Genomic DNA, 72089 nt, shown 5'->3' with positions numbered 1-72089 from the left:
TTTGAATACTTTGTTGGAAACCACCCAGAGTGGCTAGGGAAACCGAGCCAGATGGTCGGGGTATAAACAAAAAATTATTATTATTATTATTATTATTATTATTATTATTATTATTATTATTATTATTATTTAGCTGTGATCTAACAATTTTTGTTCATTTAGTCAGCTGCAACACTTGGAATTAGTGACATTGTGAAAGAAACTATATCCAGTAGCATTAGTTCCGGCGGATTGATTTATAAAGCAGGGATAGGAAACTTGCAGCTCTGCAGATGTTATTGGACCCTCATTCCTTTAATCCCCAGAAAGCGTGGTCAATGGTGAAGGATGATGGGAGTTGTAGTCCAGTAATATTGGGAGGGCCACAGGTTCCTCATTCCTGCCATTGAGGGAGTGGGTATGATTAGGGTAGATATCGCAATACAGGCCTAGGCTTGTTTACTGTGTTCTACACTGTGGTGCTTCTTATATAAATTTAGAAATTTCTTCTGGCAATGTGAATTACATTAGGGTTTTCATGATGACTTCATATTTCCAGCCTTATAATTTATGGTTTATATCATCATTCCCTATCAGGATGTGAGTACTCCTGTGAAGAGGCAGCATAGCTAAACTGCAACCACTCTCAGGTTTATTTGGTACTGCTGTCACAGTGAGTTTGTTACCATTATACGTGATTGTAGATAATCTCCCATCCAAGGCATTGTCAAGTTTGTAATTATGATGCTCATTCTCAGTAGTAACACAGTTTAAAAAGGAACTGTTGCACAATATAATGTCAAATGTGAAAAGAAAATGGAGGACACTCAGATGACCCAAGGAATGCATGATCAGTTATAACCTAAAACAGCTACACAAAAAAATGCCACCTCATTCTCAGTAGTACCCCATTGTCCTCAAGCGGAGATGACAGCAATTTTTATCTGTACAGGGCCTTGTAGTGTGGCTGTCTTTGACTCTCTGAGAGCTATAAGAGGTTTTTTTTTCAGCTCAGCACCTGTGTTTCTTTTTAAAAAAGAAATATCAGAAATTGAACATGATGATTTACATGTGTTCACAGATTGTTCTTTCATTGAGCTGCTTCCCTCTGTTCCTGTTACAACAGGACTTGCCTGCCCATAAGGCAAGGTGGGGTAGTGGCCTCAGGGTGGCATGCCACTTCACGCTTGCCATGCACTCCTCACCATCATGATTCCCTGGGTAAGTGGCAGGTAGCACATGGCAAGAGAGCAGCAGCAGTGCCATTCCTCCCAGATGGTGGGAAGGAGGGGAGATACGCTCCTTGGAAACTAGATCTGCCACCAATTTGTCTGCACCAGCACTATGGTAGCCAGCATGGTGCTTCACAAATGGCATGTGATGAGGAGGGTTCCTTCCATTCCTCTCTCCCTCTTGTAGTGGATGGAGTCCCTCAATAATCACCTCCTGAGAATCAGCTCTGAGATTCATACAAGACCAGGGGACCTGCTTATTAAGTCACTGATTCTGTGAGGCATTCTTCAGGCTCCATAGCTACTTTCAAGGGCACTCTGCAAAATGTTCAAAGCCCCAACACAACGGTGGTGGCTATGACAATATGCAGGAAAGCTCCTTTGCTGGCAGAAATAATTACCTGTCCTCTGCTACTGTGACTGTTGCCTCACTCTGCTTTAAAATGATGAAATCCCTTTCTTCTTCACTGTTGAACAGCGCATAAGGCTTGGTTTCCAGACCCTTAATCATCTTGCACCCTCCTCTGCACACATTCCAGCTTTTCAACGTCCTTCATAAATTGTGGCAGCCAGAACTGGACATAGCACTCCAGGTATGGTCTGACCAAGGCAGAATACAATTGTATTGTTTCTTCCCCTGATCAGGGCACCATACTTCTGTTAATGTAGTCCAGTATTGTGCATCTGATTGTTCCTTTCTAAATGCACTGATTTATATTGGCCCCTATTGAAATTCATTTTGTAAGTGATGGCCCAGTTTTCCTGTCTGTCAAGGTCATTTTGAATCCTGATTGTATCTTCTGAGGTATTTGCTATCCCTCCAAGTTTGGTGTAATCTGCAAATTTCATGAGCATCCCCTCAATTCCTTGTTCCATGCATTATTCAACTAGATTGAGTATCTATATATCTATTATAGGACATGACATATCAAAAGACCAGAAGAATCTTTATGTATGCAACCACAGCCGCTAGGATGCTTCATGCTCAGAGATGGAAGGAAGATACCATCCCAAACAAGTGGTTTGCAGAATTAATGGAGTACTCAGAAATGGCAAAACTTATGGGAAGAATAAGAAATCAAGAAGGAAAACTCTTGAGTAAAGAATGGGGAAGTTATGTAGATGATTTAAAGAAGTATTAAATACATTAGCAGGATTGGTATAAAACCAAGCAGTTAAAAAGGTGATTTGGGGGGAAAGTAGATAGAATGATTATAAAAAAGATGTTAAGCGGGAGGTGCAGTATAATTACCAGAGAAGGAGGGGAGAGTCAAAATGAGGGATAAAAATGTAAAGGAAGATTATTGTTGTTAAATTGAAACCTGAAAATAAAATTTATTTTAAAATGGTATTTATAAATCTAAGATACACTGGGGCATATAAAATAATCCAGCTGCATTATAAATACATTGTGGCCTGTCATCAATAAGACAGTTGAAATCCTATTTACCTTCTTTTCAGTTATTTATTTAAAAGTATATTATTTATTTGTAATTTACAAATAACCAATCACACATTTGACAATGGAAGATATAACCACACAACACCAACACCACAGTATGCAGACTAATGCAACAGCCTATACAAATGTATGCAGGATGACAAATATTTATGGGAAATAATTCCACTTATTTTGTTAACCCGTGTATGGTAGTGCCTAGAGTACTGCACTAGGACATGGGAGATCAGAGTTTCATTCCCCACTCAGCCATGAATCTTGTGCTACTCTCACTCTCTGCCAGAACTATCCCAAAGGGTAGTTGTGATAAGATGGAGAGGGGGGAGAAGTGTGTGAACTACCTTGAGCTCCTTGGATAACTATAATCAGAATATCTGAAGAATAAGAAATAAAACAATAAAATCCCACACTCTTTCACTCAATAAATTTTATGTTCTAACATATTGTTATCACATCTGACATCAGAGCAGCTGCATTCTGCCAACAGTGCTATACTTTGGGGTCATTATCTTCTTTTGTGGACACTGGGGGGGGAGTAATTTGCATAATAAAGAAGTAATTTTGTGCAAGAAGCCCACGTCGAACCACTTAGGTTTCCTGACAAATGAAGACAAGTGACTTAGGCTACCGTATGTCCACCAGGCACCTCATATTTCAAAGAAAGTACACTGGATTCTAACTCCTACTATTTTCTCCTTGTTAAGTGCTCCTTGCTGTTCAGCTCAGGCCTCAGTAAAATTATATAGCATTTAGGAGCAAAGATACAGCCCAACAATCCAGCACTAGAGGCTAAGATGGAGAAGATCTCCACAGCCACCATGTATTTTCCTTTTGCGCTCAGGTAAGTTGGCACAAAAGAGACCCACACACTGCAAAACACCAACATGCTGAAAGTGATGAACTTGGCTTCATTAAAAGTACTGGGCAATTCCCTAGCAAGAAAAGCCACAGCAAAGCTGACAAGAGCCAGAAATCCCAGGTATCCAAGCACAGAATAAAACATAGGGACAGACCCTTCATTACATTCAACCACAATTTCTTCGGCCAAAGAGTCCATGTCCAAATGTGGGAATGGAGGAGCAGTAAAGAGCCACACAGTACAAAGAGCTCCTTGAGTGAGGGAACAAGAGAAAACAATAGAAGATGCCAGTCTTTTCCCCACCCAGTTCCTCATCCTGGATCCTGGCCTTGTAGCCATGAATGCCAAAATCACAGTGATGGTTTTTGCCAACACACATGAAACAGCCACGGTGAAGATGATGCCAAAAGCTGTTTGCCTAAGGAAGCAGGTCACTGTCTGAGGTCTTCCAAAGAACAGCAAGGAGCAGAGGAAGCAAAGCAGAAGGGCGATGAGCAGAGTAAACGTGAGGCCACGATTGTTGGCTTTGACAACGGGAGTTTTCTGGTATTTAATGAATATTTTTAGCACCAAAGCTGTTGTCACAGAAAATGTAAATGCCATGAAAGCTAAAGTGATACTCAAATTTTCATCGTAAGACAGAAAGTGTAATATCTTGGGGAGACATCTATCTTGGTCTTCATTTGGATACTGATCTTCTGGACATTTCATACAATTGTCCATTTCTAGGAAGTAAAAGCCATGTTGACACCTCAGTCAAAGAATTTAGCACATAGGCAACAGACTGAACATAATCTTGGAAAACACATACTGGCCATAAGTTTATTTCATAGAGACTGTGAGAAAGACAACATGTGTGATGCTTCTTTTTGCATTCTGCAACCCTACATAAATAGGGGTTATGAAATAATCCAGTTAATTAGTTTTTTTTTATAATGTGTGGTGTTAGGCCTATAAAATCCCCATCTTTAAATAGGTGTTTTAACATTGTCAGCTTTGTCATTTAAATCAATGCAAAGCTAAATGAGCCATTCGAAGTCAGAGGAATATCATTTGACAATTTGGCAAATACTTGCCTTTTGGATTAGAAATCTTTCCTTCTGGACATGGTTCACAATCATAGCAGCAAAATGGCTCCCCCTCCTTCTTTTTTCTAACAGAACCTGGCTGGCACATGTTATTACACAGGGAAAAAGGCAGCACCTATTTATAAAAGAGAGGAAGTAAAAGACTAGTCATTGTAGGGGTTAGCAGCAGATTTGTACTACCTGAATTGCAAGGCAAAGAGGGTTATCTAGGGGAAAAGTACCTATGTATGGTTAAAGGTAAAGGTAAAGGGACCCCTGACAGTTACGTCCAGTCACAGATGACTCTGGGGTTGCGGCGCTCATCTCGCTTTACTGGCCAAGGGAACCGGCATTTGTCCGCAGATAGGTTCCGGGTCATGTGGCCAGCATGGCTAAACCATTTCTGGCACAACAAAACACCATGATGGAAACCAGAGCACATAGAAACACTGTTTACCTTCCTGCTACAGTGGTACCTATTTCTCTACTTGCACTGGCATGCTTTCAAACTACTAGGTTGAGAAGAGCTGGAAACGAGCAACGGAAGCTCACCCTGTTGCGGGGATTCAAACTACCAACATTCTGATTGGCAAGCCCAAGAGGCTCAGTAGTTTAGACCACAGCGCCACCCATTGAGAGGAAGTAAAAGGCTAGTACATATTAGGGGTTAGCAGCATATTGATACAGTGGTACCTCGGGTTACATACGCTTCAGGTTACATACGCTTCAGGTTACAGACTCCGCTAACCCAGAAATAGTGCTTCAGGTTAAGAACTTTGCTTCAGGATGAGAACAGAAATTATGCTCCGGCAGTGCGGCGGCAGCAGGAGGCCCCATTTGCTAAAGTGCTGCTTCAGGTTAAGAACAATTTCAAGTTAAGTACGGACCTCCGGAACGAATTAAGTACTTAACCCGAGTTACCACTGTACTGCGTGAATTGCAAGAAAAAGAGGGTCATTTGGATAAAGTTCTCACATGCCCAGATTGAATGTGTATGGAGTTGGATTATAACTCCAGATTTCCTGCGTCACTGTGAACTCGGGTGCTGAAAAAGTATGCCATTTTAAAAACAATGCCTTCACAAATGCTTGAATTGGGAAAGGGTGTTGAGTTGTGCGCCTCTGAAACAGATTGAGTTTCATCACTATGCTACAGATACAAGATAAATCTTGTAACTGATACACACCACTATTATATGCTGATCTCAATGAATCAATGACAAGGAAAATAATGGCATGAGAGAAAGCTGGGAAGCATATCTTGCATGCAAAATAAGATCATCCTTTCTGGGTCAAACAAAGTGGTTCTACAATGCTCATTGCACAAAATGCTAAAGACTAAATTTTAAGCTACGAATGGAAATCTTAAACTACATTTTAAAATTTTTATTTCAAGAGAAAATGTGCTTGAATATATACATCTAAATGTGTGCATGGAGCTTTATACTACGGCAGATTAATGTTTAAACCGGGCAGAATAAACAAACATTAGTGCTATGGCCTAGATATAGTTTCTCCCTCTGCACCCACCCCCGTGGGGATGTATAAATGTATAAATTAAGGATTGATTCTAGAAAATAAATCAGTGACGTTTCATACCCTTAAATCAAAAGTCAGGTCGCACCTGGTTAAACACGTTGTGCCATGTGATGATCTCCTCATTAACGGTGAACTCTCTGCTTGCCCATGGATCTATCCTCCCTACTTTCACCCTCAGGAAGGATCTATTTGGGAAAGTAAGCCAGTTCATAATATCAAATCCACTTTCTAATTCACCTTTCTCATCCAAAGACACCTGGTCCCCAGCACTGTTGTTAAAAGAGATTCTCCTCAAGAAAGGATGGAGCTGTAATCAAAGAGGTAAAGACAGGTTTTTAAAATTATAGAATGAGAAACAATATGATTTTTTGTGTTCTTCATCCAACTTTATTTATTATCCATCGAATATAAACTAAGAATGAATGAAACTAAAATTGAAGAGGTAAACCAGGTTACAAAACAATTAGGGCAGGGATAACAATACAACCATTTTTACTCCATCACTTCATTTGTTTTATTTATTACCATATTGGCCCGAATATAAGCCGCACCCGAATATAAGCCACACCTTTAAAATTTAAAGGGGGGAAAGAAAAAAAGACAATACCCAAATATAAGCCTCTCCCTTAAAGTTCCGCAGGCACTCACACCCATTCAATTTTATCCTATGTCTGCTTCAGCAGCGATATCGTAAAAGCCAATTTTTGTAAGGTCGCGAATTTAAGCCGCACTTTAACATTTTACTGTCAGAATTTGGAAAAAGAATTTGGAAAATGAAGTGAGGCTTATATTCAGGCCAATCCGGTATTTTGAGCATGATGAATACCCATATCCCACCTTTATATCTTTCAAGGAGCATAAGGCCTCTTAACCATATAAACACATTTATTGAAACTGATAGTACATTCCAATGTGAAGATTCGGTTCAGACCCTGACTCAGTGCTTTGCAATATAGCCTGATTCAGCTTGAACTGAAGGTTCCTGATTTGACTCAGGAGAGGAGAGATGTCAGCTTCATTTTCCTTTCTTCCATGGATCAAAGAAACAGTGAATCTCTTTGATAACTTCTATAACTTCTTTCTCCTCTACAAAAATAGATTTTCTTGGTAGGAAAGGTAGTCCTTCCAGAGTTGGCAGAGCCACTACAAGCAAATAAGACCTAGAGTTTTCATGCTAGACAACTCTAAAATGTTATTATTTGACCTAAAACTAACTGACTTGTATTTTGACATTATTTTAGTATGTAACTTTATTTTCTAATGAAAAAACCAACTGCTCATTTTATTTATATTTTGATTTTTAAAAGCCAACATTTTTAAACTTCTATTTTATATTTTATGCAAATAGTTTAGAGATTTTTTTGTAATCAAATTGTATTCATTAAAAAGAAAACCAGCTCCTGAGATGCAAATAATGGATTGCCAGCATCAAGCTTTATGTCTGCATCAGATCCAACTGGCAGCATCTATACAGAAGGAAATATTTAATTTTTTGTGAATAAAGAAGGTTCGCAGAGGCTTTGGAACTGGGAAACATTTCACTTCGTGCAGCATTCTTAACTGCTTGGGGTAAAGCAAAATGCATGGATTCACTAGAAAGATATACTGACAAAGAGAACTGAGAAGTAAAATCTGGATCTACAGAGTTGTGGTGTCACACAACGCTCAAACTTAATAATGATGCACATCTTCTTTTCTTTTCATGACTCTCAAGATGAGATGCTTTGGTTAATGAGTTATTACCTGCCACGGTTGTGGATTTGAAAGCAGTTCTGCTTCTCTGTGCTTCAGATTTAATGAGTACATTGCATGTAAAGCATGAGCTAAGACATAGACAGCATTGTATATACTGTAGCTTTGGGAAATCATGCTCATTTCAAAAACTGCTCCAGGAAGACTCTGCAGCTTTTCCTGGCCTGTGCAACCATCACTATTCTCCTCAGACACATGGGAATCTAAAAGTAAGCACACAAAAGCCTGCTGCCAGAAGTCCCTGATAAAACTGTCTCCATTTGGCGAATAAGGATTCAAAGACTGAAGGAATTTTGGAAATTTGTCTATTGGATTGCTGTGAACAGCAAAGGACAAGGCTCCTTGAAAGACTTCTATACTCCAGCTTCTGTGAAACTGTAGTGCTGGGAAGTCCCATCCAGCTGTCAAGATCCACACTCTTCCTAGAGTTGACCCTGGCATATTTACTGTTTGTATTTGATACAGCAAAGATATCATATGCAGTATAGGTGCAGTTGCTGCATATACAATAACTGCTTTTGCTCTGGGGTTGTTAACAAGGTGGGCCATATTCCCTGTATTTTGATCATCATCAAGCAATTTGGAAAAGTCTGTCTGGGATGGCATTGTTTCTGTGAAAGCCAAACAGATGCCATTCTGGGAAAGCTTTGGTACCAAGGTCTGCACAAAATTCTCTCCTTCATCATTGCCTGATGTGATAATCCCAACCCATGTCCACTGGAAATGCAGAAGTAATTGAACGGTTCCATGATACTGATTCCCTTCATTGGGGACCATGCGATAGATGATAGGGAACTGGGTTTTCATATTCTGAGGTCCAAATAAGTAGTAGGAGAGCTATAAAAAAGATGAAAAAGTATTGCTGAAACCAGATCAGAGGTTCAGAGAGGACATACTTGAGAAATATTTATTTTGTCCTCTGCATCCATTTCTCTTCTTGCTTCTAATTTCCATTTCCCACCTAGGTTTATTTAAACGTATCTTCAATTGAGGCCATTCTGAATCCTATACCATGGATCCTGGATTCATCTTACTCTAGTTCCCCCCTGAACTGCTTTGAGGTTTGCTTGCTTGCTTGCTTTTTATAATCAAATGGTGTATCAATTGTATGAAATAATAATAATAAAAAGCCATGCAGAAAAGAAAAAATTAAAAGTTATCAGGAAACCATACACTACCTTAAAATGCCTGATGGAATAAACAAAAGTATTTGTCATGGGCCTGAAATTCAGCAACCTATAATTGGTAGTTCTAATTCCCCTCCATTCAATCTTTACATTAAAAAGTTATATAGATGGGAACTTAATAAAGTAGCAAGTTTTAGAAGGATGCAACTCACATTTTGGTCATATTTATGGATTATTGGTAGAATTATTGTTCCATAAATTATTGTTATCTTCATAAATCTGCAGCTCTAGCTTATACTTAGGGGTGATATTCAACTACAGTTTACTTGGAGTAGACCCAATAAAATTAATTCTCCTAGCTTAGTCATGTTAGTTACTTTCAATGGAGCTTCTCTGAATGAAACTTAACTGAATGTAACCCTAAATTATTCTTATATTTAAGTTACTGCTAAGTTTGCATGTGTACATACTTATCTATCTGCTTTGCTTTAAATAAATCTTGCTAATTTATTTTATTTTTTGTTTAATTTCGGTCCCTTTCAGTTTACGAAAAGAGCACTGGAGAAAGTTCAAGGGAGCTAAATGTCAATAACTTATTTTCAGCTTGAGCTTTACAGTTAGCATCAGGCAGAATATGCCACAATAACTACACTACAAATTTTGTTTTGCAAAACCCTGCAAGCCTCACATACATACCTGAGGAATCTTGTAGGTGCTTAAGATGGTAGCCATGTAAAGTGAGGTTTCAGAGCCAAGACCCCCAATGACAGCTATTACATTATTTGGTGTATCACACCTGTAGTTGGGGACCGCCCTTTTCACTTTAAAGAGAAGGTTCAAGGTAGACTGATAAGTCATCTTTTCATTGAAGTAGCTGTCATAGATACGGAATCCCAATGTAACATTTGGTAAAATCCTGGGATTCTCATTAATCTCCTTCACTGCAAACACCAAGGCCAGGACATGCTGGTAGTATTTTGTCACTGCACTGTAATGAAAGCATAGGCCACAATCCCATTCGCATCAATATCCTAGAACTCATGAACTGCATTCCAAGCCCAAATTGCTCTCACACAAACTCCCACCCACCACAGAGTCATACATCTTGTTTTTTTTAAAAAAAAACTGGGCTAGCAACAGAAACAAAAACAACAGACAACAGACAATAAAACGCACAATAAAAATGAAAGGTTGAGGGTATTTTTAAACACAGAATAAAATAAAACACATTACTGCCATGGGTGGGATGACACTTAAAGAAGAAGAATATCATATATTATTGTCAAGTGCGTGGCCAATCCCACTCACCAAATTTCTTCCCAGGTAGGAAGTTTCTTGAATAAAAACACAACCAAGGAATATTCATAGCAAAGCATGCTAAAATAGGCAGACCAAAATGTGCAGCAAGACAGCACCTCGGGTGAAAACCCAAAAGTCCTGTCCTGAAAAAAGAAATTGTTAAGACTTTTATACATTTCTATAACTAGCAAATAATAAACCAAATTATGTCAAAGCCTGGCACATGCACACATTGCATTTGTTATATAACTGTTTAACCTTTGCTATATGTCTGCCTCAGCCAATTTTAACCATGCACATAGCACAAGGTTCATAGTTGTGTCAAGCAGACAGAACAAGTCAACAACCTTTGGTCAGTACAGTAAACAGAAGCTGGCCACCTTCAGTATATTAAACAAAAAAGTTATATTTTAAGTATCTAAATTAAACAGAACAACTTCCCATAACTTTCTCTCTGGTTTTTGCTGCTTTCTCTGTGACCATGTGTAAGCTATTTTCACTAGGCCTGGGGTCCCAAAGTTTTGGGGTGAAAAGGCATTTCCTTCACATTAATGAATCAACTAAATTCATTAATAAGCAGAGGGGGGGTGAGGAACAAGGTTCTTCCTTGTGGACATATTTAATAAAATCAAACCAAACATCTGCAATTCTGTCATTTTTACACTGTCCCCCTAGAAATGCGTAGTTGGTCAGCTGTTCTAATAAAGCAAGTTCCCAAACTTTGGAACAAGCATTTGATTTTGGGTATCATACCTAAAAAGTGCAACTTTAGAATCAATGTATACACAGCTTCAAAAATATGAAGAATTCAAACAAAAACAGGTGGATATATTAATTATTTTTTAGTATTGTCATGAATAGGTTCCCTAATGAAAGGAAGGATATTTTTTAACTGTGGAACAGGAAAAGACAGAGTTTGTCACCATTTATAAGTTTCATAACTTGTATTTCTGGAGTCCTATCCACAATAAATAGTGTAGAGTTATCATCCTTTTGTGAAGACAGAATTCATTTTAGCTCATATTTAATGCTGAGAATGTACATAAGATAGTGAAAGGAAACTTGAAAGCAAGACTTGTGGAAAATACCAGAAATTTCAAGAACTAGCAGCAATTTTGTATGGTTTCATAAATTCTTAAAATATACCAGGAACCAAAAACACAAAGCAGAAGAGTGTATATGACATGAGAAAGAGAATAACTGACCATAAGTTCAGACAGATATTGTGAAAGCTATAGAGAAATATGAATTTGCATGAAATTGGTAAATTGTAGATGTGGAAAAGAATTGCTTTTACTCAGAGTAGACCCACTGAAATTAACACACTGATATTTTTAAAATCCATTAATTTCAGTGGGTTTAATCTGAGTTTAACCAAATTTGGATATCCCTGAGTTCTTTTATTATTGACCTAAGGGGTTATTATAGCCTGCCCATAAACGTTTTTATGAGAAATAGGAAATTCCTTACAGGACATCTTCAATAAACCTTAAACTGGGGTGTTGCTTGAAGGATATAGTGTCAAAAAAGGAGAAGAATTGTGAAAATATACTGCCAATGATGAGGTCACCTTGCTGATAATACTCATGTGGGATCTGAAGGGGATCTCCCATGCTGCAAGTAAAGGGAAGAGCCTTGCAGTCAGTTAGGGGAAGAAACACCAACCACACAATCAGTAGACATAGCAACAAAATCAGCATTGCAATCAGTAAAGTGAATCCTTTCCTTCTCTTTCAAAACCTACTGCATCCTAATCCATTTGTATACAATGCCCCTCCCCCCCAATTTAGAGCAAGCAGTTATAGCATCCCTAGATTCTGCTGTTTACTGGTGATATTCTATGGCCTATAAAGCTCCCAACAGTACGACTTGTCCAGCCTGTCACCTTGCAGTGTAAAAAACTCAGGCATATTTTATACATTTTGTTCACCATGATTGCTTTTAATGAGAGTGGTCACTGAAAATACATGCCATTTTGGCAAGGGAGAGGATTGGCATAATTTTAGATAATTACAGGGTTCACAGTTGTCCCCAAGACATCCAGCTCATAGTGTTTGGAACAGCTTGAGAAATATTTATTAGCTGTAATTTCATGATTTATTTTGTTGAGTCAGGTTTGGCACTTGGATGCAGTGTGACATTGAGAAAGAAAATATATCCAGAAGCATTAAGTTTGGGGATGAACTCTTGTAACTTGAATCCATTTCTTCAAGTCCTGCTCTACAGAGCTGGAGAATACAAGTTTGCTCCATCTTCCATTTGACAGTCCTTAAGATATTTGAAGATGGATGTCATATCTTCTCTTGGTCTCCTCTTCACCAGGCTAAACATACCCAACTGTCAACTATTCCACATAAGACTTGGCATCCAAACCCCAAATTATATTGACCTCCTTTCTCTGCACATGTTTCAGCTTCTCAGTCTCTTATGAAATGGTGGTGTTCAGAACTGGACACACTACTCCATGTGAAGGTTGACCAATGCAGAATACAGTGGTGCTATTAATTACGTTGATCTGAACACTATTTTTCTGTTGATGCTGCCTAGAATTGGTTAGCTTTTTTGCAGCTGTTCTACACTGTTGATTCATGTTAGTTATTTATTTAAAAAATACATTTCAAACAAAAAAATAAAAACACACATATGACAATGAAAGTAACAACCACACAATGCGGACTTCATAGTATGAAGACTAATGCAACAGCCTACACAAATGCATGTAGGCTGCCAAATATTGATGGGAAATTATACAAATTAGTTTGTTAATTTCATGTGCCATAGTGCTTAGAGTGAGGCACTAGGACATGGGAGATCAGAGTTTCAGTCCCTACTCAGCGATGAAGCTTATGTGGTGACCTTGGCCTCCTCACACACAGTCAGTTTAAAATAACTCACCAGATTATTGTGCAGCTAAAATGGAGGCAGGGAGAAGTGTGTACATTGAACTCCTTGAAGAAATACAAAGAAATATAATAAGAAATATCTTATTTTTCGCTCTATAAGACGCACCAGACAATACGACACACCTAGTTTTTGGAGGAGGGAAACAAGAAAAAATAATATTCTGAATCTCAGAAGCCAGAACAGCAAGAGGGATCGTTGCGCAGTGATCCCTCTTGCTGTTCTGGCTTCTGGGAGAGCTGCGCAGCCTATATTCACTCCATAAGACGCACACACATTTCCCCTTACTTTTTGGGAGGGAAAAAGTGAGTCTTATAGAGCAAAAATTATGGTAAGTAAAAAACTAAGTAAAAAAATAAGTAAAAGAACTATTGCATATTGTTCTCACATCTGACATAGGAGCAAAACCATTTTTTCAGCAGTGCTATACTCTCTGCCTTTAGGACCAGTAACTTCCTTTCGGTAATATTGTAAAAACAGAAACAAAGAAGTGATCTTGTGCATGAAATCCATGTCCATCCAATTAGATGTCCTGACAAATGAAGATATGTAACTTGTTGTTGTTGTTGTTGTTGTTGTTTAGTCGTTTAGTCGTGTCCGACTCTTCGTGACCCCATGGACCAGAGCACGCCAGGCACCTCTGTCCTCCACTACCTCCCGCAGTTTAGTCAAACTCATGCTGGTAACCTCGAAAACACTATCCAACCATCTCATCCTCTGTCGCCCCCTTCTCCTTGTGCCCTCCATCTTTCCCAACATCAGGGTCTTTTCCAGAGAGTCTTCTCTTCTCATGAGGTGGCCAAAGTACTGGAGCCTCAGCTTCACGATCTGTCCTTCCAGTGAGCACTCAGGGCTGATTTCATTAAGAATGGATACATTTGATCTTCTTGCAGTCCATGGGACTCTCAAGAGTCTTCTCCAGCACCATAATTCAAAAGCATCAATTCTTCGGCGATCAGCCTTCTTTATGGTCCAGCTCTCACTTCCATACATCACTACTGGGAAAACCATGGCTTTAACTATACGGACCTTTGTTGGCAAGGTGACGTCTCTACTTCTCAAGATGCTGTCTAGGCCTGTCATTGCCCTTCTCCCAAGAAGCAGGCGTCTTTTAATTTCGTGGCTGCTGTCACCATCTGCAGTGATCATGGAGCCCAAGAAAGTAAAATCTCTCACTGCCTCCATTTCTTCCCCTTCTATTTGCCAGGAGGTGATGGGACCAGTGGCCATGATCTTCGTTTTTTTGATGTTGAGCTTCAGACCATATTTTGCACTCTCCTCTTTCACCCTCATTAAAAGGTTCTTTAATTCCTCCTCACTTTCTGCCATCAAGGTTGTGTCATCTGCATATCTGAGGTTGTTGATATTTCTTCCGGCAATCTTAATTCCAGCTTGGGATTCATCCAGCCCAGCCTTTCGCATGATGTATTCTGCGTATAAATTAAATAAGCAGGGAGACAAAATATGTAACTTAGGCTACCTTATTTCCATCAACGAGCTCATATTAAAAAGAAAAGTACACTAGACAACATTATCCAAGATTCTAACTCCTACTTATTTCTCCTTGTTAAGTGCTCCTTGCTGTTCAGCTCAGGCCTCAGTAAAATTATATAGCATTTAGGAGCAAAGATACAGCCCAACAATCCAGCACTAGAGGCTAAGATGGAGAAGATCTCCACAGCCACCATGTATTTTCCCTTTGTGCTCAGGTAAGTTGGCACAAAAGAGACCCACACACTGCAAAACACCAACATGCTGAAAGTGATGAACTTGGCTTCATTAAAAGTACTGGGCAATGCCCTAGCAAGAAAAGCTACCACAAAGCTGACAAGAGCCAGAAATCCAAGGTACCCAAGAACAGAATAAAACATAGGGACAAAGCCTTCATTACATTCAACCACAATTTCTTTAGCCAAAGTGTCCATGTCCAAACATGGGAACGGAGGAGCAGAAAGGAGCCACACAGTACAAAGAGCTCCTTGAGGGAGGGAACAAGAGAAAACAATAGAAGATGCCAGTCTTTTCCCCACCCAGTTCCTCATCCTGGATCCTGGTTGTGTGGCCATGAATGCCAAAATCACTGTAATGGTTTTTGCCAACACAGCAGAAACAGCCACGGTGAAGATGATGCCAAAAGCTGTTTGCCTTAGAAGGCAGGTCACTGACTGAGGCCTTCCAAAGAAAAGCAAGGAGGAGAGGAAGCAAAGCAAGAGGGCGATGAGAAGAGTAAACGTGAGGCCACGATTGTTGGCTTTGACAATGGGAGTTTTCTGGTATTTAATGAATATTTTTAGCACCAAAGATGTGATCACAGAAAATGTAAATGCCATGAAAGCTAAAGTGATACTCAAATTTTCACCGTAAGACAGAAAGTGTAATATCTTGGGGAGACATCCATCTTGGTCTTCATTTGGATACTGATCTTCTGGACAATTTATACAATTGTCCATTTCTAGGAAGGAAAAGTCATGTTGACACCTCAGACAATTAATTTAGCACAACAATCTGAACATAATCCTGGAAAAAACATGTCAGCCATGGCTTTATTTCCTAGAGACTGTGAGAAAGACAACATGTGTGATGCTTCTTTTTGAAAATCTGCACCCCTACATAAATAGGGGTTATGAAATAATTCAGTCAATTGGTTTTTTATATCATGTGTGGTGTTAGGCCTAGAATACTCTTCTATTAATAGTCCTGTGTAGTTGAGTTGCATGGAATCAATTCCAATCTGCTACTTCCGAGGATGTGGTCAGGTTGCTTGGAGGAATGAAACCGACCACCTGTCTCCTTTATCCTTGCCCATCCTGGCTAATAAAAGTGAGCTGGGAAGGGCTGGGCGATGGGCTCTGCAGGGTGGTGAATGCTTCTCTCTGTGAGGGAGCCTTCCCAGACCCGCTGAAAGAGGCAGTCATTAAACTGCTTTTTAAAAAAACATCTTTAGACCCGGCCAATATGGCCAACTATCGCCCAGTCTCAAATCTTCCATTCTTGGGCAAGGCGACTGAGCAGGTGGTTGTTGAACAACTCCAAGCATGCCTGGAGGATGCAGACCATTTGGATCCCTTCCAATCAGGATTCAGGCCTCATCATGGGACTGAAACTGCCTTGGTCACGCTATTCAATGATCTCCAGCGGGCTAGGGACAAAGGTGAAAGCTGTTTCCACTCCTTCCTCCTGGGTTGTGTCCAGAAAGTGGTTTTGGGGTGTTCAGACCCCTGGCCTCTCACTTGTGGGGTGCCTCAGGGTTCCATCCTCTCCCCCATGCTTTTTAACATCTACATGAAGCTGCTGAGAGAGATCATGAGGGGTTTTGGGCTGGGTGTTCATCCGTATGCGGATGATACCCAGCTCTACCTCTTTTTCAAATCAGAACCAATGAAAGTGGTGAAGCTCCCTATGTGAGCACCAGGAGGTGGTTGGAGGATGGATGGCGGCCCACAGATTGAGGTTGAATCCTGAAAAGACAGAAGAACTGTTTTTGGGGGACAGGGGTGTCAGGGAAGAGTTAGAGTTAGAAGTTTCCAGTTTCCCAGAGGTAGAAAGCTTTCCCCAAGGGGGGGGGGGAGCAATGAATCTAATAGAAGAGAGCAACAGGAACAACAGGGAGGGACAGGATGTTCCCAGGAAAGGCAAGGGTTAAGTTCTAGCTCAGATTCAGAGGAGGGGAGATACAAGCCAGCTCTAGCCAGGAGGTTAGAAAAAAGAGCGGGAAAGTGAAAGGAAGGGCGTGTTCAATATTTTGAGAGTGGCTGGTCACGGAGAAGCAGAGCTCAGAAGGTATCTGAAATAAGTGACTCTGAGGAATAATAGTTAAGAACCGTTTATAAGATTGTTTTGTTAATGCACAATAAAAAGTTATAAAAGAACAAGAAGCATTTGTGTGGTGATCTGAAGAGGACAACGACCAGTCCTGACAAGGGGGTGGGCAGGGGTGGGGGACTCCCTGGTCCTGAATTGGGGCACTGTACCCCGGAAGGAGCAGGTGCGCAGCCTGGGAGCCATTTTGGACTCACAGCTGTCCATGGAGGTACAGGTCAATTCTGTGTTCAGGGCAGCTGTCTACCAGCTCCATCTGGTACACAGGCTGAGGGGTGCATGCTCTAGTTTTCTCCCGCTTGGACTACTGCAATGCACTCTGGGTGTGGCTACCTTTGAAGGTGACCCGGAAACAACAATTAATCCAGAATGCGGCAGCTAGACTGGTGACTGGGAGTGGCCATCGAGACCATATAACACTGGTTCTGAAAGACATACATTGGCTCCCAATACGTTTCCAAGCAATATTCAAATGTTGGTACTGACCTTTAAAGCCCTAATCTCAGCCCAGTATAACTGAAGCAGTCTCTCCACCTCCGTTGTTCAGCCCGGACAGTGAGATCCAGCTCCAAGAGCCTTCTGGTGGTTCCCTCACTAGGTTACAGGGAACCAGGCAGAAGGCCATCTCAGTAGCCCACCCTGTGGAACGCCCTCCCATCAGATGTCAAAGAAATAAACAACTATCTGACATTTAGAAGACATCTGAAGGCAGACCTGTTTAAGGAAGTTTTTAATGACTGGTGTTTTAATGCATTTTTAATCTTTTGTTGGAAGCCGCCCAGAGTGGCTGGGGAAGCCCAGCCAGATGGGCAAAGTAGAAATATATTATTAGAATGTAACTAAGAACTTAGTTATGGGACGCGGGTGGTGCTGTGGGTAAAAGCCTCAGCGCCTAGGGCTTGCCGATCGAAAGGTCGGCGGTTCGAATCCCCGGGGCGGGGTGCGCTCCCGTTGCTTGGTCCCAGCGCCTGCCAACCTAGCAGTTCGAAAGCACCCCCGGGTGCAAGTAGATAAATAGGGACCGCTTACTGGCAGGAAGGTAAATGGTGTTTCTGTGTGCTGCGCTGGCTTGCCAGATGCAGCTTTGTCATGCTGGCCACGTGACCCGGAAGTGTCTCCGGACAGCGCTGGCCCCCGGCCTCTTAAGTGAGATGGGCGCACAACCCTAGAGTCTGTCAAGACTGGCCCATACGGGCAGGGGTACCTTTACCTTTTAAGAACTTAGAACTTAGAAGCTAACTAAGCCATTGGAAGTCAGAGGGATACAATTTGACAATTTGGCAGATACTTGCCTTTTGGATTCGAAGTCTTCCCTTCTGGACATGGTTCACAATCATAGCAACAAAATGGCTCCCCCTCCCTCTTTTTTCTAACAGATCCTGGCTGGCACATGTTATTGCACATGGAAAAAGGCAGCACCTATTTATAAATGAGAGGAAGTGAAAGGCTAGTACATTGTAGGGGTTAGCAGCAGATTTGTACTAGACTGAATTGCAGGGCAAAGAGGGTCATTTGGATAAAGTTCTCACATGCCCAAACTGAAGGTGCATGGAGTTGGATTATAACCTCCAATTTCCTGTGTCACTCAGGTGCTAAAAAAGTATGCCATTTTTAAAACAATGCCTTCACAAATGCTTGAATTGGGAAAGGGTGTTGAGTTGAGCATCTCTGAAACAGATACAGTAAGTTTCTTCACTAACCTACAGAGGCACGATAAATCTTGTAACTGGTACACACCCCTAGTATATGCTGATCTTGATTTATCAATCATAAGGAAAGGAATGACATGAGAGAAAGCGGGGAAGCATATTTTGCATGCAAAATAAGATCATCCTTTCTGCGTCAAGAGAAGTGGTCCTACAATGTTCATTACACAACCTGCTAAAGACTAAGTTTTGTGTTATGAATAGAAATCTTAAACTACATTTTCAAATTTTTATTTTAAGAGAAAATGTGCTTAACTATATACATCTAAATGTGTGCATGGAGCTTTATACTACTGTAGATTAATGTGTAAACCCGGCAGAATAAACAAACATTAGTGCTATGGCCTAGATATAGTCTCTCCCTCTGCACCCACCCCTGTGGGGATGCATAAATGTATAAATTAAGGATTGATTCTAGAAAATAAATCAGTGATGTTTCATAACCTTAAATCAAAAGTCAGGTCCCACCTGGTTAAACACGTTGTGCCATGTGATGATCTCCTCATTAACGGTGAACTCTCTGCTTGCCCATGGATCTATCCTCCCTACTTTCACCCTCAGGAAGGATCTATTTGGGAAAGTAAGCCAGTTCATAATATCAAATCCACTTTCTAATTCACCTTTCTCATCCAAAGACACCTGGTCCCCAGCACTGTTGTTAAAAGAGATTCTCCTCAAGAAAGGATGGAGCTGTAATCAAAGAGGTTAAAGCAGCTTTAAAAATGATAGAATGGGAAACAATATTTTTTGTGTGTGTTCTTCATCCTACTTTTTTATTCTTAACTGCTTGGGATAAAGCAGAATGCATGAATTCACTATAAAAATATACTGAGAAAGAGAACAGAGAAGTAAAATCTGGATCTACAAAGTTATGTTGTCGCACAATGCTCAAACATAATAGTGTTGCACATCTTCTTTTCTTTTCATGACTCTCGAGATGAGATGCTTTGGTTAATGCGTTATTACCTGCCACGGTTGTGGATTTGAAAGCATTTCCACTTCTCTGTGCTTCAGAGTCAACAAGTACATTGCATGTAAAGCATGAGCTAAGACATAGACAGCATTATATATACTGTAGCTTTGGGAAATCATGCTCATTTCAAAAACTGGTCCAGGAAGACTTTCCAGCTTTTCCCAGCCTGTGCAACCATCACCACTCTCTTCTGAAAGTAAGCACCCGAAAGCCTGCTGCCAGAAGTCTGTAATAAAACTGTCTCCATTTGGTGAATAAGGATTCAAAGACTGAAGGAATTTTGGAAATTTGTCTATTGGATTGCTGTGGACAGCAAAGGACAAGGCTCCCTGAAAGACTTCTATACTCCAGCTTCTGTGAAACTGTAGTGCTGGGAAGTCCCATCCAGCTGTCAAGATCCACACTCTTCCTAGAGTTGACCCTGGCATATTTACTGTTTGTATTTGATGCAGCAAATATATCATATGAAGTATAGATAAAGTTTCTGCAAATACCATAACTGCTTTTGCTTTGTGGTTGTTAACAAGGCGTGTCATACTCCACGTACTTTGGTAATCATCAAGTAATTTAGAAAAGTCTGTCAGGGCAAACATTGTTTCTGTGAAAGCCAGACAGATGTCATTCTTGGAAAGCTTTGGTACCAAGGTCTGCACAAAATTCTCTCCTTCATCATTGCCTGATGTGATAATCCCAACCCATGTCCACTGGAAATGCAAAAGTAATTGAACGGTTCCATGATACTGATTCTCCTCATTAGGGACCACACGATAGATGAAAGGGAACTGGGCTTTAGTATTCAGAGAAGGACCAAATAAGAAGTACGAGATCTTAAATAAAGATGAAAAAGTATTGCTGAAACCAGATCACAGGTTAACAGGTTAACAGATTAACAGGTTAACCAGATCACAGGTTAATATCAGAGAGGATATATTTGAGAAATATTTATTTTGTCCTCCCTCCACCCATCTATCGCATTGGTTCTCAGATCTGGAACTGGTTGGTCTACATTACTACATGGTATTCCAAAATACGATACCAATTAATAGCAGATTCTCCATTTTGCAATGTTGGAGATCTTGAAAATGTTTGCCCCAGAACTATGGAGAGGAATTAAAACAAACATCGGACGTGATTCTAAAGCTCACGTTTTAAGCAGCCCTCAATGTATTTCTCAAGGCAGAAATATCTCTGCCTGGAATGTGAAAACAGAAAAACAATGCACTAGAGTAAAAGATTTGTGCCTTCTTGTAATTAGCAGCACTGGGCAACCATTGATTGAATTACTGGCTTTCTTACCTCCCCTTCACTGTAAGATTCCAGAGCAGATTAAAATAATTTTAAAATACAGCATTAAAAGCAGTTAAAAACACTGAGTTTCCCTGTACCCAAACAGGTCTCAAGTCCTAATAATTCCTTCTGCATGCATGTGTTATTTCTCTGCCTATCATTCTCTGACTTCTTCAGTTTGAAGTCAGACTGGGGATGTCACCATAGACCATGGGTAGGCAAACTAAGGCCCGGGGGCCAGATCCAGCCCAATCACCTTCTAAATCCCGCCCACAGACAATCCAGGAATCAGCATGTTTTTACAAGAGTAGAATGTGTCCTTTTATTTAAAATGCATCTCTGGATTGTTTGTGGGGCATAGGAATTCATTGTTCTTCTTTTTTTCCAAAATATAGTACAGGCTCCCCACAAGGTCTGAGGGACAGTGGACCAGCCCCCTGCTGAAAAAGTTTGCCAACCCCTGCTATAGAGCCACAGCCAGTAAGTGCAAACAACAATTAGCTGGATTGACTAGGGGTACCAACTTGAATAAAATATTGTGGGAGCCCAAGTAAGCCCAGCCCTGCATAACCAATCACATGATGCAGTACACACACACCATTTGAATGGGAATGCCCACCAACTTTGTATGGGCCTGTTAGTTTTGTGAGGTAGATTGTCAAAAATCCCATACTCCGAACAGGTTGAATCCATCACACATGTTTTATTTTATTGCCCATTTTATGCAAAAATATATGATAAGTATTTGCTCCCCTTATTGAAGGAGGGGATTTACTGCACTGACTTTTATCTGCTGAACAATTGTAGTAATGACGTTGTAGAGAATGTGGCAAGATTTTTGAGTGACAGTATGAAATTACGTCACCATACATCCTTAGAACCATCTTCGTACCTCATGATGTCTAGACAGTTTTATCCTAAAGTATCTCCTACTAAGTTTTGTTAACTGTGTTATGTTCTGAATGTATACGATGTATAATATTCCCCTTCTTGCTGGAACAAAAAGTTTTTGTCACTGCCTTGAAATTCAGCATTTTATACTCATAGTTATACTTCCCCTCTCCTCAGTCATTGCATTGAATGGTGATAGAGCTGAGAATTTAGGAATAAACATGGTTGTCTTCATATTTCTACTAAACTGGCAAATAATTTAGGGGCAGAATTCAGCTAGGTTTTACTCAGAGTGGACCCACTGAAATTACTGCTCCCAGCTGAGTTAATTTCAGTGGAGCTACTCTGAGTCAAACTTAGTTAAATACCATCATTGATTTATATTATATTATATTATATTATATTATATTATATTATATTATATTATATTATATTATATTATTATATTATATTATATTATATTATTATTATCTGAAGAAGTGTGCATGCACACAAAAGCTCATACCAATAACAAACTTAGTTGGTTTCTAAGGTGCTACTGGAAGGAATTTTTTTATTTTGTTTTGACTACGGCAGACCAAGACGGCTACCTACCTGTATCTATTATATTTCAGTTATTGTTATGTTTGTATGTGTTCATATCTATCTGCTTTGCTTTATACAAATATTTTTATTTTATTTTATGTTTTGTTTAATCCTGGTTCAATATACTATAAAAACACTGCTAAATGAAAAAACCAATTTTCCGCTTGTGCTTCACAGTTATCATTAGGCAGAATATGCCACAATAAATACACTACTTTCATTTTTTTTTTTTTTTTTTTTTTTTTTTGCAAAACCCTGCATGCCTCACAAGGAATCTTGTAGATGCTTAAGATGCTGGCTATGTAAAGTGAAGTTTCAGAGCCAAGACCCCCAATGACAGCTATTACATTATTTGGTGTATCACACCTGTAGTTGGAGACCATCCTTTTCACTTTAAAGAGAAGGCTCAGGGTAGACTGATAAGTCATCTTTTCATTGAAGTAGCTGTCATAGATATGGAATCCCAATGTAACATTTGGTAAGATCCTGGGATTCTCATTAATCTCCTTCACTGCAAACACCAAGGCCAGGACATGCTGGTAGTATTTTGTCACTACACTGTAATGAAAGCATGGGTCACAATCCCATTCACATCAATATCCTAGAAGTCATGCATTGCTTTCCATGTCCACATTGGTCTTGCACAGCGATTTGATTTTTGGCATGTGCATCATCATAGCTACACAGTACAACATACACCTTTACAACATACACATCTTCAATGGAAAATGTAATAAAAATAGATGGGTTTTAAACTTATTTTTATAATATTGTTATTCATTGATTCACTAACTAAAGGTAGTGCATGTTTGAACTGTGGAACAAAAAGAGACAGAGTTTGCCACCATTTAGATATATTTATAAACTGTTCGTGTTTCTGGAGCTCTATTCACAATAAATATGATAGAGTTTGTCATATTTTGTAAAGGCAGAATTGTGTCAAAGGAACCATCACTTCTTCAGTTTGTTCATTTTTAATATTGGGAATGTACATAAGATAATGAAAGGAATCATGAAAGGAAGACTTGTGGAAAATAACAGTAGTAGTAAGAATTAACAATAATTTTGTATAGTTTCTATAAAAGTATTAAAATATATCTGGAGCAAACTAAAGAAAGGAGAAGAGTGTATGACATGAGACAGAGAGGTCAGGCAGACTTTGTGAAAGCCATAGAAAAATGTAGAGCAGCATAGAAACTTGTGGACTTTAGATGTGAAAAAGGATTGCTCATACTCAGAAATCACACACTTGAAGTCATTGGACATATGTTTTTTAAATCTATTTATTCCAATGGGTCTAACTGAGTATGACCCAATGTGGATATCCCCTGTCTTTCTATTATCTATGAGATTATTATAACTTGCCCATAATATTATTATTTTTATGGGAAACGGAAAATTCCTTACAGGACATCTTCAATAAACATTAAATTGGGGTGTTGCTTGAAGGATATGGTGTCAAAAAAGGAGAAGAACTGAGAAGAAATACTGGCAATGATGAGGTCACCTTGCTGATAATATTCATGTGGGATCCGGAGGGGATCTCTCATGTTGCAAGTAAAGGGAAGAGCCTTGCAGTCAGTTAGGGGAAGAAACACCAACTGTACGATCAATAGGCACAGCAACAAAATCAACATTGCAAACATAAGGGTGAATACTTCTTATGTTACAAAATCTACTGATTCGGTCTAATTTTACTGCATAAATACATGCCATATGTGGCAAGAAAGAGGATCGCCATAATTTTAAATAATTACAGGGTTCATGGAGAACAGAACAGCTGAAGAAAACACGTTTATTAGGTGTAATCTCATATCTTTTTCCTTATTGGGTCAGCTGGGGAACTTGGGCTTAGTGTGACATTGAGAAAGAAAATGTATACTGAAGCATTCAGTCTGGGGATGAATCCATAAAGAATGGATGGGAAACTTATAACTCTGCAGGTGGTGTTGGACTCTCATTCCTATTATCCCCAACAAGTTATGGCCAATGGTGAAGTATGATGGGTGTTTCCATCCAGTAATATTTGGAGGGCCACAGGTTCCCCATCCCTGACATCAAGGAGATGGGCCTGCTGATCAAAACAGAATAGAGTGGTGCTATTGCTTCCCTTGGACTGGACACTATATTTCTGTTGAGGTTGCCTAGAATTTTTGCTGCCTCATCGCATGTTAAATTTGTAGTCAATGAGACTCCTAGAAACTTGCACATATACATCTGTCAAGCCAGGTGTCCTCAATCCTATATTTGTGGATCTGATTGTTCCTGCCTAAATGCACTGAATTTTTCATTTCTCCCTACTGAGTTTATTTTGTCAATAATGGCCCAGTTCTCCTATCTGTTAAGGTTGTCTTGAAACCTAATTGTATCTTCAGGGGTTTTAGCTACCCATCCCAGTTTGGTGTCATCTACAAATCTCATGAGCAGCCCCTCAATTCCTTCATCCAAGGATATATCATCCAGGTTTAGTATTTTTTTTATTTTTTAAAAAAGAATATTTTTTATTAACAAACCAATCAAATCACATTAGTTCCAAATTACAGAACCAAATTTTAAATTTTTGTTGGGGGTAACCATGCTTCGAGCTCAGAAAGGGATCCAATCATCCCTGTTGCTGCTGCTTTGATGTTCACAGTTCTGTCCAAATAATGTCCACAGTTCTATCCATTCCTCTCTTTGTTGTTTTCCTCATCTCTTCTTGTTGTTATTGTATTTTTTTCCTTTCTTTGTGACCTCTGATAGTCTCCACAAGCAAGTTGAAAACAAGCGTTATTATAGTCCTGTGTGGATTTTTCATTCATCCAAGAGTCATATTCAGACAGCAGGCGCCATTTCAGCACTTCCATAGCAAACAATCTTAGCGTCTGCTCATTAATCCTCGCAGGCCTGTCACTCCCTCCTCGATCTTCTCCGGGGGTTCTGCCAGGTCAAACACAGAGTCCAATCTGATAACAAAGCCATGGCTTCCTCCCCCTCTTGATCGTCACTCCTGCAACAAAGCCTGCCTGTCATGGCGTATCTCTTTTTATAACTGCGTCATTCCTTTCATTCCTTTCCAGATCTTCCACAAACCAAGCCTTTGGTTAGTATTTCATTTCCACACAGTTCTTAATCATCCCACTTATAATCAATCGTTGCAACGGTTCTTCTTGGGGGGGATTGTTAGGTAATCACATAGAGAAAAAAAGAAAAGTCCCCCCCCTTTCCGTCCCGTTCCGTCATACCGACACCTTTGATGTATCTTCTTCTTGATATATTTTCCTGTTGAATCCAGCCCGTCGCTCAACTTCACAGAGGTCACTTCAATTAGCAGTCTAAACTGCCATTCTTCACTCGAAACATGTGCATTTGCTGCTTTCTAATTGTTTATTTTGAGCTCCTGCAACCAGGTCGCGCGATCAGAGACGGCATCCGGGAGAGCCAAAAACCAACACGAGAGCTGTGCGCCTAGTGCTCTTCTTTCAAACTCAGGGGCAACCGCAGGCAAAGGCAGTGTTTTCCCCATTCCCTGGGGAAACAAGGGAGGCTACATACTCCCATATTAGCCTCTTAATTACCTCGTGTGAGCCGGAGAGATGGTATTGTCAGCCATCTTCCAATGCGCCCCTAGCAGCCCCCCCTAGTATTTGTATCTAAAGTAAACTGGGTGCATATAAAATAATCCAGCTGCATTCTGAATTAAGTGGCCTATCATCAAGTAGGCAATTTCAATCCTATTTATTATTTTATTTATTTATTTATTTATTTAATAGAAAATTTCAAATAAAGAACCAATCATGCATTTGCCAGTGGAAGTGACAACCACACAATATCATCTTTACAGTAAGCAGACTAAGGCAATAGCCAACACAAATATAGGTAGGCTGAAATATAGTGACAGGATATTACATAATTTAATAGTTAGCCACTTGTATTGCAGTGGCTGGAGTGTTTGAATGGGCTGTGCAAGGTCAGTACTTCAGTCCCCACTCACCCCCTCATCATCATTCCAGTGTCACCTTGGTCCTGTCACAGTGTCACTGCCTAACCTACCTCACAGGGTTGTTGTGAAAATAAAATAAACAAGGGAAAATAAATATATATGCCACCTTCAGCTCCTTGGAGAAAAGATGGGATATAAATATGATAATAATATATTTAAGAATGAATGAATAACATAACAATAAAATTCTACATTATTACCTCTCAATTACTGTTCTCACATCTGACAAGAGAGCAGATCCATTTTGGCAGCAGTTCTAAACTGCTTTAAGGCAAGAATCTTTCTTTATGCCATTTTGCAGACACTAAAACAAAGAACTTGCATGATGCAAAACATGTTTTTGTTCATGAAACCCATGTCCAAACACTTAGGCTTCCTGACAAATAAAGACATGTGACTCGGCTACCTTATTTCCACCAAGCAGCGCATATTTTAAAGAAAAGTGCACTGGACAACCACATCCAAGTTTCTAACTGCTACTTATTTCTCCTTGTTAAGTGCTCCTTGTTGTTCAGCTCAGGCCTCAGTAAAATTATATAGCATTTAGGAGCAAAGATACAGCCCAACAATCCAGCACTAGAGGCTAAAATGGAGAAGATCTCCACAGCCACCATGTATTTTCCCTTTGCGCTCAGGTAAGTTGGCACAAAAGAGACCCACACACTGCAAAACACCAACATGCTGAAAGTGATGAACTTGGCTTCATTAAAAGTACTGGGCAATTCCCTAGCAAGAAAAGCCACAACAAAGCTGACAAGAGCCAGGAATCCCAGGTACCCAAGAACAGAATAAAACATAGGGATAGACCCTTCATTACATTCAACCACGATCTCTTTAGCCAAAGTATTCATGTCCAAATGTGGGAATGGAGGAGCAGTAAGGAGCCACACAGTACAAAGAGCTCCTTGAATGATAGTGCAGGAGAAAACAATAGAAGATGCCAGTCTTTTCCCCACCCAGTTCCTCATCCTGGATCCTGGTCGTGTGGCCATGAATGCCAAAATCACTGTGATGGTTTTTGCCAACACGGAAGAAACAGCCACAGTGAAGATGATGCCAAAAGCTGTTTGCCTTAGGAGGCAGGTCACTGTCTGAGGTCTTCCAAAGAACAGCAAAGAGCAGAGGAAGCAAAGCAGGAGGGCAATGAGCAGAGTAAACGTGAGGCCACGATTGTTGGCTTTGACAATGGGAGTTTTCTGGTATTTAATGAATATTTTTAGCATCAAAGCTGTGGTCACAGAAAATGCAAATGTCATAAAAGCTAAAGTGATACTCAACATTTCATCATAAGACAGAAAGTTTAAACTCTTTGGTAGACATCCGTCTTGGTCTCCATTTGGATACTCATCTTCTGGGCATTTTATACAATTCTCTATTTCAGGGAAAGAATAAAAAAGATATAACAACACCTCAATCAAGGAAACATGTACAAAATGGCCTCTCTGGACACTCAGTAATCCTGACAAAGGAACATTCAGAATCACCTAGCTCATTACAATGTGAGTTTGTGCTACTGCTGCCACTGGGAACCCTCCACCTCCTCCCCAGAATCAGTAGGCATGGTCAGTGGAAGCTCTGAAGTGGCTCACAAGTTGGCTTCTCAGCTACCACAATACAGAATGAGCAGCTGTGGGTGCCCTTTAGTGACTCATTACTGTAGGAGGCTTCCTACCTCCTCTCAGGAGTTATGGGATGCAAATTCAAGTTGAAGCACAGTTAGTCCACCCCAGCCCAGGCAGAAAGCCAGAGGAGGCTGCCTGGCTTTTTGTCAAATGGGCCACATGAAAGCCACCGTAAATAGTTCTGGATATGTGAACGGACACTGGACGCTAGATTGAAGCAAGGGGTCCACTGCTCACAGCATGGGAACCACTGCTACAATATGGTAGACACCTACCTTTTTTATTAGAAATCCTCCCTTCTGGACATGGGTCACAATCGTAGCAACAGAATGGCTCCCCTTCCTTCTTTTTGCTAACATAGCCTGGACGGCACTTGTCATTACACACTGAAGAGGGGGCCTTCTGTCCATAAACAGAAAGGAGGAAAACATACTTAGTGCATGCTTATCTCAATGAATGATTCACACAGAAAACAATTTCATCAGAGAGATAATTTTGTATGCAGTACATGTTGATCCTTTCTGGGAGCTATATGAATTACTCCCAAAATTGACTTTTGTTAGAAATGCTTTTTGCCTTAGTTCTGTACAACTAGTTGAAAGCCAGATTGATTTTGGGGACAGTACATCTGTATGATGGGTGGCAATTTGTTTTGATACCTTATACAGTTCTGTTAGTGAACAGCTTCATTTTCTGGTGTTACAGTACATTTTTGGTAGAGCAGAAGGAGTGATTTGTTATAGCAGTTTGGTGACTGTGTGAAGTGATTGGGTGGATGGTGAGTTTATGGATGTACAAGATGAATGAGCCTGGAAGTTGACTTTGAACTCAATAAAAGACATAGCCTATCCATTTATGGTCTCTATTTCACATAGGTTTCGCAATACCTGCTTTCTTTGATGCATCTCTAGATCTCTTTGTGGAACAATAATGGAATGCATACTGCTAGTGAAATACATAGTTTCATGAAAAAGAAACATTCAGCAAAATGAGGGTTTTAAAAAAACAAGGGGGTTGTTTTCTTTTTTGCTTACAGTATATTTGTTTATGCTCAGATATTCATTTTTAAAAAATGGAGATATGAAAGTACAATGAGATGTGTGATAACTGGATGAGTAGTGAATATTGTACTCAACATTAATATTTTGTACTTAGAACTAAAATTCAGACTCTACCTGGTTAAACATGCTATGCCATGTGATCATCTCATCATGAACGGTCAGCCCTCTGCCTGCCCATGGATCCAGCCTTCCTACTTTCACCCTTGAGAAAGATCTATTTGGGAAAGTTACCCAGTTTATAATATCAAATCCACTTTCTAGTTCACCTTTCTCATCCAATGACACTTGGTCCCCAGCACTGTTGTTGAAAGAGATTCTCCTCAAGAAAGGATGGAGCTACAATCAAAGAAGTAAAAGCAGCTTTCAAAAGTTATAGAATGGGAAACAATATAAATATTTTTGTTCTGCATCCAACTTTCTTTATTATCCATAGAATATAGAATATTGATAACCTGTCTCACCAGGACCTACAAGGCAACTGAACTGTAAAATAAAGAAGACTACTTAAGACATAATTACACAATAAAAACCGTAACAAAAGAAATCAATCCAGAACAGAAGTAGCAATAAAATAAGAGTTATCAATGACTATAACTAATTTGCATTTTCTTAAATTACGTACGTGTAAAAGTTGTACTCTAAAACTCATCAGCAACAGGTCCACATCAAAAAGGACTTCACCAAGACAACTTAGAAGGCCCTGCTTTATCCTCCCACTGCATTTCAGATTGGGGGAGGGTATGGAGCCAGTAGTTACAATGATGATCTGAATTAATAGGTAGTAGATGATCATTGAGACAATCTTGGCCCAAACAATACAAGCTGCTAAATGAACTGGGTCCTAAAAACCATCTGGTTACCAAGGCCATGGTCTAAGGGCCCAAGATGCAGCCACATTGCTGAAGTTAATCAGGCCTGAGTTTAGTTGGAGTGTAAACCTATTTAATGAAAGTTTCCATTTGTTCCATAAGGGAAGAAAGGCAAGATAAAAATGAACTAAATAAATAAATAAATTTGAGCACTCAGTATATGTGTGTAACTCTAATCACTCATTTCTTCCATATTCAAATCGGTTGTCAATTTGAGACATTGCATTTTTTCAAGCACATGTGCTATTCTATAGCATTGAGGATGAAGACATATTCCCTTCCTTCCTTCCTTCCTTCCTTCCTTCCTTTTTTTTTTTTTTTTTTTTTTTTTGGCAAGCTACTAGCAGAAAGGAGATTTCTCACTTCTTTAATATTTCAGAATAGATGTTTATTTGCTCATTTTCAAACAATCTCTCTTGCCTGTTTTCACTCATCTGGATCTGGTACAGACATAATGCTTGATGTTGGCAATCCATAAATTCCAGAGGCAAGTATTTAATTAGGCTTTCCCTCCCTCCTGCTCCTGCATTATTTATAGAACACAAAAATCTCCTTCTCTTCCCTTCATTGCCTTTAGTCAGGACTTACTATCCCAACTGACTGAGAAGAAGGGGAATGTATCCTGTGCTATATGTATTTCATGAAAAAAGAAACTGAGAAATTTCACTTGCAATATTATGGGTTGTATCCAATGTTTATCCAACACAGAGTAGATCCATGGAAATTAATAGGACTAACTTAAGTCCACTTATTTCAATGGATCTTTTCTGAGTTGAACTTAGTTGGGTACAACCCTATAAGGCATGTTGTCAGATTAGTTGAATATAATAGTATTCTGCATTTTCTAATCATATCTGTAGAGTTGCCTTGGCAATGAGTTAGTACCTGCCACGGCCGCACATTTGGAAGTATTGCCACAGCTCTGTGCTTGGAGTTCAGTGAGTACATGGCATGCAAAGCATGTGCTATGACATAGGCAGCATTGTATACACTGTAGCTTTGGGGGGTCATGCTCATTTCAAAAACTGGTGTAGCAAGGCTCTCCAACCTTTCCTTCCCAGTGCAGGCCCCATCGTTCTCTCCAGCCACAGGGGAATCTAAAAATACACAGTGAAATGCTTGTTCCCAGAAGTCTCTTATGAAATTGTTCCCACTGCATGAGTCTGGTTTAAAGATGTGAAGGAAGTTGTGAAATTCCCAGACCTCAGTAGAGTGCACTGCAAAGGACAAAGCTCCTTGGAAGAGTGTTATATTCCAGTCCCTTTGATACTGTAATGCTGGGAAGTCCCATGCAGCGGTCATAATCCACACTCTGCCTAGAGATGCCCCAGCCATATCTTCGCTTTCTACTTGGTACAGCAAGAATATTAAACCCACCATAGACAATGTTTCTGCATATACAATAACTGCCTTTGCTTTCCTGTCTTTGTCAAGGCTGGTCTTCTCCCATGCCTCTTGGTAGCCATCGAGTAATTCAGAGACATCTGTCAATGGTGGCATTCTGTCTGTGAAAGCCAAGCAGATGCCATTATGGGAAAGCTTTGGCATCAAGGTCTGCACAAAATCCTCTCCTTTATCATCAGCCAGTGTGATAATCCCAGCCCACGTCCACTGAAAATGCAAAAGTAGTTGGATAATTCCAGTGTACTGATTTTCTTCATTGGGGACCACTCGGTATATGAAAGGGTACTGGATTTTAGCATCCAGAGAAGAACCAAATAAATAATAAGAGACCTGAGAAACAGTATGCACAGATAAAAGTATATTAGTGATTGTGTGCTTTCATATATAGTGTGGACATATTTTAACTCTATTTTTCTGCTGTTAATCTCAGAATGAAGGCTCAAGAGGCATAACTGGTGAAAGATTATAATTCATTAACTTGAGGGTATGCAGCAGTACCATAAACTGTCAAAGAAATGACATGTGGGAACTTATGGGGAAAGAAAGAGAAATATTCTCTTTCACCCACGCTAGGAAGGAGTGTCCTGGCTTGGTGTTCATCATAATTAAATTGAGTGATATGGTCCTGTGAATGCCAGTGAGTGTGTGGTAGATAATTTGTGCATGTCACTCCTGCTATCTGCCATTCCACTGGGCGAACACTTAAGGTCTCAAGAGCATCAGACCAAACCAACCACCTCCCCATGCTGGCAGCTAGAGAAATGTGATAAAAATTGCCTTGCCGAGGAGTAGCTCAGCATGCTTACCCAGGCTTACTTTCATCCTGCCCACACGTAATACCGATTGTGAGATCAGAAGCCATTTAGCTAAATCATAAACACTCAGCTCCAAATATTCCAATTGCAAGGCAATGTGGAATTAGCAAAAAAGAAAGATAAAGGGGGGAGAGACTCAGAAGCCAAGTAAGGAGTACCCATAAATGTTAGACAGTGACTGACTAATCCCACAGTACTCGGGGTGGGCAGGCAGCATGTTGTGCTGAACACAGAGGTTTCTTCGATGGGTCCAGCCCTTAGAAAGTTAAGTGCCAACCCAACACTTGGCTCCATGAATTCTCACTGTCACCCTCCATTTTGGAGGAAGTCCCTTAAGACTTTCTACTCCATTGAATACGGCAGATTTCCCCCCATATCTGTAAAACTGCAGTGTCTTACATGCATATCCTACCTGAGGAATCTTGTACGCATTTAAGAATGTGGCCATGTATTGAGAGACTTCAGAGTCAAGTCCCCCAATGGCAGCTATCAGATTCTTCTGTGTGTCACACTTATAGTTAGGGACAATCTCTTTCAGGCTAAAGAGAAGATTCAGAGTAGTCTGATGCGTCATCTTGGCATTGAAGTAGCTGTCATATATGTGAAATCCCAGTGAAACATTTGGTAAGATCCTGGGATTCTCATTGATCTCCTTCAGTGCAAATACCAAGGACAGTACATGCTGGAAGTTTTTTGTCACTACACTGCAATAAAAATATATACCACATTAAACCAATATTTTAGACCTCATGAATAACTGTTCTTGCAAAGACATCTGTTTTTGGGTCTGACATCCTTTTCATCAGTACTGCCATATGTATCTTCCAAAGCAATGTGTATATGACTTCAAACTACAAATAACTGAAACAAAAATAGATGGGCTCGCTTTAAGAGGATGGCTCTTTTATGTCTGTGAGCTGCTTGCCTTCTTATTAATTTAAGCAAACTTTTTGAATTTGAAAAGAGAGAGGGAGATGGGTTGATACTGTTCTTAAACATTTTATACTATTCATATTTCTGGAGCTCTGTTGATAATAAAGCAAGCAAGGGAGAATTTTGTATCCAAACAAACTTCAATTGATTCTGCATTCAACCGATATTGTTATATCTGCTGTTGAAATAATCTATGAATGGGTGTCATGCTATCTCAAAATCTACTTTAAACTATGAACCTTTGTTGCAACGATTATTTCAACTTTTTCTTACTAAGAAAAAATTAACCAGAAAACTTACCATTAAGAGGAATATAAATTGAAAACATGTTTGAACAGTGTGGGTTCTAGGGGCAGCAAAGAACATCAGCTAGTGTGTGCTTCAATAAAATCTGCCCTGCATAATGAAAAGTTGTATAATTTTGTTTGTGAAAAAATGAAATTACTTTATAGGAAATCAGGGAACCATGATGCTGCTTAATTAAAATGTAACTCACATTTACATTGTGCACACAATAGACCCCATTGTGCCTCAGTGGCATATTGAATTCCAGGACTGCCCATAATTTGCCAGGCTACAATATAGTGGTAGATAGATAGTTATGTTATAAATTTCATCATCCTGACCAGCACCTTCTCAAAGCACTGCCGAAAACATTCAGTCATGAAATCAAGATTCTAAATGCACTCCCACCAGCTGTGGATATTTATAATTAAATCACAATGTGTTTATTTTAAAATAGAGAATGTAGTTCATATGAAAAATACCAGAAATTGAGATTGTACAACAAAAGTACAATAATGCTGCATTATTTGCCACCCCGGCTACAGGCAAAAATGGGATAAAGAAGAAACTACAGTGATTGGCAGGGGAAAGCAGAAAGATGATGAATGCATTACAAAAGATAGAGAATAACTGAAGATAAAATTCAATGGATATTATGTAAACCTCAATTAACTGTTGGGCAGCAGAAATTGATAGACCTGACAAGCTGTGGCAGACTTTGGCTCTCAAATTTCAGCAGCACACTGTACAATGCTGAAATTCCTCTCCCCTCCTGCTGCCTCCACTCATGTTCCATTCTACAGTATTATTTTGGTGCGCCCTGAAGTGCTGTGCCCAGTGTTTCTACACTGGTCATACCACTCTGAAAACGCCTATTTGACAAGCGTATATGGCTTCCCTAGATAACACCCTCTGCTTTTGCCATGAGACCTTATCTGCGGTTTTGCCTTCATGGGATGTGTCCTTGGACTCTGGATGTTGTATTTTTTGCTGTATGAACATGGATGGATGTGTGTGAGGAGTGGGTGTGTAGAAACATCCTGACATTTGCATGACTGGAAGGTAGCCTACTCTACAGAGCCAAGAATAATTTCTACTGTTCCACCCAATTTTAGCTCTGGCAAAGTCCATGGACTCAGTGCCCTTTGGCCCTACCCATCACTGGAATACAGCCCCTGGGAAGATGTTTCATAAGGGAACATGGCACCTGAGCTGATATTTTCCCCCCACTCCATATCAATGGGAGTAGTATAAACTGTATGTTAGTATTTTATGAGAGACAGGAAGTTCCTTACACAGGATCCTGAATAAGCATTGTATTGGGGTGTTGATTGAATTCTATGGTGCCAAAAAATATAAAAAACTGTGAAGAAATACCACCAATGATAATGTCACCTGGATGATAATACTCATGTGGGATCTGGAAGGGATCACTCCTCCTGCAAATAATTGGGTGCGTCCTGCACTCAGTCAGAGGGTGAAACACCAACCGCAAAATCAGTAGCCACAGCAACAAAAACAGCATTGCAAACATAACCGAGAATCCTTTTTTCCCCCTTGAGCAAAATCCTAATATCAGTTGTCTCCTGACACTGTTGGTCAACAGTGATACTTTATCTAAAACTTTCAGCTGCCTTTCATGTTCACAGTCTGTCCTCAAGAGCTCTGAAAGGAACAAGCATATTTTACAGTATATGTATTTTCATCTTGATTCTGCAAGTAGTCATTGAAAATCCATGTTGCTTTGGGCAAGAAAGCAGATAACCATAATTTGAGATAATTGCAAGGTTCACAGCTGCATCCCCAAGGCATTCTGCTCATGGGCAGCAGAATAGCTGAAGAAAATTTGTTTGCTGGGTGGTGTCTCATATCTGTTTCCCTATTGAATCAAGAGCAGGGAAAATCATCCAGAATAGACAAGATTTGGAATGAAGCCATAGAGCAGTGATAAGGAACCTGTGGCCCTTACATATGTTATGGAACCCCAAATTCTATCAACCCCAGCCACAGGGCCAGCCAACCTATCAAACAAGGGGAGGCAACTACCTCAGGCATCAGGATCAATAGGGAGAACAGATCCCATACACTACTATCCCTAGTACTTCAAGACTACCACAAAAGTGCCTGGCTTAAAACTGTCTACCAAAAACTCCACTCTTGTGGCCTATTCACACAACACCTACTCACTATGGGCCTTACCAAAGCAAACAGCCTAATTTGTCAATGTCTAAAAGATATCGAGCATCAGAACAATATGGACACTATAACGAAATTCTGCTCATGGTATGATCATTTTCCATCTTCCCATTTTGATTCTCTGGCTCCATACCTGCACAAACTAGCTATCCCAAAATACAGACGTGCTTTCACACTCGCAAGACTGAACCTTTTGCCATCTGCTTTACTTTAGGGCCGATTCCAAAAGATCCCGCATGAGAAACGCCTTTGCTCCTGTGGAGGCGGTAGCACCAAAACAGCGGCACACATCCTCCTGTCTTGCACTCTCTACAAAGACCTGAGGAACGAATCATTCCACTCGTACTGACCATCCCAGGGTGCACAACCACTGCCACAGTGTCCTTTCTCCTGTCAGACCAAAAGGAGCAGATAACAGCAAAGGTTGCTAGGTTCTTAGCAGGGGCAATCAGAATAAGGGCCACTATCTGACTGTTGATTCAGGACCCTAAACTGTGCTTTTATACTAATTTTCATTTTTTCTGTGTATATTGTAATGTTTTATTGTTGCTATGGCCATCGGCTAATGCAAATAAAGTTTCTATCATGGAACTGCCTCAGGCATCAGGATCCAAAGGGAGAACAGAACTTTATTCCTCCATTGTTCCTGATGTAGATCTTCACCCCTTCTTTCTTGTCAGAGAGGGAACACCATGTTGTGGTATTCCTCAGGTGCCGAAATGTCTTGACCTGGCCTTGCTCAGCCACTATAGGCAATGGTCAGGGATTATGAGAGATGTAGTCCAATAGACCAGAGATTCCCTATCCCGGTAACTGGTCAGCTCATGCTTGGAACAGAAATGCTAGAATCATTAATGCATTTCCTCTGCTCTCATGCAAAGCATTGCAATTGTGTACATGTATATATTATTCGCTGCCTAGATATTTTATATAAGTGGGTCCAATTGCTTATTGGATTATGGTCCATGCAGTGTTAACAGAAGTCATGGAATTGTAAGCAAAGAAGTTGAGTGTAAACAGCCTGTTATAAGGCACAGAGGCTTTGAAACACCGTTTAACTTTTCTTGATGGCCTATCTCCTTAATTATTTTAATCTTTTTACATTTCTAGTTGTCTCCCTCACAATTTTTGTTCCTATCTTGATAGCCACCAACTTGCATAGCTTTAAAAGAGGAATAAAAGGTAAAGGTAAAGGGACCCCTGACCATTAGGTCCAGTCGTGGCCGACTCTGGGGTTGCGGTGCTCATCTTGCTTTATTGGCCGAGGGAGTCGGCGTACAGCTTCCGGGTCATGTGGCCAGCATGACTAAGCCGCTTCTGGCGAACCAGAGCAGCGCACGGAAATGCCGTTTACCTTCCCGCCGGAGCGGTACCTATTTATCTACTTGCACTTTGACGTGCTTTCGAACTGCTAGGTTTGCAGGAGCAGGGACCGAGCAACGGGAGCTCACCCCGTCGCGGAGATTCGAACCGTCGACCTTCTGATCTGCAAGTCCTAGGCTCTGTGGTTTAACCCACAGTGCCACCCGTGTCCCTTAAAAGAGGAATAGACAAATTCAAATATATGGCTATGAATGGCTTCTAACTTGGAGGGCTATGATTTACCACCATTTGTATGTTTCTCAAGGCAGTAGCTTGATGTTGTAATTGGGGATAATGCTGTTGCACTCAGTTCCTGTATGTGTGCTTCCCACAAGCATTTGGTGTTGCTGGACTAGATGGGTTATTGGCCCAATCCCCATAGGTTGCACCCATGAGGTGTTGCAGATATCATTTTAGAAATCAACATTTTTTGGACTGTAGCCAGGAATTCAGTAAACATGTCTAGCTTGTTGGTCTTGCAGTAACATGATCAACTTTGGTGTTGGACATCTGGGTTCAATTCCCAGAAAAGTTTATGGAAATGGGGTTATAGATTAAAAGATGAGACCAAGCTTGCAAGCAAAAGATACCAGCTTCAGTCCTCTGTACCGCTGCAAAGGATAGTAAAGATTCCTGGTTGTGAGGCTGGGGAGTCTCTTCCAATCAGTAGATACAATCAGTGGATACAAACCAATTCTTCTGATTCAAATGGATTTTTATATGTATTAAAAATCACTTTTACCTCACTGTTTAGCCAAAATGGATTGCAGAGCACTTTACAAAAATTAGTAGTGAAATGGTTGTAGTCAAGCTTATAATCTTAATGGACATGACACACGAAGCAAGAAGATGTGAGGTATGACGAATAAATCAAACTCATGCACTATTTCTTAATAATTTAAGCTGTCATTGGACCATTCATTGGACCAATGAAACACAGAACTGGCATCACACAAAGATAGTCTGCCAATATTATACATGAGACCATCTCTGACTATTTGAAGCAAATGTATGCTCATCTCTTTGACCATTTTATTTCCAACAATCAAATGACATCATAAAGACAACAACAGTAAAGAACACTATCCGAGTTTTGAATCCTTAGTTATTTCTCCTTGTTATATGTTCCTTGCAGTTTAGCTGAGGCCTCAGGGCAACTATATAACATTTAGGGGCAAATATACAACCCAGTAAACCAGCACTAGAGGCTAAGATAGAGAAGATCTCCACAGCCACCATGTATTTTCCCTTTGTGCTCAGGTAAGTTGGCACAAAAGAGACCCACACACTGCAAAACACCAACATGCTGAAAGTGATGAACTTGGCTTCATTAAAAGTACTGGGCAATTCCCTAGCAAGAAAAGCCACAGCAAAGCTGACAAGAGCTAGAAATCCCAGGTATCCAAGCACAGAATAAAACATAGGGACAGACCCTTCATTACATTCAACCACAATTTCTTTAGCCAAGGAGTCCATGTCCAAATGTGGGAATGGAGGAGCAGTAAGGAGCCACACAGTACAAAGAGTTCCTTGAATGATAGTGCAGGAGAAAACAATTGAAGCTGCCAATCTTTTCCCCACCCAGTTCCTCATCCTGGATCCTGGTTGTGTGGCCATGAATGCCAAAATCACTGTGATGGTTTTTGCCAACACGGAAGAAACAGCCACGGTGAAGATGAGACCGAAAACAGTTTGTCGTAGAAGGCAAGTTATTTTTTGAGGCTGGCCAATAAAGAGCAAGGAGCAGAGGAAGCACAGCAGGAGAGCAATAAGCAGAGTGTAGGTTAGACCCCGATTATTGGCTTTCACAATGGGACTGTTGTGGTGTTTAATGAATATCCCTAATACCAAAGCAGTGATGACAGAAAATGAAAGTGCCATGAAAATTAAATTGATGCTTAAAGCATCATCATATGACAGAAAATGCAAAACCTTGGGAAGGCATCCATCTTGGTCTCCATTTGGATACTGATCTTCTGGACATTTGATACAATTGTCCATTTCTGGAGCAGAAAGGAACAGTGATGTATCCATCTCCCAAACAAATACATATGAATCTGACTTTCCTCGCTGGGATTATGGGAAAGCAATTTGCACAATCCCACAGAAAGAGTTTTGCTAATTTTACAAACATCAAATAAGAAAAAAGAAAACAAGGCAAAACACATATCCCTTTGACTCCCCCCCTTCCCCTTTGTGGATGCTTATGTTATAACTATTCCCCCTGCATCTCCTTTATAATACCAGTTTTTACTAATCCTTGATTATTTCCTATTTCATTTTTTAAACTACAAGATTTACATCAATCCTACTAATGAATTTAGTTGTTTACAATAATTTTTCAAATAACTTACCGTATATAATTTCCCATTCTTTATTAAAAGTTAGCTCTTCCTTGTTTCTAATTCTTCCCGTGAGTTTTGCCATTTTGGCATAGTCTATTAGTTTTATCTGCCACTCTTTCTTGGTTGGAACTGTATCTTCTTTCCATCTCTGGGCTAGCAGCATCCTGGCAGAAGTTGTTGCATATACAAAAAGTTTTTTTCTGATCCGCTGATATCTCCACACCAACGGATCAGAAAGTAAGGGGTGGGAACATGGCCAGATTTGGGTGAAGGCCTGGCCAGGGTGAAGGCGGTCATTCTTTTATATACCTGCTGGGATTAACAAGGCATCTGACCCTCACCTCAGTCTCATAACATTGTATGCTTCGCTCTTCCCAGACCTGTTCTCTTTTGGCCTGTATTTTGGAGCTTTATAATTTAGGAAGACTTTGGAAGAACTGGTGGGCAAGTCTTATCAGTCACTGACGTATGAGTGGATTTTATTTGCTGCTATTCTGGGCTTCTGGTACACCAGGGTTTACACCAGTGTAATCCTGGTCAGGATGCCAGAAGGGATACAATTTACAAGCTTTCTCCATTATCTGCACAGCGGGGGGTGTTCAGTCAACAGTGTAAAGGCTGAGCTGAAGCGTTCCCTGCTGGTTACCTGCTTTCAGCAATAGGGGTCGCTGTTTGGTAGTACCCAATTGGTTAGCTGTCAAATTCTAGAGCTCCCTATTTGTGGCTCTTAGGTAATTCACAAAATACAGAGTCCATTCATAAAACACAGTGTTCATTCATAAAGCAGTGACATAAATCTCCATTGCTACATATTGGGTGTATATTTCAGCGGTTGAACGTACAAGTTTATGGACATGCTGTAATGTAGTGCTTATGCGGCTATGAATAAAAGGTGGCTGGGCTCATTGTGTCAGGGCTTGGGGGGGAGAGAGGTGACAAAACTGGTTTGCAATAAGTGCCCCCCTTTATTTCCATAAGAAGTCCTTGCGTCTGTATTCTGAATAGCGACACCAGGGACCTAGAAGGTGCAGGGCTTGTCAGTCCAACCCCTGCACAGTCTCATCAGGGCTGACCTTAAGGCAATTGGAGCAATTGGGCCCCACGGGCTGCTCCTAAGGGCGCCCCCCCACACCAGAGCAATCTAGATGGATTTTATTTATATCTATAAGATTTTGCAGACTTTGGCTGTGAACTGGGGCCCTACAAAAAAAAATTCAAGTTGCGCCCCACTGCTTCAAATTGGGCCCCACTGGCTAGCCCTGTGTCTCATAGTTGCTGGGCCTGAGTTGCCCTGCCCTTGCATGAAGTCTTGGTTCTAGATTCAGGTAGGTAGCAGTGTTGGTCTGACACAGTCAAAATCACAGATACACTGTGATTGACTCAATGGGTATGGTAAACCTGTTCGTGGCTGTTAATGACTGCAATTAGTCCTACAGGAAAAGCAAGTCAATCACCCATCTCCTACTACCCTCCTAAGAAAAACCCCACCCCACCCTCCCACTATATATAAGGGTCTGGTGACTTCTTTTTCAGTGTATCTGAAGAAGTGTGCATGCACACGAAAGCTTATACCAATAACAAACTTAGCTGGTCTCTAAGGTGCTACTGGACAAATTTTTAATTTTTTTATATATTTAGATGAAGTCTTGGGTTTGTAATTTTGGGAGAGGAGAGACTGCGGCCCTGGGGAGAGGGCAGGCTGGTGAGGCCCCCTAGATTTAGAGGCCCTAGACTTCAGCCTACTTAGCCTATACATATATCTGGCATTGGGTGGGAATATAAGTGGTCAGGTGATGCCTGACGTATCCTGGACCCAAGTTGTTCAGAGCTTTGTAAACAAATACAAGAACCTTAGCCCTGATTTGATATCAGATTGGCAGCCAGAGGTTGCTTTGTTTTAACAATGGTATCACATGTTCTCAACCAGAATTTTCTCTCATCAGCAATCTTGCCTCAGCATACTGTAGCAACTGGAGCTTCTGAACCAGACCCAAGGACAGCCCCACATAGAATGCAATACAGTAATCTAGCCTCAGAGATACCAATGCATGGACTACAGTGGTCAGGCAATCTCTGTACAGGAGCAGCCATGGTTGGTGAACCAGACGAAACTGGTAAAATGAACTAAATTCTGTAGGTAAATTCATAGAGATTAGGAGCAAGGATAGCTCTAGTCCCCATCCCTCTGTGAATTCAGCATATGTGAATACAGTTTCGGTGTCCAATTGAATAGTTTATGACAGTAAGTCCTTTTATGCATATAATATTCCCATCTTTAAACACAATGGTTAATATTACCATATAGGAAACTTTCTACTCTACCAACTTAACTCAGTCAATCTGATGGTAGACACTTACCTGTTGGTTTAGAAATCTTTCCTTTGGGACATGGGTCACAATCATAGCAACAGAATGGCTCCCCCTCCTTCTTTTGCCTAACAGAACCTGGACGGCAGTTGTCATTACACACGGAGCGGGGATGCATCTGTCCACAAATGCAAGGCAGGAAATGTTTACTCCATGCTTTCTAAATGCTATTCCCACCAAAACTAATGGCATCAGAAAAAGGAGCATTCTGTATATAAAATATTTTCATACTTTCTATGTTCAGTTTGCAATTTTTGGTGCAAAAAGTATTGATCTAATGTGTAAAGATCTTTTCTATTCTAATTAATTCAAGAGGGTTCTGGAAGCTTCTCTGTGTGATACAAGCTGGTGCAAGCTGGAAGTTTCTAGCTAACAAGCAAGTTTCTATTCTGCCTAGAAACAGGCAGAAGGTTCCTGATATTTGGGTTATTCCTTCAGAGAAGCTGAACATCAGGTTTAAACTGATTCTGTTATCTCTTTCACCCAAGGTCATGCTGACTATAATAATAGGCCAGGAGGAGCCTGGGTTCCACTTTCTGTCTCTCTTTCCTTCTGGTGCGGTGTTCTGTACATAGTATGTTTAAGTGCTAAGGTTTTAGCTTTATTTTGAGTTATTGTAAGTTCAAGCTAATTTTGTTTTTTTACTATAACTGGATTTCTTATGGACTGTGCCGATCCTGAAGATATCGGATTTGTGACCATTATGCTCATTTGCCTTCAGTAGTAATAAAGTTCTGCTGGAGGAAGCTAACTGCCACTGGTCTATTTCTGAGGAATCCTGCAACGTGTTTAAGATTTTACTCTGCTAACTGTACGTTGGGGACTGCTCTGGATCAATATGAATAGAATCAATGACACTAGGGCATAGGAACAGAAGAAGAACCTTGCTGGATAACACCCAACATCCTGTTCTCACACTGGCCAACCAAGTGTCCATGAGAATCCTGCAAGCAGGATCCAGAGGCATACTGCACTGTAACTCTTCAACCAGTGGCGTGGCGTGGGGGGGGCAGGCACATTTTTTGGAGGGGGTGTGACCAGGCACCCCCATGACAGACGCCTTCATTGAAGCCTGGCTCTGGCCCACAAGGGAGCTGCCTACTCCTAGTCGCAGCTCTGCTCCCATTCTCAAGCCCCACTGGGCCGGGTGCAGTGGGCTCCCAGATCCAAACTCCATTCAAGAGCAGACCTGTTGCTGGATGAGTCAGCCTGAGCTTGGCAGAGGAGGAAAAAAAATTACAATATATTTGAGTCACACGACCCTTTTGATTGACTAATCAGGCATCAGATTGTCTATCACATTCTCATATTAAAATGAGTATTCTTACAATTTCCTTCTTGTCTCCAGTGACTCAGTTAACCTCCACTGTATCATAACTCCAGTAATCCTAGAAGATTTTGCTATAGTGTCCATATGAGTAGCTTTCTGTCTGTGAGGGTGAACTCTGAGGCAGGAGCTTTCTTTGTTCTAAGATCTGGAGATTTAATATGTGGAATACCTGTTTAAAAGAGATTTGTCAACTGCCTTGAAGGCAAAGATCTATCAACTAAAGAAATAATCTAGCATTCATACTGGAACCACCATGACTGATGTTTTTGTACGTAGATCCAACATGCGCAATCCCAATCAAAATCTACCTGATTAAACATGCTGTGCCATGTGATGACATCTTCATTGATCCTGAACTCTCTGTCAGTTAAGGTCCACGGATCCATCCTTCCCACTTTTACCCTTGAAAAGGATTTGTTGGGGAAAGTAACCCAATTTATAATATCAAGTCCACTTTCTAGTTCACCTTTCTCATTCAAAGACACCAGGTCCCCAGCACTGTTGTTAAATGAGATTCTCCTCAAGAAACGGTGAAGCTATAATCAAAGAGATAAAAGCTCTTTTTTTCTTCACAAAACATCACTGTCCTGATGACACCCAGGTCTATTTTTCCTTTCCACCTAAATGCAATAAAGCTGATTTTGAAAAGTGCTCAGAAACTTTAACTAGTACAAATAGCTGCAGCCAGATTGCTGACCGGGACTGGATATAGGGAGCATATTTTATAAGACTGGTGTGGGAACTGCCCTAAGCCCTAGAAAATAACAAATGATAGGATATTGATCATTTGGGATATGAAGGGAATACAAGCTGCAGAGGAATTCCTGGGCAAGCCTATGCAAAATGACCTGGCCAATATTGGTGGGTGCTAAGACTTCTGCTAAACACTACTGAGTGAGCTGAAAACACCTCATCCCTAAGGAGTTGGTGCCTATGACCCCTAGTCTCCAGAATTAAGAAAAGTTTGGCTAGGTAGAAATTGGTGTAGATACAGTATTGAACTCCTTCACAAGAAGGAAAGTGGATAGATTTCTAAGGAAGAGAAAACTAGCTGTGAAATTTGCACTAGAGGTGTAAAATGTTCTCTACAATGGGTACTTGTCACATAGTTGAACATACTGTTAGTAGAAACATTATGTTCATGTCTGTAGAGACCGTTTGGATTCTGAAGTTGTACCTGGTATGGATGTGGATTTTGAACAGCTGTCACTGCTGTGTGCACTTGATTCCAGGAGTCCATGGCATCTAAAGCATGAGCTATGGCATAGACAGCATTGTATATACTGTAGCTTTGCGGAGTCATGCTCATTTCAAAAAATGGCCCAGGAAGGCTCTCCAGCTTCTCCTTCCCAGTGCAGGCGCCAGTGCTCTCTCCAACCACAGATGGATCTATAAATAAACAGCTGAAAGCCTGCTCCCAAAAGTCCCTGATAAAATTGTCGCCATGCTGTGAGTAAGGATTTACTGTCAGAAGGAAACTGTGGAATTCCTGCACCACATTGGTGTGAACTGCAAAAGACAGAGCTCCCTGGAAGACTTTTCTGTCAAATCTTTTGTGAAACTCTATGGCTGGGAAATCCCATTGGGCTGTCATAATCCACACTTTGCCTATAGTCACATTTGTCCTATCATCTGTCTCTACTTGGTACATCAAGAATATAAAAAACAATGAGAACTGCGTCTCTGCAAATAGAATAAGTGTTTTTACTGTGTTGTTGTTAACAAGTTGTAGTGTATTTACTGTCTTTTCATGCTCAGGAATTATTTCAGAGAAGTCTGTCAGCAATGGCATTCTGTCAATGAATGCAGTACAGATGCCACTCTCTGAAAGCATTGGCATTAAGATCTGCAGAAAATTCTCTCCTCTATCATCCTCCAGCATGACAATCCCAACCCATGTCCACTGGAAATGCAAAAGGAGGTGAACGATTCCTTGGTACTGATTCTCTTCATTCGGAACAATTCGGTATAGGAACGGGAAGTGGGTTTCAGCACTTGAAGGACCAAACAAGTAATAAGAGATCTAAGCATAAGCAAATGCATTACTGAAATTAAGTGTACTTTGAGAGATAATATAATGCAGAAATACTTATTAAGAAGTTTATTTTAGAACTGGTTTATCACCATTACTTGATGTTATTCCAAAACATGATATGATGGGTACTCACACTTGACACCGTATGTTACATCATAGGGACTGAGCAAGCATAGGCATGGTTGCTCCTATTCCCCACTCTCTCCACTTGCAGTTTCTAGCTCATCAGAATGCACAACAGATGCATCTCACCTTTTCTCTAAAGCACTTTTTCTTTATGCAATTTCTGTAAAAATCCACCTGCCTCACATGCATATGCTACCTGAGGAATCTTGTAGATGCTTAAGCTGGTGGCCATGTAAAGAGTGGTTTTAGAGTCAAGTCCCCCAATGACTGCTATCAGATTCTTCTGTGTACCACACTTGTAGTTGGGGATTGTCCTTTTTTGGCTAAAAAGAAGGTTCAGAGTTGTTTGAAATGTCAACTTTTCATTGAAGTAGCTGTCATAGATATGAAATCCCAATGTAACATTTGGCAAAATCCTGGGATTCTCATTGATCTCCTTCATTGCAAATACCAAGGCCAGGACATGCTGGTAGTTTTTTGTCACTACACTGCAATCAGAACATACCGGTAAGCTATGTTACATCAATATTCTAGACCTCATAAACTACTTGTTCAGTCCGCTTGCTTTTGTCCTGACATCCAGTACATCATGCCCACTCGGCTTCAAAAATGTGAAGACACTGAGCCAGAAATAGCTGGGAGATTTTAATTATCCCTGAATACTGTGAGCTGCTTGGATGAAAGGAAGCAAACAGAGAGCAACAGTGGTTGCTTCTATGGGCAGTAAAGAGCAATGTGTGTCTTCTTGAGTAAATACCTTGTAAACTCTAGGGTTTTTAAAAGAAATATTATGGATAATTGCATTATTTTCTATGTGAAAATGAAATCACTACATAGACAAACAGGGGACTGTGATGCTGGTTAGGTATAAGAGACCTATTTTCTAACTCCAGAATTTCTGATTGAAATAACAGAATCTGTGTTTCTATCCTATACTTTATAGACGCCTTTCTTTTGCCTAGGGATGTCAGCGAATTTATGGTAAGTGGACAATATTGAAATTCTCTCAACTCACATGGGCAGCAAAACAAAAATCTGGGTGATATTCAAAATTAGTCATACTCAGAGCAGACCTTCTGAAATAATTAGATCTCACCAAATGTCATCATTTTCATTATCTACCTATAATATTATTTTACCCTGCCCCATAGACATTTAATAAGTAACATGCAAAGAAGTTCCTTACACAGGATCCCCAATAAACATTAAATTGGGGTGTTGCTTGAAGTCTATAAAGTCAAAGAAGGAGAAGAACTGAGAAGAGATGCCACCAATGGTGAGGTCACCTTGCTGGTAATACTCATGTGGGATCTGGACGGGATCACTCATGCTGCAAGGAATGGAGTGTGCTTTGCACTCATGAAAGGAAAGATGAACCAACCACAACCACAGTAGCGCCAGAAACAAAAACAGCATTGCAACTGTACAGATGAACCCTTTCAGACTGAATCAAAATCCACAGTTCCAATCTAATTCATCACTATACGACATCAGCCCATTTAGAGCAACCCCAGTCTTTTCTGACTCTGTTGGTCAATGGTGATACTTATGATTATGACCTTTAAAATGCAGCTGTTCTGCTTCAACACAGTCTTTCCCCCCAAGCCCTGAATGCCACAAGAACATTTTATATCCATTTTTAATTTTGATTACTTATTGTAATGGTGGTCACTGAAAACCCATGTTATCTTTGGCAAGAAACAGGCTCACCATAATTTAAGATAATTATAGAGTTCACAATTAACTCCTGAGAGTATTCTGCTCTTATGCAGAACACCTGAAGAAAACATGTTTATCAAGTGGCATCTCTTGCAGGATCCTTAGGAGTCAGGAGCAACACCTGGGCTTAGTATAATACTGAACAAGAAGAAAAATCCAGAAGAGCTAGGCCTTGGGATGAGGCCACAGGGCAGCTGTGGAGAACCTGTGGCCCTCCTGATGTTATTGGACTCCCATCAACCTCAGCCATCATGGCCAATATTTGGGGTGATGAGAGCTACAATTCTGCAACATTTGTCCAACTGGTCCATGTATGAATGTAGAACTGTATACAATGTTCTATGATAGGCTGATAGCTGTATTTGTTCAGAATTTTCTTCTGGTAATGTGAACCTTCTCAGAGAGTTTATACTGTATGAGAATTTAATATATCAAATCTTATACTCTGTGGATTACATTAGCATTCCCTGTTACATATGGAGGCTTCTGTGCAGATGCAGCATAGCTAGGGCATACAATGAAGCATCCTTCCACCATTGTTAGACATCATCACAACTGCATCACTGTGGCTGTATGTGTGGTTGTGAAAAAATCCCCATGGTGCAAACTGTCAATAAAGAAAACCTGAATCAGATCAGGACTCCCACAAAGTTTCATGTTGTTCTTTCCTTCTAATGTTTCTGAACTATTGTCTATAGCTTGTTATTTTCCTGTAGGTTTCTCCAGTCTATGGGTGTATGCTAGCCAGGGAGAGGAAGTAATCCAATTGCTATAATCGTAACAAAAAATATCAGTAAGTGGTGCCACTACCCTCCAAGTCCTTGGAACCACCCCTTGACCATAACCCACCATAATTCCTGTTCCAAGTTGGCTATCTTGACACTGTCTTGATATAAAGCATGCACAGCCTTATGCAAAAAGTTAGACTTAACTGGAATATATGTGCAACATTCCTGCTCTAGAAGAGTGCAACCCCCTCCCTGAACAGCTGTAATCATATCTAATGCAAGCCTATTCTACAAAACAGATGCTCTCATGGCAGAGGTTTATTTATTCAGGGCAACCACTGAAGTCTCCTGTCCCCATGCCCCCTTCCCTGGCACAGCTCAGAACTCTTTTTTCCTTGCCACCTTTCTCTATGTCAATCTGATCTGTGTCAGATAGGCTAACCCTACGTCTCCCCACAGCAGTCACAAGTTTAATAGCAAAGGACCCTTCCACTGGGGCCCTTGCAAAAACGCCAATCTCCATCACGGCTATCCCCTATCCCCAAGCATCATGGCAAGCATTAACCAATCAAGCAATGAATGATTCCCTTGCCTTCCTCAGCTCCATATAGTCTCTGCTGTAAAGCTAAATGCATTGCCACACTCCTCATATTCTCCACCTCCTCGAGCCATCATCATCCCCATCCCGCAAACACAGCATCCAAGCCAACAGAGATTCACGTGGCTGCTGACAAAACTTTTTAAGCAGCTCCATCAATTCACTCGCTATGTGAATGCTGTTCACTGGCACTGGCTGTGCTGATGGAGCACCCTCAATGGGCTATGCCATCAGGATTGACCCTAAGAGCTATTATGTAGTGTTTGGGCATGATGGAAGTTCCTACGCTCTAAGTCACCCCCATCTGAGTCCCGCAAAGCTTCTCAGTCTCCCAGCATGGAACAGCTTTTTCAGAGCATCAGAGTTCCCTGTTTTTCCAGAGTGAATGTGATAACCAAGATTTGTGAGTTGGCTATATCACTGATCACCACATAATTATCTCTTTCGATAGAGTGTCAACAAGAGAGGTTTAGTCCGCCATCTTCCTCCCCAGAAATCCATGACAGTGCTCAGGTATCAAAAGAGACCCCCACATTGCAAAAAACATCCTGGCTAAGGCAAAGCTGACAGCCTGGAATCCCATATGTGTCAGTACAGAATAAAACATAGGGACAGATGCTTCATTACATCCATCCACAATTTTGTCAGCCAAAGACTACATGTAAAAGCATGGGTTATGGCACAGCTTATTCTTCCCAGTGCTAGTTGCATTGCTCTCCCAATCACAGAGGAGTCTGAAAATAAACAGCTGAAAGCCTGCTTCTGAGAGCCATCTCTGTCATATCAACTGTTTCTACTTCATGCAGCAACAATATGAAATCCAATGAAGACAATGTTTCTGCATATACAATAGCTACAGCGACTGGACTATTATAAAGCTGCCCTTGAAGATAGTCCAGAAACAGCAACTAATGCAGAAAGCAGTGATCAGAGTACTGATGATCATGGCTGATTGAGAACATAAAAAGGAGAATCAAGGAATAGCACTGTTTGTCAGCCCACTTATGAACCTGTTCCAAGGTACTGAAGCTTATAAAAAAAACTTGAGAGCAACTATCTGAAAGAGCATTTCATCGCAACTTGCTTGTGAGTTATGATCTGCAGAGGAGGCCTTGCTGGTGATGCCACCTCCTGGAAAAGTTTGGGACACCCTTCCCTGTGGTTACAGCCTGCCTCTGAAGTGACCTCCCCTCAGAGATGCATCAAGTACCAACATAATTAAGTTTTCAGCAGCAGGTGACAATGCACCTCTTTATCCAGGTCTTTGGGAGGGGTTGGTATTCAGAACTACAGTCATACCTCGGGTTAAATATGCTTCAGGTTGAGCGCTTTTGGGTTGCATTCCGCGGTGACCCAGAAGTAACGGAACGCGTTACTTCTGGGTTTCACCACTCGCACATGCGCAAATGGTCAAAATGACGTCATGAGGATGCGTGGAAGCTGCGAATCACAACCCGCACATGCGTAGATGCGCAGGTGCGGGTTACGTTCGCTTCAGGATGCTAACGGGGATCTGGAACAGATCCCGCTCATATCCAGAGGTACCACTGTAATGAGAGAAAAAATTATCACCTGCTCTTTTATTATTTTGATTTTTTAAAGGGAACTTTTATGTCAATTATATTGAAATGTTATGTATTTTTTTTTATTCTATTATTTTTATGCCATGCATTTCAACCCTAGAACCTTATGGAAAAGATGACTACAATATGGTTAATCACTGTCACCACCACCACCATAGTATCATTAAATGTTTTTATTAATGTACTGAAGCAGCCCGGTGTAGAATGCATTCAACCTCTGTAATCCTATGCAAGGTTGTAGAGGGATGACATTAATACTATTCTCCTTTATATCCACTTAACAAGCTAGAATAGGAAACTTGAAATTCTCCAGTTGTTGTAGGACTCCAATTCCCTTCAGTCCTAGCAGGCATGGTCAGTAATCAGGGATGATGGAAGCTGGAGTCCAGCAAAGACTCTCTCCTGGAAGAGAGGGGAGTGGTTGTGGGCGGGAGCCGAGCTCCGCCTCAAGCAGGGGGCGTTAGCCCCCTGCCTCCCACTCATCTGGCTGGCGCTTATGCCATTGCTGAGGGAGAAAGTCGCCACATTGGGCCCTCCCGACATCCTTATCATTCAATTAGGAGAAAATGACCTTGTTAACAGAAGAAGTGCGGACTTGTTGTGGAACATAAAAAGAGATTTGGATGAGATTGCTCCCTTGTGTCCTGGAACAACGGTGTTCTGGTCCTCCTTCCTGAAGAGGATGGTTTGGCGCGGTGCGCAGAACTGTATGGCCATTGAAAAAACCAGGAAACTCTTAAATCGGGCAATAGGCCGTTGGGTGCGCTTTATGAATGGCCGAGTCATTTCTCATGACCGTATCTGGATTGGCAACCAGGCCTTGTACCGGAATGACGGTGTTCATCTTTTAGACCAAGGGAATGACATTTGGTTAGATAGCATCAGCAGCAGCATTAGGGATTGGTTACAGCTGTGAGGGTATTGGCGGCAAGACTTTTGGGCTCGGGTGGCGGTTAGGCATTGGAATAATGTGTTGTGGTGTGTCGAAGGGCTAGGTGTGGCCATCGCCTACGCCTTCAATTTTTGGGTATTCCGTTAAAGGAATCCGGCGGTCGTGTATTCTGTCCGATGCCTGCGTGGCGGGAGGCCATGGCACGACCCTCGGTGACATCATGGGAGAGCTTATAGTTGGATTAGCATCAACAGGCTCCACCTACTGGTGAATAAACCCCCCTGTTTTAGACTCACCCCTCTCCGAGGGGGTGGAGTCAGCTGACGTAATCCAATGCCTAAGCCAATACCTTTTCACTTGCTGTAATCAATAAAGTTGTGGCCTTTTCTTGCCCGTTAACCTTATATCACGTGTCCTTGTGTATTCATTCCACTTTGCGAGGATCGGGTCCTCGAACCACAACATATGGACAGGCACAAGTTCCCTATTCATATGTCTTTGTCCCAAGACTTTGGTTTTCTGTATGTATTTTCTTGCTTAGTGTCATAGTATGTCCAGGTGTTCATCTTGAACCCAGAAAGGAACAGCCCTGAGATAACACCTAACCAACATGTTTTCTTCTGCTGTTCTGTTCTTTATGAGGAGAACATTTAAGGAGCTGATTTATAATTACCTTATAATTATGTCAAATTACAGTAATCCTTTCTGGCTGATGACACCATGGATTTTCATTGACTACACTCATAAAAAGTAATCAATATGAAAATACATATAAAACTTATGTCTGTGCTTTTCAGAGTTTGGGGATGTGGATTGTGGACAGGAAGAGCTATTTTACAGGCCACATAGTATCACTATCGACTTGCAGCATCAAGAGAGTGTAGAAACAAATCTGTTCTGAACCAGCTGCTATTATATAATAATGAATTAGCCTTGAAGAGTGGGTTTGCTTTGGTAGAAAAGAATTCACCCTTATGTGCAATGCTGTTATTGTTGCTGCGGCTACTGATGTTAACACTGGCGTTTCTTCCCCAAATTGAGAGCAAGTCACAACCAGCTACTTGCAGTGTAAACGATCCTCTACAGATCCCGCATGAGTATTATGAGCAAGGTGACCTCATCATTGGCAGTATTTTTTCTCAGTTCTTCTCTTTCTTTAATACTATAACCTTTGATGAACACCCCAATGCCATGTTTGTTGGAGAATCTCTGTAAGTATCTTTTTCCATGAGATGTCCATAAGCAGGTCATAATGAATTTTTAAAAAATTTACAATTCCTAATGGTAATAATGGGTTGTATCCAAAGCTAGTCCTTCTTGAAGCAGACCCACTGAAATCAATGAACCTAAGTCATATTCCTTAATTTCAGTGGGACTAGCCCTGGATAGAGCTCAGTGTAGGCCATTATTCTTTGATGTTAATAGAAAATGTATTTGCACACCCTTGATCTACCCTACATTTTGCCTTTCCCTCTTCTGCTAGATCTACAGTCCCCTGATCTATCACTTGAATACCTCCCCATGCAAGACTGTGTGATTATTTCCATATGATTTTGAAGCATTTAATGATGTGATAATGTACAGTAAGTGCCATTTCAGACATTACGGCCTTGAAGTGGCAATGCAAGCCACACATTTAGTCCCTCAGGGGGGCTGCAAATTATCTTGCTCCTACATGTGATGACAATGAACTTCTGCAGCAGGAAGCCTTTTGTATACACTGAGGTTCCATGGGTGATTCAGATCCCTGGAAGATCTGGGTTCTCAATCACATGGGATTTGCAAAGATACAACTGGCTGCCCACCACGGAAATTCACTCGCATTATTTTCTTCAGTGGAACATTTGGGACAAGACAAAACAGACTGCCCTACAGGTTTCTTCCTTGCCATGTTTCCTGTTCAAGTCATTAATGCCTGCAGACTTCTCTATAAGAACAATGTGGACTTGACAAGTAGGTCATGAGGTCTAGAAAATTTATGGGTTATATAACCTGCACTCTTATTTCAGTGTAGTGACGAAATACTACCAGTATGTACAGGCCTTCGTGTATGCAGTTAAGGAGATCAACGAGAATCCCAGGATTTTACCAAATGCTACATTGGGATTCCACATCTATGACAGCTACTTCAACGAAAAGTTGACATATCAAACCACTCTGAACCTTCTTTTTAGCCAGAAAAGGACAGTCCCCAACTATAAGTGTGGCAAAAAGAACAATCTGATAGCTGCCATTGGGGGACTCGATGCTGAAACCTCCTTTTACATGGCTACCATCTTAGGCATCTATAAGATCCCACAGGTAGGATGTTTCTATGGGACATGTGGGTTTCAAATACCTGACGTGCATCCCTTTCTTGTATTCTTAGAACTGGAACAAACATATTTGAGTATGTAAAGGAGAAAGGTAGAGAAGCTGTGAATGCAATAGCAACACAGCCCTTGCTTCTTTGTGGAGAAAAACCTGTTTTTTAAAAATAATATTAACAATCACTCTTGTCCTCATGATTTTTCAATCAGTCTCCTTTATTAGCATAAATACATGGATCAGAGCACAACATATACATGGATCAGAGCACAACACAGCTAACAAAACATAACAGGAGATATTTTCAGATAAAACTCCCCAGACATCATGAGGTACAAAGATGGCTCTTAGGACCTATGGTGATGTAATTTCATAGAGTTACTCAAAAATCTTGCTACATTCTCCACAACATCATTACTACAATTGTTTAGCAGATAAGACACCCTGGAAGAGTGGGTGCAATAAATTCCTTCCTTCAATAAGGGGGGCAAATATTTTTCATATATTTTTGCATAAAATGGGAAATAAAATAAAACGTGTGTGATGGATGCAACCTGCTTTGTGCCACAAGGGCAGTATCTTTCATAGTATGGGATTTTCAAGTATCTACCTTGCAAAACTGCAGACAGTAAGATGTTAAATCTTGTGAGGGAAAGAGCTCTGCGTACCTGGGGATCGTAAAGCTGGTGTAAAAATGGAGTGTCCTGGCAAAACGAGGGTGAAATTCCCAACCCCAGTGGGGAACAGGTTTTGTTGGCTGCACTGCAAAGGGTTTGGAATTCAATCTCTAGGATTCTGCATAAGCAGTGACTCAAGCGATAGGCCACAGGTTCTGATTTTGCTCTCATTGCAAGCTAGGCATTTGGAGTGGTGGGATTCTGCCAGCATGTGGAAAGTTGAAAAAGACAGATAGGACATGAAATGTAGACGAAGCCAGAATTTTATAGTGGTGAGCCACGCTTTGGTTTCCAGCAGCCTTTGTCCAGTTTCCAGACACATGGCTGCATATGACACACAATTTGGCAGCACCTGGATTTTCAGATAAATTTAGATTGGTGAACTGCACCAATCCATAATGGAATGCCATACAGGAGTTTTGGGGCTACTTTGGTATTAAAGACCTTTAGTGCAGGTGGGACGAACAGATTCTCTCTGTTAAAGAAGAAACAGGTGATAGTCAGAGCTGGAGTATCCACTCTGTTAAGGGCAAGCTTACAATGGTATTTCCAAGAAGTGTTATATTGGAAGTGGATACCTAGTTATTTAAAGGTTTTGACCTTTTGTAATGGGTTTCCGCTGATCTCCCATCTATGAGGCTTCCAAGTTCTTGAGAACAAAAGCGCTTTAGATTTTGCAAAGTTCAGTTCCAGTCTGTTGGCTGTATAATATCCCTGGCAGCGGCACAGGAGCCGCTTCAAGCCAACACTTGTGCGAGACAAGGTGACTATGCCATTGGCATATAGTAAGATGGGAATGTGGATGGTGCTGAGCTTCGGGCAATGGCCATCCATTACAAGAAACCTGCACATTCATATACTTTGTCTCCTGTAATAGAATTTGTTATTCTCTTTATTGACATAATAAATTCTAGTCTTTATCACTACATACGTAATCATTTCTTGAAATTTTAAAGGCAAATCTCTTGCATAAGTACTTTTGACTGCATATCTTGTACTGTAAATCTCTGTTCAACGTTTGACAAACTCTTTGCTCTTGCATAGGTCTCTTATTATTTATTTGGTCCTTCTTGGAGTTCTAAGACCCAGTTCCCTTTCATGTACCGCGTGGTCCCCAATGAAGAGTATCAATACATTGGAATTGTTCAATTACTTCTGCATTTTGAGTGGACGTGGGTTGGGATCATAACAGAGGATAATGATAAAGGAGAAAATTTTGTGGGAAGCTTGATGCCAAGACTTTCACAAAGTGGCATCTGTGCGGCATTCACTGACAAGATGCCTGCTCTGTCGGACTTCTCTGAAATATTTGAAGGGTACATGAAGGCAGAGAGTATGCTTCATCTTTTCAAGAACCACACAGTCAAAGCACTTGTTGTATTTGCTGAAACTCATTCTACAATGATTTTGAAATATTTTCTAGTACAAGCAGGAGATATGGCAGATGCTCAAGGAAGAATGTGGATTCTGACAGCCCAATGGGACTTCCCCGCAGTGCAGTTTCAAAGGAATTGGGATATACAAGTCTTCCAGGGAGCCTTGTCTTTTGCAGTCCACTCCACTGAGGTACAGGAATTCAAAAATTTCCTTCTGGCCATAAATCCCTATTCAGCCAATGGAGACAAGTTCATCCAAGAATTCTGGGCACAAGCTTTTGACTGTGTATTTTTAGATTTCCCTATGGATGGAGAGAACGATGGGACCTGCACTGGGAAGGAGAAGCTAGAAAGTCTTTCTGGGCCATTTTTTGAAATGAGCATGACTCCCCAAAGCTATAGTATATACAATGCTGTTTACATCATAGCACATGCTTTAAACACCATGTACTCATTGAAGTCTAAGCCCAGAGTGGTCGCAATGCTTCCAAACCTTCAACCATGGCAGGTACTACCTCTTTAACCAAAACATCTTGACAGATGTGAATAGAAAATCCATATCATACCCTCATGTTTAAAGATTGTGATAACTGACTATCTGCTATCCAGTAATGAGCATTTCCACTTCTACCTTGTCAGCTTTTTACACTGCTATCTATAGGAGTCCATGTTTTCCCCATCTTGTCAGAGATTAGGGATATTCACACCATGTATGATAGGACTCTTTCTTCATTTTCACATGGCCAATCTTATCCTGCTTCTGGAAATAGAATGGATTTTCACATTTCTTTTATCACATTGCAACTTCCTGCTCCCCCTCACTTGGATCTGGTGCAGATATAATGTTTGATCTCCCAAAAGCATCATTTGCAAGTTAGGAACCAGCATTTGGAAACTTTGGTCCCCATTTCCCTTCTCTGCATCCTTCTGCATCCCACATAACATTCACTTCCCTTCTATATCTCAGTCATAATTAACTGCTGTGTCTACATGTTTCACACTAACCAGGAGCTCCTTCCTGCTCAACTACTCAAGCGATTACACCAGAGCCAGTACTAACAACAAAATTGATCACCAACCATAACAAGACACAAATAAAACTGTTCACCAACCACAACAAGACACAAACAAAAGTGTTCACCAACCATAACAAGACACAAACAAGGTAGAGGGAGCACAATAATTTAAATCCACACCATTCATTATGGAATGTAGAGGAGAGGAGAATCACATTTACCAGCAGCCACTGTAAGCAGATGTGGCTTGCATGGCTGCCTCATCTTGCTTTCTCAAAGAGAATGAAGAGAGCAAAGAAGAAAAGTAACCCGTATTCATTGTCAGCTGCAGAAGCTGAAGCATCTAACATTTTAAAAGGGGAAATGCCCTGTACTTCCAGTGCCTGCCCTACCATTAGACAAGGAATGGGGGACTATGGCTTTCTAGATTGTGCTACATAAGCATGGCTTTTCTGTCCCACACCCTCACTGCTAGCTTCCTCAGGAGGAGGACACTACCCCATGACCCATCAACTTCCAGTCTAGTCTAGTGGAATGGGGAGCATGTCATTGTGTCCTTTGCTTCATGCAGGAAAATGTATTGTACTGAAGCTGTGCATTGACCAGAGCTTATAATACTCAAAAGATTTATGTTGATGTGTTGAGTTTCAGGAACAGTTAGTTTCTGGGTCTAATCAAAGAGCTGGTTTTGACTTGAAAAGTTTTCTATGGTCTGGCAGGGCCAGTCAGCACACGAGGCAAGGTGAGGCAACCACCTCAGGAGGGAACAGATCTTTGTTTCTCTCCCCTCCTTTTACTAATGTAGACCTTCCCTGATCCCCTCCTTCCCAAGTGGGGAAAAGACCCATTTTGGGGTCTGCCACAGGTACCAAAATGTTTTGTGTGGCCCTGCAGTCTAGAACCATGATGCCTCAAAGACTCCCTTCTCCAATACAAACTTATTTGTTCATGCATGTCAACAATGGCGTCCTTCCTCTGTGTGTCTCCAAACTGTGCCATGTCCCTGCACCAAGCACCATCAGCTGCTATACAGTCACCATCAACATATTAAGTCCACTGAGCGACTTCACAGAACGGGCCCTTGGCTGTGGAACTCTCTTCTGCTTCCCTCACTTCTGTGGTTCTGTTGACAATTTAAAATGATGCTACTTCTGATGGCAGTTGGGATGACTTATTGCCTTTGAGACTCCTGCTGTTTTCTGGATATTTTTCTTTAAAATTGACTTTCATGTTAATAATGTTTTATCTGTTGTTTTATATTCACATTAACACCTTGTAGATCGTAGGGGGTGGAAAGGCAGGATTGAAGTATTGTTAAAAAAAAAAAGGTAAACCAATAGGGGTGAGTTTCTGTCATGCAATTATGGAGAATCAGGATGCCATATTTAGTCCTGCCCCCTCTGTCACATGACCATGCCCATCACTGTCACACTTAATGCATGAAGTGGGTAGCTTCCGAAACATGGACCTTGATGTATTCACATAGATTGCTATGCAATTTAGTACCCTGAACAAATAGGACTGTAATTCAGACAGGGGGTGAAAGAACTCAGGTTCTAGATCACAGAGGTGGTAGAACTAGCAAGCACATCCCTGCTCTCTCACACACATTTCTAATCTATTACTAAAAAAAGACTAGAGTGAAATTTGTAAAATGATATACTGCTTTATCTCCTATAATTTTGTAAAGGTGTTTTTGTCTCTTCAACTGTAGATGCATCCTTTCCTGAAGAGAATCTCGTTTAACAACAGTGTTGGGGACCAGTTGTCTTTAGATGGGAAAGGTGAATTAGAAAGCGGATTTGATATTATAAATTGGGTTACTTTCCCTAACAAATCCTTTTCAAGGGTGAAAGTGGGAAGGATGGATCCATGGGCTTTTTCAGGCAGAGAGTTCATGATTAGTGAGGAGATCATCACATGGCACAGCAAGTTTATGCAGGTATGCTCTGATTAATGGTTATCAGTGGTTGAATGTTGTGATATTAGTTGTAGATGGACTATTTTTACCATAATAAAGGGACACGGGTGGCACTGTGGTCTAAACCACTGAGCCTCTTGGGTTTGTCAATCAGAAGGTTGGTGGTTTGTATCCGTGCGAGGGTGGTGAGCTCCCATTGCTCTATCACAGCTTCTGCCAACCTAGCAGTTCAAAAACATACCAGTGCACGTATATAAATAGGTACCACTGTGATGGGAATGTAAACGGCATTTCTGTGCACTCTGGCACTCATCACAGTGTCCCGTTGTGCCAGCAGCAGTTTAGCCATGCTGGCCAAATGACCTGGAAAGCTGTCTGCAGACAAATGCCGGCTCCCTCGGCCTGAAAAGTGAGATGAGTGCCACACCCCATAGTTGCCTTTGACTGGACTTAACCGCCCAGGGGTCCTTTACCTTTACCTTGCCATAATAAGGTAAATCCCCTTAGAAAGTACAAAGCCCCCAATATTGTGACCCTGTCACATGAGCTTTTGTTAATATATTCTAAAGGAGCATTTTGGACAATGATCTACCCCTTAGAAACATGGAAATCTGTCTTACTGAGTCAGACCCTTAGGTCATCTATCTCTTGGTTGTCTACATGATTGACTGGCAGCAGCTCTCTGGGGATTCAGAAAGAAGCCTTTTCTCAGCGTTGCCTGGAGATGCCAAGGACTGAAATTGGGACCTTTTGCATGCAAATCATGTGCTACAACTTTTCTACTCCAGCAAAATTATACAGTAGAGTAAACGGAATAAGCCAGTGGTATAGTGATCTTTCCTCCCCTTAACCACTCATGTACATCAGTGAAGTTAATAATAATAATAATAATAATAATAATAATAATAATAATAATAATAATAATAATAATATCATCTGCATATTGTATTTTGATTGCCTTTAAAAAGACATGGGTGAAATTAATATCAGGACTGTGAAGGCCAGTGAAGTCATTTTCTAGAAAAAAATGAGCAGCATTCTCTCCCAGGTCTGTGATGCCATTCAGTTAAATCTGAATCATTCATTGAGAGCAGCATGCATTAAGCTTTTCTTCCCTTGTCTTTATGAATAGATGTCACCCTCTTCAGTGTGCAATGACAAATGCAGCCCAGGTTCTATTAGGAAAAAGAAAGATGGGGAACCATTCTGTTGCTATGACTGTGATGCATGTCCAGAAGAAATGATTTCCGTTGCCATGGGTAGGTGACCTCGCACATGATCATCTTAAAACATTAACAAATGAGTAGGCATGGTTCAGACTACATCATCCTTTCCAAAGAAATCTAACTTATTTCAGAGATTCTTTGCAAGAAAACCAAGAGGAATTAGCATTTATTTCTTGTGCTTTAAGGATAGCAAAGCAGCATCTACAGTTCCATCCTAGGGCCTTATATTAGGATGGATTATTTGTCCCTTTACTAGCTGGTATTATTCATTCTGGTAAGTGCTGACTCCCACACAGAAGTAATTTAAAGGGACTTATTTCTGAGCAGGCATTCTAAGAATTGCAACCATAAGGAGAGATTTCTGATATTACCTTCTACCTGAGAGCCAGTGTGGTGTAGCGGTTAAGTGGTAGACTCATAATCTGGGGAACCGGATTCGCGTCTCCGCTCCTCCACATGCAGCTGCTGGGTGACCTTGGGCTAGTCACACTTCTTTGAAGTCTCTCAGCCCCACTCACCTCACAGAGTGTTTGTTGTGGGGGAGGAAGGGAAAGGAGAATGTTAGCCGCTTTGAGACTCCTTCGGGTAGTGATAAAGCGGGATACCAAATCCAAACTCTTCTTCCTCTTCCTCCTCCTCCTCCTCCTCCTCCTCCTCTTCTTCTTCTTCTGATAATTTCAGCAGGAATGAACTTATGTCCTTCTGCATGAAGAATAAAGCTCTACCAATGAGCACACCCATTTTGAAGCTAGTCATCAAACCTTAGCCAAGACATAACAATCCCTTTCAACATTAAGCATCTCCAATTATGTATAGCTCCTCAAACAAAAATTGCTTATTAGCTATTGAAACAACAGTTTATATTAAACCATTGTGCCTGATAGTTCACTGCAGGCTTCTGTTTCTCCCAATGCTTTACATGCTAGACACAGCAATCCTAAAACCACCTACTGATAAATATACTCTGACTTCTGAGTAGAAATATATGATGGCACTATGTGTTTTTGTCCCTTACTTGTTTGGAAGATGGAGTTATCATATTTTTGTTTCTTTTTTTCAGACATGGACAAGTGCATCAGATGCCCAGCAGATCAGTATCCAAATAAACACCAAGATGGATGCCTTCCCAAGATTTTAAACTTTCTGTCTTATGAGGAAGCTTTGAGCATCATTTTAGCTTTCTTAGCACTTTCGTTTTCTGTGATCACAGCTTTGGTACTCCTGATATTCATTAAATACAAAAACACCCCCATCGTCAAAGCCAACAATCGAAGTCTCACTTACACTCTGCTGGTTGCTCTCCTGCTCTGCTTCCTCTGTTCATTGCTGTTCATTGGGAGGCCTCAGAGAGCAACCTGCCTGCTACGACAAACAACCTTTGGCATCATCTTCTCCGTGGCTGTTTCTTCTGTGTTGGCAAAAACAACCACTGTGGTTTTGGCATTCATGGCTACAAGGCCAGGGTCCAGAGTAAGGAACTGGGTGGGGAAAAAACTGGCAACTTCAATTGTTCTCTCCTGTTGTCTCATTCAAGGAGCTATTTGTACTGTATGGCTCTGTACTGCTCCTCCTTTCCCAGATTTGGACATGGACTCTTTGTCTAAAGAAATTGTGGCTGAATGTAACGAAGGGTCTGCCTCTATGTTTTACTGTGTTCTGGGATACATGGGATTCCTGGCTCTTGTCAGCTTCATTGTAGCTTTCTTTGCTAGGACATTGCCCAGCACTTTTAATGAGGCCAAGTTCATCACTTTCAGCATGTTGATGTTTTGCAGTGTGTGGGTCTCTTTTGTTCCAACTTACCTGAGCACAAAGGGAAAATACATGGTGGTGGTTGAGATCTTCTCCATCTTGGCCTCAAGTGTTGGATTGTTGGGTTGTATCTTCTTCCCCAAATGTTATATCATTGCTCTAAGGCCTGAGTTGAACAGCAAGGAGCACTTAACAAGGAGAAATAACTAAGTCATTTGTGGGTCACACGTTCCTTCATAGGCTAAAATTTTGTGGCGTCATGGGATTCCTTTCACAAACACTAGAAACAAGTCAGCAATACAAAGGGCTTCTGTCTTTTGAAAAATCCTGATCTGCAGGTACACCTACTGATCTCTCTTAGCTAGTAAGAGACAGTGATGATTGGAATTATAAAGCGAGCTTTTAAAGCACAGCTAAACAGTGGATTCGGGAGCATTAGTATCCCAATTCCTAAAATATTTCCAGCACCAGATACTCCCTCTCATACTAGACATTCCAGTATTTCCTGTACAAACCAGTGTCCTTTCCCCATGTACATCCAGTAAGATTCTGGAAAGTGTCTTGGTTTGTTCAACTTCATTAATCAGCAAGGTTATAGCTAAACCTGCAGTCCCAATCCCACTTACCTGAGACGAAGATCCATGGAATTTAATTGAAGTTACTTCTGAGTAGTCATAATTTGGTTTTATTTCTACCATGCTGCAAGTCTTAAAATGAAACTTCAAATATCCCTTGATAATATCATAGCTTCCCTTCCATTTCCAGGGGCATTGTACTGTGAATATACCCCATCTGGTATTAAGACCCTCTCTATTAGAAACACAATTGCACTCCCAGTTATTTTAAAATTTTAATATCAATGGTAATGATAATAGTTGAATGGAGATAATTAATTGAAGGGAAATCCTTTTTGAACAGCATCTACCTGAAAATTAATTGTTGGTAAATTAACTGCAGAGGGATTAACTGATTTGGGGTAATCTGGAAGTCACGTGCAATTTAATTGAATAAATTTGTGGGGATCTGTATAGGAATTTAATTGACTTCTGTAAAATTTAATTCTGAAAATTATTTCAAAGTTTGCATCAGAAAATATGAATGAAGATATACACCTTTTATACCATCGTGTGTCCTCTTTTGCATGGTGCATATCCCCTTTTATGATGATGCCTGTGGTTACACAAGCAGCTACTATGGGAACTTGGGATCATTTAGAAGTAAATTCTCAGTGTAGACCAGGAAATGACCTATCCAGATAATGATGTGGTTCCCTCTTACTAATTAATTTATTTTTCCTCTGTCAGAGGAGCGAAGTGAATACGCAATATGGAGCCTAGGGCGATGGACGAAGAGATATAATCCCCCACTCTCCTTATGCTCTCTGTGCCCTTTGCTTTTCTCTCCACAAGTCTCTCTGGCCAGATAATCAGTGGTTTGTTTGGCAGCTATATTATGAGGTGCTGCACAGGACCTTCTTACCTCCAGTGCTATTTAATATCTACACAAAGCCACATGGAGTGGTCATTAGGCGATTCAGGGCAATGTGCCATCAGTATGATGATGATGACACGCAGGTCTACTTCTCCATATCATCTGCATCAGGAGAAGTTGTGCAATTACTGAGCCACTGCCTGCATGCAGTTGTAAGATGAATGAAGGAGAACAAGCTGAACAAGTTTGAATCTTGGCAAGACAGAAGGACTGTGGTTAAGCAGCTCCTGTGTCTGAGAAATTGGCCAATTGCCGACCATACATGGGGTTTGACTCCGAACTCTATTCAGAACCAGGACTGTTGCTGGCTGAGTCAGCCTCAGTTTGGCAGAGGTAAAACAAGTGTTTAAAATAATGTTTCAGTCACATGACTCTTTTGACAGGCTGCCATGTCACGTGGCTGAGTAGATCAGGGTTAGGATACAACCTAAGTCCCCCTCTCTGATCCGTCTCCCACAACACCCCCAGAATTCCTCTTTTAGGGGGATTATGCTATCTGAAGTTCCATTGGGCTCATCTCAGCCAGCTAGGTCCTGGATCAGTCAGGATGGGAAGATATGCTGATGTAGCACACCTGTACCAGTAACTTCCAAGTTCACCTAGAAGCCCACTGTTTCCTCACCCCACTAATCCCAGCTATAGGATTGTGTCATTATAATAAGCTTTCTGTCTGTGAGGATGAACTATGAGGGGGAAATCATTCTTTAAAAAGGTTTGTCAGCTGCATTGAACAGTTAGATATCTGCTCAGGTAACAAAAGAAACTCCCCCCGCCACACACACACACACACAAACACACTGCACAACACCAAAATGCTGAAAATGTTGAACTTGGCTTCATTAAAAGTGTTGGGTGGCGTTCTAGCAAAGAAAGAGACAGCAAAGCTGACCAGAGCCAGGAACCTCATGTATCTTAATACAGAATAAAATATAAGGATAGGGCTTTCATTAGATTCAACCACAATTTCTTCAGCTAAAGACTGTGTGTAAAGTAGGGGGTATGGCATAATTTCTCCTTCCCTGTGCAAGTTCCATTGCTCTTTCCAACCACAGAAGGGTCTGGAGATAAACAGCTGAAAGCCTGCTTCTGAGAGTTATCTCTGTTATATAATCTGTTTCTACTTCATGCAGCAACGCTATAAAATCCAATGAAGACATTGTTTCTGCAAATACAGTAGCTACAGTGACCTGTGCTCTAGCAATCTCCAGACTGAACTACTGTAATGCCCTTTACAGGAAGCTGCCCTTGAAGACGGTCCAGAGGTTGCAACTACAGTGGTACCTTGGGGTACATACACTTCAGGTTACATACACTTCAGGTTACAGACTCCACTAACCCAGAAATAGTGCTTCAGGTTAAGAACTTTGCTTCAGAATAAGAACAGAAATCGTGCTCCGGCGGTGCAGCAGCAGGCGGCCTCATTAGCTAAAGTGGTGCTTCAGGTTAAGAACAGTTTCAGGTTAAGTACGGACCTCTGGAACAAATTAAGTACTTAACCCGAGGTACCACTGTAATGCAGAATGCACTTGCCAGAGTACTGCTTATCATAGCTGATCATGCATATATAGCACTGATGTAATGGGAATGGCATTGCTTGTTAATCCATTTGTGAGCCCAACTCAAGATACTTGAAGCTGACATATAGCCCTACATGATTAGTAGTCAGGGATGATGGCAGCTGGAGTCCAATAACACCTGGACAAGCATAAATTCCCTATTCCTATGGCTTCATCCCAAGGCTTTAGTTTTCTGAATGTATTGTCTTACTCAGTGTCATTCTATGCCCAGTTGTTGATCTTGATCCCAGAAAGAAACAGCCCTGAGATAATACCCAGCCAACATGTTTTCTTCTGCTGTTCTGCTCACTATGAGCAGAGCACTCTGGGAAACTGATTTATAATTACCTTATAATTATGTCAAATTACAGTAATTCTTTCTTCCCAATGACAACATGGATTTTCAGAGACTAGACTCATAATAAGTAATCAAGATGAAAATACATATAAAACCCTATGTATGTGCTTTTCAGAGATTGGGGGTGTGAACTGTGGACAGGAAGAACAATTTTACAGGTCACATAGTGGCTTCAGGAGAGCGTAGAAACAAATCTGTTCTGAACCAGCTGATACTAGATAATAATGAATTAGCCTGGAAGAGTGGGTTTGCTTCAGTAGAAAAGAATTCACTTTTATGTGCAATGCTGTTGTTGCTGCTGTGGCTACTGATGTTAACATTGACATTTCTTCCCCAGATTGAGAGCAAGGCACGTCCTCCTACTTGCAGTGTGAACGATCCCCTACAGATCCCACATGAGTATTATGAGCAAGGCGACCTCATCATTGGTGGTATCTCTTCTCAGTTCTTCTCTTTCTTTAACACTATAACTTTTGATGTACACCCCAATGCAATGTTTGTTGGAGATTCTCTGTAAGTATCTTTCTTCCATGAGATGTCTATAAGAAGATTATTGGGAGTTTTTGTTATGATTCCAAATGATAGATAATAATGGGTTGTATCCAAAGCAAGTCCTACCTGAGGTAGACCCTCTGAAATTAATGAACCTAATTCAGTACAGTGGTACCTTGGGTTAAGTATGTTTTCCACGATTCATGTGTGCATATGGGAGTTATAGAAAATATATGTGCACACCCTTGTTCCCCTTTGCATTTTGCCTTTCCCTCCCCTGCTTTTTCTATAGTCCCCTGATCTGAAACCTCACTGCCTGGGGTTGGGTGTGTGTAAATTTCATATGGTTTTGAAGCATTTAAAGATGTAATAATGATAACGTGCAGAACAGGCCTTTTCAGGCATTACAGCCTTGTAGTGGCAATGCAGGTACAGTGGGGTCTCACATTTAACCCAATCCTCAAGGCCCCCCAAATTCCCCCCACCAGGGAGCCTTTTAAGTTCATGGATGCTCCACTGATGATTCAGAACCCTGGAATATCTGTGTTCTCAATTACATGAGGATTGCACAAATACAAAAGGCTCCCTGCTGAAGAAAATCACTCCCGTGATGAGAAGGGATGAAACAGTCATTACCTTGTGTTATTTCCTTAATTGGGTCATTGGGTACAAGTCAAAACAGACAGTCTTGCAGGTTCCCACAGTACCATGTTTCCTGTGTCATTAATGCCTGCAGAGTTCTCTGTAACAACCATGTGAACTTGACAAGTAGATCATGAGGTCTAGCAAGTTTATGCGTTATAACCTGCACTCTCATTTCAGTGCAGTGACAAAATACTACCAGTACGTCCTGGCCTTCGTGTATGCAGTTAAGGAGATCAATGAGGATCCCAGGATTTTACCAAATGTTACATTGGGATTCCACATCTATGACAGCTACTTCAATGAAAAGTTGACATTTCAAACCACTCTGAACCTTCTTTTTAGCCAGAAAAGTGCAGTCCCCAACTACAAGTGTGGCACACAGAAGAATCTGATAGCTGCCATTGGAGGACTTGATGCTGAAACCTCACTTCACATGGCTACCATCTTAGGCACCTATAAAATTCCTCAGGTAGGGTGTATATGTGAGGCACATGGGTTTCAAAACCTCCCTTGTATGCTCAGAACTGGCACACGCATATATGAAAATGAGAAGGAGAAAGATAGAGAAGGCGTGAATGTGATGACAATAGAACACCTTGCTTCATTTTGGAGCAAATCTGCTTTTTAATAAATCCCTTAAATACAAACAAACATATATTCTCTTTAAAGGTTTAACTTGCTTAATGATCATGAACACCTCTGCAGCAGTTGCCTGTCTGGAAATGGGAGGAGGGGACCTCTTTAATCAACATATAAATTATAATCAGAAAGCTGCACTCAAGTATGTAATGGTATAAGCAGAAATGGTGCATGATGTTAAAGGGGAGAGATGGAAGAGATGTCTTATGGAGTATCTTGCCAAGTTCCAAATAGTACATAAAACAACACAGAAAGTTGTTATATACTGAATCAGTCTATCAACTCAATTTTGTCCACAATGACCAGAGGTTTTTCTCCAGTACTTCAGACAAGGATCTCTCCAAGCCCTACTGCAAGATTCCAGGAATTGAACCTAGAACATTTCCCATGCCAAACATGTGTTCTACCATTCAACAATTGCCCTTCCACCTAAAAATGATAATAATAAAAATCAGTAGTATGCACTTGGAAGGAATGATTGGGGCCATAAGCAGCAACACTCAAGTCCTTCTCCTACAGCACATGATGGAGAATCTGGTGAAAATTCCCATTATATCATGTTAACATATAACTCGAAGTATTATGCCAATAAAGGCTGGCTGAATGAATGAATGAATGAATGAATACAGCTCCATGTATTGTGCACAAAACAGATACAAAGCAAAGCAAAATTAATGAGAAAAGAGAAGAACAGAGGACGAATGGAGCATATCTTTACTACTCCATCTCTAAAAGCACAGTTGGGCTGCCTACCACCTCCTCATTTGTTCTTTGTTGCATTCAAGCAACATACAAAAAAAATGAACCATCAATATGACAGAAAAGGACAACCGTATCAGTAATATATAAAAAACTTATATCCATTGATAGGAGTGTTTATAAATGTTGTGCATGTGCTATTTTCTGGCAATATTCAAGAAATGGTACCCAATCTATTATGAAATTGTTTCATATTTGTTTTTTCTCCACCATTCAAACAAAGTTATTTTCAACATAAATGCATAGTCATATACTTTGCCATTCGCAGCAGAAATTCACTCCTCCACTTTTTGGCATAACAGTGTCAAGTCTTTACCACTGCAACCATAATCATTCCTTGAAATTTCAAAGGCAAATCTTTTACATAACTGTTTTTCAGTATGCAGACTTTCACTGTTAGAATCTTTTCCAATTTTGAAAATAAATTTTCTCTTGCATAGGTCTCTTACTATTTATTTGGTCCTTCTCTGAGTTCTAAGATCCAGTTCCCTTTCATCTACCGGGTGGTCCCCAACGAAGAGTATCAGTACATTGGAATCGTTCAATTACTTCTGCATTTCGAGTGGACATGGGTTGGCATCATTACACTGGATGATGATAAAGGAGAAAATTTTGTGGGAAGCTTGATGCCAAGACTTTCACAGAGTGGTATCTGTACAGCATTCACTGACAAGATGCCTCCCTTGACAGACTTCTCTGAAATGCATGAAGTGTACATGAAGGCAGAGAATATTTCTCATTTTTTCAAGAACAACTCAGTCAATGCAATTGTTGTATATGCAGAAACTCACTCCACATTGGGTTTGAAATACATGCTAGTACAAGTGGACGATACGGCAGAGTCTCTAGGCAGAGTTTGGATTCTGACAGCGCAGTGGGACTTCCCAGCACTGCAGTTTCATAGGAACTGGGACTTAGAAGTCTTCCAAGGAGCCTTGTCTTTTGCGGTTCACTCCACTGAGGTACGGGAATTCAAAAAATTCCTTCTGACCTTAAATCCCCACTCACCCACTGGAGATGATTTCATCCAAGATTTCTGGGAACAAGCTTTCGACTGTGTATTTTTAGATTCCCCTGTGGATGGAGAGAACGATGGGACCTGCACTGGGAAGGAGAAGCTGGAGAGTCTTTCTGGACCATTTTTTGAAATGAGCATGACTCCCCAAAGCTACAGTATATACAATGCTGTTTATGTCATAGCACATGCTTTACACACCATGTACTCATTGAAGTCCAAGCCCAGACCAAACCCACAACCATGGCAGGTACTACCTCTTTAACCAAAATATATTGAGGGACATGAGTAGAAAGAAAGGTGGCCTTCTAGATTATGCTACATAGGCATGGTTCTCCTGCCCCCACCCCCCTCACTGCTAGCTTCCTTAAGAGGACACTACCCCATCACCCATGAACTTCCAGTGTAGTCTAGTGGAATAGGAGCATGCCATGATGTTCTCTGCCTCATGCAGCAAAATGTCTTGGACTAGCACTTTGCACTGACTAGAGCTAATAATACAGGTAGTGACCCATATGAAATGGTTGTTACTTGTATTATAAGCTCAGTTTCTGGCCCCACATGCATCCACAGAATACTTATAAGTGCACCCTGCATCATTCTGCCACATTCCACCTCACCCACATTCTGCCCCTTTCCGCTCCTGTTCCACCCTCAATGCGTCAGCAATTGCACATCAATTGAACGTACCTGTACTCAAAAGTGATTAATGACAAACTCGCGTTAATATCTTGAGTTTCTGGGTCTAATCAAAGAGCTGGCTTTTTACTTGAAAACATTTCTATGGCCATCCTGCACATGAGGTAAGGTGAGGCAACCGCATCAGGAGGAAGGGTCCACCCAGTGTAGCAGATCCTGATGTAGATCTTTCTATCTTCACCCTTGTAGATCTTCCACCATCATCCTTTTCTCAAGTGGGGAGGGGCCCTATTTGGGGGCATGCCTCATGTGTCAAAATTTCTTGCCCAGCCCTAGGGTCCAGAACCATGATGTCTCAAACGCTCCCTTCTCCAATACAAACTTATTTGTTCATGCATGTCAACAATGGAACCCTTCCTCTGTGTGTCCCCAAACTGTGCCATGTCTCATAACCATGCACCAACAGCAACTGAGCAACTTCATAGAACAAACCCTAGACCTTGGAACTCTCTTCTACCTCTCTCACATCTGTGGTTCAGTTGATAATTTAAAATGATGCTGCTTCTGGTGGCATTTGGGATGATTTATTGCCTTTGAGACTCTTGCTGTTTTTTGGCTACTTTTGTTTAAAATTGACTTTCATATTAATTATGTTTTATCTGTTGTTTTATGTTCATATTAACACCATGCTCATAACTGTCAGACTTAGTGCATGCTATTTAGAATGCTGATCAAATAGGGTTGCCAATCCGACAGGGGTGAAAGCACTCAGGTTATAAATCACAGAGGTGGTAGAACCAGCAAGCACTTCCCTGCTCTCTTTCTCACATTTCTCATCTAATACTGAAATAGGCTAGAGTGAAATTTGTAAAATGAGATACTGCTCTACCTCCTATAATTTTGTAAAGGTGTTTTTGCCTCTTCAACTGTAGATTCATCCTTTCCTGAAGAGAATCTCATTTAACAACAGTGCTGGGGACCAGTTGTCTTTGGATGGGAAAGGTGAATTAGAAAGTGGATTTGATATTATAAATTGGGTTACTTTCCCTAACAAATCCTTTTCAAGGGTGAAAGTGGGAAGGATGGATCCATGGGCTTTTTCAGGCAGAGAGTTCATGATTAGTGAGGAGATCATCACATGGCACAGCAAGTTTAAGCAGGTATGCTCTGATTAATGGTTATCACTGGATAACCCCTTATCTATTCATGTACATCTGAGAAGTTTATATTATTATTATTATTATTATTATTATTATTATTATTATTATTATTATTATTACAATGTTATATTTTGATGGCCTATAAAAAGACATGAGTGGAATTAATATCAGGGCTATGAAGGCCTCCTTTCTGAGCCATGTAAATCAGAGAAGTCATGTCCCAGAAATTATGAACCTCCATGCACAGTGCTCTTTCCCAGGTCTTTGATGTCATTCAGTTAAATCTGAATCTTCCCTTGGGAACAACATGTATTCAGCTTTTCCTCCCTTATCTTTATGAATAGATGTCTCCCGCTTCAGTGTGCAATGACAAATGCAGCCCAGGTTCTATTAGGAAAAAGAAAGATGGGGAACCATTCTGTTGCTATGATTGCGATCCATGTCCAGAAGAGATGATTTCTGTGGCCTTGGGTAGGTGACACAGCACATGATCATGTTAAAACATTAACACATAAAGTAGGCATGGTTTGGACTGCATCATCACTTCCAAAGCAATATAAATTATTTCAGAGATTCTTAGGAAGAAAACCAAGAGGAGTTAGCATTTATTTATTGTGCTTTCAGGATAGCAAACAGCACCTACATACCCTTGCATTAGGTCACATTATATGTTCTCTAATGGCCGATAGATAGATAGATAGATGATAGATAGATGATAGATAGATAGATAGATGATAGATAGATAGATAGATAGATAGATAGATAGATAGATAGATAGATGATAGATAGTCCCTCACTTGTTTGGGAGAGGGATGTATCATCATTTCCTTTTTCAGACATGGACAAGTGCATCAGATGCCCAGCAGATCAGTATCCAAATAAACACCAAGATGGATGCCTTCCCAAGATTTTAAACTTTCTGTCTTATGAGGAAGCTTTGAGCATCATTTTAGTTTTCTTGGCACTTTCGTTTTCTGTGATCACAGCTTTGGTACTCGGGATATTCATTAAATACAAAAACACCCCCATCGTCAAAGCCAACAATCGAAGTCTCACCTACACTCTGCTGGTTGCTCTCCTGCTCTGCTTCCTCTGTTCATTGCTGTTCATTGGGAGGCCTCAGAGAGCAACCTGCCTGCTACGACAAACAACCTTTGGCATCATCTTCTCCGTGGCTGTTTCTTCTGTGTTGGCAAAAACAACCACTGTGGTTTTGGCATTCATGGCTACAAGGCCAGGGTCCAGAGTAAGGAACTGGGTGGGGAAAAAACTGGCAACTTCAATTGTTCTCTCCTGTTCTCTCATTCAAGGAGCTATTTGTACTGTATGGCTCTGTACTGCTCCTCCTTTCCCAGATTTGGACATGGACTCTTTGTCTAAAGAAATTGTGGCTGAATGTAACGAAGGGTCTGCCTCTATGTTTTACTGTGTTCTGGGATACATGGGATTCCTGGCTCTTGTCAGCTTCATTGTGGCTTTCTTTGCTAGGACATTGCCCAGCACTTTTAATGAGGCCAAGTTCATCACTTTCAGCATGCTGGTGTTTTGCAGTGTGTGGGTCTCTTTTGTTCCAACTTACCTGAGCACAAAGGGAAAATACATGGTGGTGGTTGAGATCTTCTCCATCTTGGCCTCAAGTGTTGGATTGTTGGGTTGTATCTTCTTCCCCAAATGTTATATCATTGCTCTAAGGCCTGAGTTGAACAGCAAGGAGCACTTAACAAGGAGAAATAACTAAGTCATTTGAGGGTCACGCATTCCTTCATAGGTGGAGCAAGAGATTCCTTTCACAAGCACTAGAAACAGGTCAGCAATACAAAGGGCTTCAGGGATTTGCTTAAACTGCTGTTGTTATACGCCTACTCTTATGGAGTAAGGCAGATTAGGAGCTACCATAGGCTTGATAAATATAATATATAAACTATATATGAAAGTTGCAAAGTAATCAGGAAATCCCTTCAAAGTCCAATCAGTGCAGTCCCTTAGATTGCTACCCCCCACCCTAAAGCAGTGAATGGGATCCTATGCCCCTCCAGATGTTTCTGGACTACAGTTTACATTACCCCTAACAACTGGCCATGCTGGGTGGGGCCGATGAGATATCATGTCCAATAATATCTGCAGGGATGCCCTAGAGAGATGCAATTCTCCTATTGCCGACTAGCAGGAAGCTAAAAGAGATGTGTACTGATTTTGTCAAAAAACCAAAGTGTCTATATTTTGCCACAAAGACCACAAAAGTTATATGGAGATCACTGATATGTGATTTCTGTTTCTAGCAACTCTTATGACCTATTCCCAAATGACCTGTGTCACCCTGTTTCCTGCAATAGA

At 40.8% G+C, this 72089-nt stretch overlaps 5 protein-coding genes across 5 annotated transcripts; 2 read left to right on the top strand and 3 right to left on the bottom strand.

Moving 5' to 3' along the window:
* Positions 1-3355: 3355 nt before the first annotated feature.
* LOC310747406 (vomeronasal type-2 receptor 26-like) lies at positions 3356-4252 on the bottom strand (the record flags this gene model as incomplete). The annotated part of the gene is made up of 1 exon (XM_083581769.1): positions 3356-4252. One exon carries the CDS (start codon positions 4250-4252, stop codon positions 3356-3358), a length of 897 nt encoding a protein of 298 aa, XP_083437895.1.
* Positions 4253-26932: 22680 nt separating this feature from the next.
* On the bottom strand, positions 26933-32801 carry LOC310747405 (vomeronasal type-2 receptor 26-like; the record flags this gene model as incomplete). Its single annotated transcript, XM_083581768.1, has 5 exons — positions 26933-27828; positions 28354-28480; positions 29254-29475; positions 30894-31742; positions 32640-32801. 5 exons carry the CDS (start codon positions 32799-32801, stop codon positions 26933-26935), a joined length of 2256 nt encoding a protein of 751 aa, XP_083437894.1.
* Positions 32802-38104: 5303 nt separating this feature from the next.
* LOC310747404 (vomeronasal type-2 receptor 26-like) lies at positions 38105-46535 on the bottom strand (the record flags this gene model as incomplete). Its single annotated transcript, XM_083581767.1, has 6 exons — positions 38105-39006; positions 41707-41833; positions 43354-43581; positions 44223-45068; positions 45403-45694; positions 46393-46535. The coding sequence occupies 6 exons, from the start codon at positions 46533-46535 to the stop codon at positions 38105-38107; spliced, it is 2538 nt and encodes an 845-aa protein (XP_083437893.1).
* A 4068-nt stretch (positions 46536-50603) lies between these two features.
* LOC310747403 (vomeronasal type-2 receptor 26-like) lies at positions 50604-61211 on the top strand (the record flags this gene model as incomplete). The annotated part of the gene is made up of 6 exons (XM_083581766.1): positions 50604-50704; positions 52736-53027; positions 54755-55594; positions 57817-58044; positions 59156-59282; positions 60310-61211. 6 exons carry the CDS (start codon positions 50604-50606, stop codon positions 61209-61211), a joined length of 2490 nt encoding a protein of 829 aa, XP_083437892.1.
* A 1331-nt stretch (positions 61212-62542) lies between these two features.
* On the top strand, positions 62543-71493 carry LOC310747402 (vomeronasal type-2 receptor 26-like; the record flags this gene model as incomplete). The annotated part of the gene is made up of 7 exons (XM_083581765.1): positions 62543-62644; positions 64744-64919; positions 65721-66012; positions 67382-68206; positions 69528-69755; positions 70100-70226; positions 70592-71493. 7 exons carry the CDS (start codon positions 62543-62545, stop codon positions 71491-71493), a joined length of 2652 nt encoding a protein of 883 aa, XP_083437891.1.
* Between the last annotated feature and the right edge of the window lie 596 nt (positions 71494-72089).

Source organism: Podarcis filfolensis, assembly GCF_964270895.1.
Source record: "Podarcis filfolensis genome assembly, chromosome: 13".
Lineage (NCBI taxonomy): Eukaryota > Metazoa > Chordata > Lepidosauria > Squamata > Lacertidae > Podarcis > Podarcis filfolensis.
The sequence above is the reverse complement of the archived record's forward strand: the minus strand, read 5'-3'. Positions and strand labels throughout refer to the sequence as shown.